The sequence below is a fragment of the Muntiacus reevesi genome, chromosome 18, assembly GCF_963930625.1.
Source record: "Muntiacus reevesi chromosome 18, mMunRee1.1, whole genome shotgun sequence".
NCBI classification, from domain to species: Eukaryota; Metazoa; Chordata; class Mammalia; order Artiodactyla; family Cervidae; genus Muntiacus; species Muntiacus reevesi.
Window position 1 is genome coordinate 28,348,868 of NC_089266.1, and position 68,904 is coordinate 28,417,771.

At 53.1% G+C, this 68,904-nt stretch overlaps 3 protein-coding genes across 10 annotated transcripts; 1 reads left to right on the forward strand and 2 right to left on the reverse strand.

The window, feature by feature from the left end:
• The first annotated feature begins 5,007 nt into the window (after nt 1-5,007).
• On the forward strand, nt 5,008-20,289 carry ALDH3A2 (aldehyde dehydrogenase 3 family member A2). 4 transcript variants are annotated; one of them, XM_065911200.1, is made up of 12 exons: nt 5,008-5,032; nt 5,872-6,032; nt 7,948-8,179; nt 8,884-8,969; nt 10,026-10,234; nt 11,197-11,314; nt 12,961-13,102; nt 13,581-13,747; nt 15,082-15,181; nt 16,122-16,357; nt 16,964-17,069; nt 18,747-20,289. In XM_065911200.1, the coding sequence occupies exons 2-11, from the start codon at nt 5,880-5,882 to the stop codon at nt 17,033-17,035; spliced, it is 1,515 nt and encodes a 504-aa protein (XP_065767272.1). In that variant the 5' UTR covers nt 5,008-5,032; nt 5,872-5,879; the 3' UTR covers nt 17,036-17,069; nt 18,747-20,289. The 4 variants fall into 4 exon arrangements, with proteins under 4 accessions (XP_065767272.1, XP_065767271.1, XP_065767273.1 ...); XM_065911199.1 differs by lacking the exon at nt 5,008-5,032 and adding an exon at nt 5,657-5,752; XM_065911201.1 differs by lacking the exons at nt 5,008-5,032; nt 18,747-20,289 and adding exons at nt 5,657-5,752; nt 17,196-18,738.
• Nucleotides 20,290-20,432: 143 nt separating this feature from the next.
• SLC47A2 (solute carrier family 47 member 2) lies at nt 20,433-38,303 on the reverse strand. 5 transcript variants are annotated; one of them, XM_065911192.1, is made up of 17 exons: nt 38,087-38,296; nt 37,236-37,337; nt 36,966-37,034; nt 36,160-36,308; nt 35,482-35,524; nt 32,839-32,883; nt 32,564-32,661; nt 32,210-32,307; nt 31,248-31,361; nt 30,560-30,627; nt 29,587-29,695; nt 28,866-28,941; nt 28,530-28,599; nt 24,349-24,481; nt 24,183-24,277; nt 23,192-23,285; nt 21,902-22,417 (listed from the first exon to the last, which is right to left on the reverse strand). In XM_065911192.1, the coding sequence occupies exons 1-17, from the start codon at nt 38,207-38,209 to the stop codon at nt 22,197-22,199; spliced, it is 1,707 nt and encodes a 568-aa protein (XP_065767264.1). In that variant the 5' UTR covers nt 38,210-38,296; the 3' UTR covers nt 21,902-22,196. The 5 variants fall into 5 exon arrangements, with proteins under 5 accessions (XP_065767265.1, XP_065767264.1, XP_065767268.1 ...); XM_065911194.1 differs by lacking the exon at nt 21,902-22,417 and adding an exon at nt 22,858-22,971 and having other exon boundaries at nt 38,087-38,300; XM_065911193.1 differs by lacking the exon at nt 31,248-31,361 and having other exon boundaries at nt 20,433-22,417; nt 38,087-38,297.
• A 14,089-nt stretch (nt 38,304-52,392) lies between these two features.
• On the reverse strand, nt 52,393-58,402 carry ALDH3A1 (aldehyde dehydrogenase 3 family member A1). The gene is made up of 10 exons (XM_065910906.1): nt 58,241-58,402; nt 56,445-56,676; nt 56,056-56,141; nt 55,617-55,825; nt 54,940-55,057; nt 54,347-54,488; nt 53,640-53,806; nt 53,125-53,224; nt 52,656-52,786; nt 52,393-52,482 (listed from the first exon to the last, which is right to left on the reverse strand). Exons 1-10 carry the CDS (start codon nt 58,400-58,402, stop codon nt 52,393-52,395), a joined length of 1,437 nt encoding a protein of 478 aa, XP_065766978.1.
• Between the last annotated feature and the right edge of the window lie 10,502 nt (nt 58,403-68,904).

Sequence of the window (68,904 nt, forward strand, 5' to 3'; positions counted from 1 at the left end):
GGATTTGACCTAAGGACCTGGATAACAGAATTAACTGAAATGTGGCAAGTCTCTCCACCACATTCAGGTCTCTTAGTGGCAAAAAAATTCAATTCTAATGCTGGGGCCCTGACATTTAAAAATTGATTAGCTTAAAGAACTGTGACGATGGGAGTTGAAGATGGGAGGGATGGACTGGGAGGAAGGAATTAACAGCTACAAAGTATTACTCAAAGAATGGATAGACAATGTCCTACTGTATAGCACAAGGAATTATACTCAATATCCGTAACAAACCATAATGGAAAAGAATATTTAAAAAAAGAATATATATAGGGAATTCCCTGGTGGTCCAGTGGTTAGGAGTCTGTGCTTTCACTGCCAAGGGCCTGGGTTTAATCCCTGGTCAGAGAACTAAAATCCCACAAGACACACAGCAAAAAAAAAAAAAAAAAAAAATATATATATATATATATATATATATTATATATATATATAATGTATATATACACAAAACTGAATCACCCTGCTGTGCAACAAAAATTAACAACATATTATAAATCAACTATACTTCAATTTTAGAAAACCACACAAAGAAGAATTTGAATAGTTTTAAAATATGCCCAACAAAATGCCATCAACTGATTTCTCTGATTTAAAAAAAATGTTCAAGAGTGGGTGAGGAGTCAAACCTCAGGGATGTTGCCTAATATTAGAATCACAACAGATTCTTCTTAAGATCCTAAGGTCTAATCCTCAGCAGGAGAAGCAGCTCTTGGCTACTCAGGGCATAACCTGGTTCCTGTTCTGTTTTCATGCTGGTATTCTGTTCATTGTTTATCTTTAAAAAAACTGTGGTGAGACTCATAGACCAGTTTACCCAGTCCCTTACAAAACATTTATATTGCTCAAAAGTTTAATATCAGATCAAAAAGGGTGATTTGAGGTGAACTCTGAGCCAATGTTGACATTGCAACAGTTCCAGAATTAGGTTTTGCCCACACTTTGAAAGTTTGTCTGACATCGCTGTGCTGTCACTAAAGGCCTATGTTAGCACTTGTCTTTGCTGGCAACACCAAAGAACGATCAAACTACTGCACAATTCCACTCATCTCAAATGCTAACAAAGTAATGCTCAAAATTTTCCAAGTGAGGCTTCAACAGAACATGAACCAAGAACTTGCAGATTGTTCAAGCTGGATTTATAAAAGGCAGAAAGACCAGAGATCAAATTCCAACATCTGTTGGATAATAGAAAAGGCAAAAGAGTTCCAGGAAAACATCTACTTCTGCCTTGTTGACTACGCCAAAGCCTTTGACTACGTGGATCACAACAAACTGTGGAAAATTCTTCAAGAGGTGGGAGTACTAGACCACCTTACCTGCCTCCTAAGAAATCTGTATGCAGGTCAAGAAGCAACAGTTAGAACTGGACATGGAAAAACAGACTGGTTCCCAACTGCAAAAAAAGTATGTTAAGGCTGTATATTGTCAAGTTAATTTAACTTGTATGCAGAGTACATCATGTGAAATGCAAGGCTGGATGAAGCACAAGCCGGAATCAAGACTACCGGGAGAAATATCAATAACCTTAGATATGCAGATGACACCACTACCCTTATAGCAAAAAGTGAAGAGGAACTAAAGAGTCTCTTGATGAAACTGAAAGAGAAGAGTGAAAAACCTGGCTTAAAACTCAACATTCAAAAAATAACAAAGATCATGGCACCTGGTCCCATCACTTCATGGCAAATAGATGGGACAACAATGGAAACAGGGACAGACTTTATTTTCTTGGGCTCCAAAATCACTGCAGATGGTGACTGCAGCCATGAAATTAAAAAATGCTTGCTGCTTGGAAGAAAAGCTTTGACCAACCTAGCCAGCATATTAAAAAGCAGAGACATTACTTTGCCAACAAAGGTCTGTCTAGTCAAAGCTATCGTTTTTTTTACAGTAGTCATGTATGGATGTAAGAGCTGGACTATAAAGCAAGCTGAGCACCAAAGGATTGATGTTTGTGAACTATGGTGTTGCAGAGGACTCTTGAGAGTCCCTTAGACTGCAAGGAGATCCAACCAGTCAACCCTAAAGGAAATCAGTCCTGTATATTCATTGGAAGGACTGATGCTGAAGTTGAAGCTCCTTTGGCCACCTGATGCAAAGAACTGACTCATTGGAAAAGACCCTGATGCTGGGAAAGATTGAAGGCAGGAGGAGAAGAGGACGACAGAGGATGAGATGGTTGGATGGCATTACTGACTCGAAGGACATGAATCTGACTAAGCTCCACGAAATGTTGAAGGACAGGGAAGCCCGGCGTGCTGCAGTCAATGGGGTTGCAAAGAGTTGGACACAACTGAGTGACTGAAGTGAACTGTCTGCTGACGGAAAAAAATCCAAAGAGGATTTTCACCGTGTATACACATGGCTGACTCACTTTGTTGTACAGAAGAAACTAACACAACATTCTAAAGCAATTATACTCCAAAAATAAAATTAAGGAAACAGATTCAGCATTTTAAATGCTTCTTGGCTTTCCTCCATCTCCTTTGGGACAGTCTCCCGGGAATGCCCTGCCCTGGGACAGCAGCAGGATCCTTCACTGACCTGAGACTGTAAGCCTGCTGGGTACAGGCAACCCTCAGGGATGGAGTTGGCTTAGACACTGGTATGTGCTGGAGACTACAACTTTTCTTTTTTAAGAAAAGTTTTCTTTAAGGTTACATTTGACCAGAGATGGAGTTAGGTGAGCTGAGCGCTCCAGGCCGAGGAAAGAGCTGGGAGCAAAGCCCCTGAGTGGGGATGTGCTTCCTGTTCTGTGAGCAATGAGGCAAGCACTCCACTCAGTGGGAGAATCACTTGGAACCAGGCTGGAGAGGAGGCTGGAGAGCAGGCAAGACACACGGGGCTGTTGAATAGGGTGTCAGTTTTGGATTTTACTCTAAATGTCAAGGAAGCCGATGGAAAGCTTTGAGCAGGGAACTAACAGGGTCAAGGGTCTTGATGACTGACAGATGGGTGGAGAAAGGCTACAACAAAGGCAGAATCCAGACGTGAAAAGAGAAACCACTCAACCTACTGAAGGCAGAAGGAATCTAAACAGGAAGAGACTACAGGACAGATGGGAGGCTGCTAAGAATACCCCTGGCTGGAAGGAAGCCGGGGGGCTGCACCAGCACCTGTGCCATCCGGAGAGTCTGTCACTGTCACTCTGTGTCTACTAGACACAGCCCCCTTGGCCAAGGGAGTAACCATCCTTGCTCCACTTCCAGTACAAGAACGGCCGGCAACCACCACACTGCAGAACCCAGAAGCAAAAAGTTGCCTTCCTCCTCACGCTGCTCACTCTTGCTCGTGCCTCCAGAGGCAGAACCCACTGGAAGCCAGCAGGTGTGGGAACCTGGGAAAGTACAGTTCACACATGCTGGGAGTCTGTGGTGCAGGTTACAAAAGGGCAAGTGGAGGACAAGAAATGACAAGTTCCCAGAGTCAGCAGCAGAAGCAGGGAACCCAGTGGGAGGTTCCATAAGGTGCAGGTAAGATTTATCATGGCTTAAATTAGGGCAGATGTGCTCAGATCAACAAGCTTGGTCAAAGAATCAGGATAACCTAAGGAGTTTGGCCTAAATGAAAAGGATAAACGATGGTACCCTTTACTGAGACTGGGGACACTGGAGGAGTTCTGCAGTGTATTTCATGAATTAAAATAAACCAGCAATTGTATCCATGGTCACCTTTAACCCGCCTATTATGAATGCCAGTATGAAAGGGATGGAGTTGAACACGTCTGCTGCTGCTAAGTCGCTTCAGTCGTGTCCAACTGTGCAACCCCACAGATGGCAGCCCACCAAGCTCCGCTGTCCCTGGGATTCTCCAGGCAAGAACACTGGAGTGGGTTGCCATTTCCTTCTCCAATGCATGAAAGTGAAAAGGGGAAGTGAAGTCACTCAGCCGTGTCCGACTCTTCCAGACCCCATGGACTGCAGTTTACAAGGCTTCTCTGTCCATGGGATTTTCCAGGCAAGAGTACTGGAGTGGGGTGCCATTGCCTTCTCCAAGAACATGCCTACTGGAGTTCAAAGAAAAGGGTGGAACCAGATGGAATTGAAAACCTTCTCCAACACCGGCCACGAGATTAGATGAGGTTGTGACTGAGGCAAGAGAAGAGGCCCAAGGACTGAGTCCTCAGGCACCAGAACTTCAGGAGGCCTGGAAGAAGAGATCCGGCAAAGAAAGACCCAAAGGCCTCTGAGAGAAACAAAGGAAAACCAGAAGAACACAAACAAGCAAAGTCAAACACAAACACAGACCACCACAAAGAGGCAAACAAGTAAAGCTGGCCTCCAGGAGATGGCAACTATCAGCTGCAGCTGAGTGTGGAGGCAAGAGATCAGTAAACAACCTCTCTCACAAGTCTGTGTTGTTGTCGCTCAGTCACCAAGTCATGTTTGACTCTTTGCGACTCCATGGACTGCAGCACACCAGGCTTCCCTGTCCTTCACTATCTCCAGGAGTTTGCTCAGACTCATATCCATTGAGTTGGCGATGCCATCCAACCATCTCATTATCTGTTGTCCCCTTCTCCTCCTGCCCTCAATCTTTCCCAGCATCGGGGTCTTTTCCAACGAGTTTCCTCATAAAACAAGAAGAGTTGTTTTTTTCCCTGGTCAAACCGAGGGCTGTAGCCCAATTGGGCAATCCTCACATGGAGGAAAGCGCTGTGCAGAAGCACACAGTTTTGTATATTGTCAGGAAAAGAGCACACATCAAACAGGCGACGCGACAGGGCCCTTGAAGGTTTCACGGGAGACCCCGAGGCTGGGAGGGACGCTCACCTCTGGAGAAGCATCAGCAACGCATCCGCATCCCCGGAGGGGGGCAGACTTCCCCATCTTGAGGCAGAGTCCTTCACCTCCGGATAAAGGGTTCTCTAATGAGGAGTCAAAGGACAGGGAAATGATAAGCAACCACGTGACAGGCCGATAAAATCCTAGTGAAGTCAGAAGCGAGCCAGAAAGTTCCTCCAACCTGCACAGGTGAGGAGAGTGAGGTGAGCACCCTTCGGCAGCAGGCTCTGTCACCGTGGGCGCACGGGGAGCCGGAGCCCGGGCCCTCTGGGAGGAAGGGATCAGGGACTTGGGGAGGGGAAGGGGGACAGAGACTCAGGATGGGGGTGCGGAAGGGGACAGGGACTCGAGGTGGGGGAGGGGAGGGGGAGGGAAGGGGAGGGGAGGGGGAGGGGGAGGGGAAGGGGGACGGGAACTCGGGGTGGGGGAGGGGGACGGGAACTCGGGGTGGGGGAGGGGAAGGGGGGGGACAGGGACCTGGGGTGGTGGAAGGGAGGGGACAGCGACCGGAGGTGGAAGCGGCGGAGAGCGGCAGGTAAAGGAAGAAGAGATGCCGCAAGGCACTGACTTGCGTGACGAGTCCGAGAGACTCGGTGCCCGGAAAGAGCGGTGCGGGTGGCCAAGAGCCGCCTCCGGGGCCGCTTGGCGCGGGGCCAGGTCTGCGAGGTCTGAACCGCGCGCCGCAGGCGCGGGCGCAGGCGCAGTCGCAGCCCCGCCGGCCCGAGGTCCCCTCCAACACCAGCTCCCACGCGTTTTCCTCCCCCGCGCGCCCGCCGACGGCTGGGGGCGGGGCTCGCACAATGTCCGGCCGCGGGGGTCACGTGGGCCGCGCCGGCCAATCGGCGCGACTCGGGGCTGAGCCCTGCTGGCTGGGCGTCGGCCGGGCAGTTGGCGTCGGCTGAGTTGGCGCGTCGCGGACTGAGGTGCGGCGTGGGCCGGGAGCTGTGGGCCTGGGACTGGGTGGAGGGTGGGGATGGGGCGGCGCGGCCCCGCGTCGTGCCCGCCCGCCGCCCATGGCGCCCGATCTCCCCTGTCCCCGCAGGACCGGCCATGGAGCGCGAGGTCCAGCGGGTTCGCGCGGCTTTCGGCTCCGGCCGCTCTCGCCCCCTGACGTTCCGGCGGCGGCAGCTCGAGGCCCTGCGCGCGATGATCCAGGAGCGCGAGAAGGACATCCTGGCGGCCATCGGTGCGGACCTGAGCAAGGTGCGCCCGGACCTGACCCCACCCCTACCCCCTCTCCCGGGATTGGGTCATTCGAGCAACTCCTGGGCCGGATAGCTGTCTTTCAACTTTGTGGCTGCTGGTCGCGCTCGGATTTTCCACCACGACTTTAAGGTTTCAGATCTGTGCACCCACCAGTTACCCGGGACCTGTTAAAGGCGGACGATGCTTCCGTGGGTCTGGTGGGGTTTGGGGGGACTCTGAGAGCCCGAGTTTGTAACAAGTCCCCGGATGATACCACGCTGCCTTGTTCTGGAACCCTGCTTTCAGTAGCAAGGTTTGGGGCGAGTGTTTAGGGTTTAAATACAAATCACCTGTGTTCTATAATACTATTGTTACTATTCTGTTTTTCATTTTTTCCCTCTTTATTCTGGGGGTAGCAAGGCCTTGCTCTGGCTTTGCGAGGTTCCATCCCTCACTTCCCCCTAAAGATTATTTTGAGGAGTAGAAACATAAGAAGTGTGGGTTTCCCTGGTGGCTCAGTAGTAAGGAATCCACCTGCAGTGCAGAAGATGAAGATCCGATCCCTGAGTTGGGAAGGTCCCCTGGAGAAGGAAATGGCAACCCACTTCAGGATTCTTACCTGGGAAATCCCACGGACTGTGGGGTCACAAGAGTCAGAAACAACTTAGTGACTGAACACCACCACCACCAACAGTAGTAACAACAGAGCTATAAAATTTACTTATGGTGGAGAAGCACTGTGTCACAGAAGGTGGATTTAAGTAGTCTGAAGCAAGAAGTCTGAATCGTTCCCTCTACCAGCATTTCTGAGTGTGTGTCTTAAGGATTGTGAAAGAAGTTCGGGGCTTTCTTTGTGGCTCAGCTGGTAAAGAATCCGCCTGCAGTGTGGGAGACCTGATTTTGATTCCTGGGTTGGGAAGATCCCCTGGAGAAGGGAAAGGCTACCCACTCCAGTATTCTGGCCTAGAGAATTCCATGGACTATACAGTCCATGGGGTCGCAAAGAGTCAGACATGACTTTAAAAAAAACAGTACAGTAAGTTCCTTGCCCTTAAGAGTGTTAAATTTGGTCCAGAAACAAAGCATGCCCAAAGTGAAACTACAGTTGTAAGGCACTGTATTAAGGGTGAAATATTAAGATATGGGTGAAAGCATAATTACTGTGGCTTGTAAAGTGAGATTAGGGCACACCAATATTAATTAGGGACCATTTAAGCCTGAGATTAAATGTCTTGGATCAGTAAAGAAGGATTTAGAGAGATTGAATATATTAGGGAGTTAATGAGTGCATATTATGGGCTTTAGGTGGTGCTAGTGATAAAGGGCTTCCCTTGTGGCTCAGCTGGTAAATCTGCCTGCCATGTGAGAGACCTGGGTTCGATCCCTGGGTTGGGAAGATCCCCTGGAAAAGGGAAAGGCTACCCACTCCAGTATTCTGGCCTGGAGAATTCCATGGACTGTATAGTCCATGGGGTCGCACACGACTGAGCGACTTTCACTCAGTGGTAAAGAACCTGCCTGCCAGTGCAGGAGACATAAGAGAGACAAGTTCGATCCCTGGGTCAGGAAGATTCCCCTGGAGCAGGGCATGGCAACCCACTCCAGTATTCTTGCCTGGAGAATCCCATGGACAGAGAAACCTGGAAGACTGCAGAGTCGGAGACAACTGAAGTGACTTAGCAAACATGCACTGTGGACTTGAAGGGCGCAGAGAAATCTACACAGCAAACAAACCCGTCTGACAGGTGTGCCTGGCCCAACACTTTTGTTTCTATATACACCTCTGTATGGCTTGTGGGATCTTAGTTCCTGGGCCAGGGATTGAACCCATGCCCCCTGCAGTGGAAGAGCAGAGTCCTAACCACTGGTCCACCAGGGGATTCCCTTGCTTGAGTATGTCATACCCATGGTTAACTATATCCTCTTGTGACAGAGCGAATTCAACGCATACAGTCAAGAAGTCATTTCTGTGCTTGGAGAAATTGATCTCATGCTGGAGAAGCTTCCGGAATGGGCTGCTGCTAAACCAGCTCAGAGGAACCTGCTCACCATGCTGGACGAGGCCTACATCCAGCCAGAGCCCCTGGGGGTCGTACTGATCATCGGAGCTTGGAACTACCCCTTTGTCCTCACCATCCAGCCCCTGATAGGAGCCATTGCTGCAGGTCTGGGGTCAGCGTGTGTCCCCATGCCATTGTTGCACCTTAAGGAGCGTGTCTAGTTAAATGCATTTGCTGTGTTGGCTTGCCTTAGTGTAAGCCAGCAGTGTATTGAGAAGTCATAAGCGTTATTCTTACGTGTTTAGTGGGCTCCAGAGGTTTGTGTGGCCACTGCTTTCTGGAGCCCTGGAGAGGGAACCCCTGAGAGTGGAGAGGCACGCGTGAGTCCGCAGACCAGGTCAAGAGTCAGACACCCATGTTCCCAGGTGGTTTCAGTCACCACCTCTGGATTCTGTCTGACCAGTTTCTGCATTCAATTAAGGGCTGTGGGAGTCATGCTCCGCGGCCCACAGCAAGTGCCACGGGATTAATTTCTCAGTTCTCCAGGATCCATATCAACAGCTTCATGTTGAAAAGGCTTATATTTGTGCAGTAATCCCAGGGCAAACAAGAAAACACAAGAGTGGGAGTGAGAGTGATGTGGGAACATTGGAGGCCATGTAAGGAGGCTGCTGGGACCTGGAGGGTGAGATCGGAGGCGTCAGCCTCTGGGAAGGAGGCAGTGGGGTGACGCCCAGGCCCGCGGTAAGCAAGGCCGAGCACAGACAGAGGAGTGACCCTTAGCCTGCGCTCCACACGTCAGCACCATCTGGGCGGCTGTTAGTCACTCAGGTACTTGATAATGCTGTCCTGCTTTCTGCTCTGTTTAGGCAATGCTGTGATTATCAAGCCTTCTGAAGTAAGTGAGAATACAGCCAAGCTCTTGGCTAAGCTCCTCCCTCAGTACTTGAACCAGGTGAGAGTTCCCCTCCCTGGCATGCATGTCTGTCTGTTGGTCATGGGGAACAGGCACCCACTCTTCCCTTCGCCGTTGTTTGGTCTTTGGGCCTTCATGCCTCATTTCCCTAAGCCTCCTGCAATTGGCCTGACAAGAGAAGTGAAGTCCAAGACAAACTGGAATCATTCAGCTGCTGTGATTACAGTCTGTTCAGGCCCTTGGGCATATCAGCACCTCTGCTGCTCAGAGAACGTCCCCTGCTGTGTGGTGTTCTGAGTTAACCGTTGTTGGATCTGCCGTGATCTTAGGTTTATCCACGTAGTAAGTTGTTTGACAAGGGACTGGGGCTGAGCCAGGTGCTCCTAGCGAGGTTCAGTTGCATGAGAGCATGTCCAGGTTTAAATGGACAAGTTTGTGGCCTGAAAACCACAGAAAGAAATGGCATGCTGACCCGGAGCTGGCCCCTCACTCTGGGTTAAAGTCCTTGCAGTGAAGAGTGTCAGAAGCTATGTAGAGAAAACCATCTGGGGTCTGGTGCAAGGCGGACAAGGTTGTGATGCCGCTTATCTCTGAGGGGAGGGGGTCCTTGGGGACTGTCAGGGAGGCAGCTGTGAGGCCCCCAGCCAGCGGGCATAGGAGCAGGTGGCCCGAGCTTGGGAGCCCTCACCGGGTTTCACACGTGTTCAGGCTCAGACATCCCTTGGTCTTCCAGTGGTCTAAGCCCCTGCACTGAGCTGAGTTCAGGAGGGATGTCCAGGTGGACATGCCCAGGGCCTGTCCTATGCTCACCCACAGCAGCCGCGTCCCTGTCATCCTCCCCTCGCCCTGCCCCCAGCTCTGCATGTCCCAGGTGGGATCCCTCTTCTCCTTTGTGTCCTTGCAAGGCTGAGATGGAAATGCTGGTCTCTCTGGCCAGTTCCGCCGCAGGTAGAGATTTCTCAGGTGCCATCAGACTCCTCCGCCCATCCTCACCAGGGCCAGTCTCTACCTTTTCCTGGTTTTATGGAATGTTAGGTGTTTACATCGGACGACAGGATGAAGTCGGTGACGCTTGCATCTGTCTCCTTCCTTCAGGACCTTTATGCCGTCGTCAATGGTGGTGTCGAGGAGACCACGGAGCTTCTGAAGCAGCGATTTGACCACATTCTCTACACGGGAAACACCACCGTTGGAAAAATTGTTATGCAGGCTGCTGCCAAGCATCTGACCCCTGTGACCCTTGAACTGGGAGGGAAGAGCCCGTGCTATGTGGACCGAGACTGTGACTTGGACGTCGCCTGCCGGTGAGACTTACTCTCTGGTTTCCTGGATTTTCCCAGTTCAGCCAAGAACCTGCTGGCATGTCTCCTGTGCCTCCTGGCTCCGAGAGACCTTGCTGAGCCTTGGGGTTTGATGTCCTCCTAGGTTGGGGCCGGGGGATGGTGTAGAACTTTCACACACTCCCTCTTAGTGCCACGGCCGGAAGTGGTGAACACTAGGCCTTGACATCACACGGCCGTCCTTAGGAATGAAAAACAAGTTCTTTCTGTTCTCAAGATAATAGACCAGGCAGGAAATCTTTCTGTCCTGCTGGTAGCTGATCCAGAAAGTACAGTAGATAATGCAAAGTCTTTAGACTCCCTCTGCTGATCTCCTAAGTTCCTTTATTGATAACCGATACTACTCATTTTTAACTGAGAAGAGCATCTTGTGTCTGAGAACTAGAAAGTGAAAGGTTTGGAGGTGTGTGTGCTGAATCATTTTGGCTCACAGCAAGTGCTCAGACCCACAGTTGACAGTGCTAGAGCGGCATGGCTCCCTTCCCCTCAGAGAGGCAGTGGAGAAGGGGTGGGGGCGTTGGACGGGATCTGGTGGGCTCTGTAGGTAGGTAGGTGCCCGAACAGGAGACCCCAGTGCGTGGATTTCTGTCAGAGCTCAGGCACAGCTTCTCAGAGCCAGGAGACCCCGTCCTCCCAGACATCCCCCTAGCTGGAGTTGGGGGAGGGAGGGGGTGTCAGTAAACAGCACTCTGTCCTTTCCTACTGCGGGCAGGGGTATCCCTGCATTTAAAGCACTGTTGATGAGTAGACACAAAGCTTTCCCTGCTCCCTAGAATATTCTGCATCAGCTGAAAGTGCTACAGAGACGACTTATTAAAACATTGTTCAGTCAAGACTCACAAGTACATGTGGGAGCGTTGTTGGTAAACAGCACAGCGTGGGTGGCAGGTGCAGGGACTGAATGCGGCTGCTGGTGCTTTTCCCAGACGCATCGCGTGGGGCAAGTTCATGAACTGTGGTCAGACCTGCATCGCCCCTGACTACGTGCTCTGTGAGCCATCCCTCCAGGACCTGATCGTGCGGAAGGTGCAGGAGGCTGTGAAGGTGCGTGTTTACTGCCTCTGGTTGCACTGGCTGCCTCAGGGTGCAGGGTGACGTTGGCTGTTTGCGGGCAGCAGCTCCCCATCCCCTCCCCGCTTGAACATTCCAGTAGCAGCTGTGACTGAACTTCCTGGCTGATGAGAAAACGTATTTGGAGAACATTTGCTGAGAGCGAGGTGAGGCTGGTGGTATGCACACCAAAAACCATCCAGTTCATTTGTTGATGATAACTCCTTAGGTGCAGCACAGGCTTTAGAAAAAACAGTTCAGCAGCGAATCTATGGTCTGGGGAGAAGGCCGTCAGGCTTCTGCAGCGCAGTCGAGGACCCCTGATGTGTGGCCACTGCCCATCAGGCTCATCTGATCTTCGGTGTGTAGGCGGTTTAGCAAAGCCAGCTGTTTCGAGGAGCAAGTGAATTAACTACTCTTAACGCAGCCCTCAATCTTTGAGGGTGTTTCAAGTGGCAGTCTAGGGCGGGGATCAAGGAAGGCCCCAGGTGAGCCAGGAGAAACGAGGGACTTGGACTGAAGGAAGGATGGGATGGAGTTTTGATAGCTCAGTGATGGCGCCGGGTCATGGGCCTCCTGGGTGAAGAAGTTCCTGGAACAACCATGGTTCACTCCCCGGGCACTGACCGAGCCCTGAGAGGTGGCTCACGGACAACCAGGAGAGACAACGTGAACAGCGAGGGGCCGAGGGTCTTGACATGAATGTAGTGGTGGGACTGTGGTGGGCCGGACAAGGACAGCATGAGAGGGGTCTTGGCTAGACTCCAGGGAGACACTGGCTGGAGAAGTTGTGCTGGGGGTGCATGGTGACAAGCCAGGTTTCCTGGGAGTGACGGTCCCTGTCTTCCTGGAGGCATTTCTCCTCTCACCACCCTGGTTGTCTCCTGAGAGTCACTAGGCGCGATTTAGGAGAAGTTTCCTGTCCTCCCCTCCACAGGAGGTCTGGGGTCTCCAGGTGACACTTAGGTACAGCTGGCACTAACAGCCACTCCTATGTCCCCGGTGTAGGGACCCAAGACCCTGTGTTTCCACAGGCTGCCCGGGATGTTCTTACCAGCCAGCTCAAGGCTGATGGGGGAATGAACAGAGGTCAGGGGAGATGGAGCACGCCCTCGGGGCTGACTGTGAGCCATCGAGATTGGTTTACCCAGACTGTGCGTTGATCTTCTGAGTGGTTTCCCAACTGTCTGTGGCTGGTGGAGGTTCCAGGCCAGGAGGAAGCAGCATGAAGCTCGGCAGACTCTTTCTGCAAAGGGCTGCACAGGCCATGCTCCAGGCTCTGCAGGCCACCACTCAGCTCCTCGCAGGAGCAGAGCAGCCAGAGTTGACAGGGATGCACATGGGGCCCTGATAAGGGCCACGACCTGCAGTACCCACTCTGCGTCCACCCTAGGAAGGACCCGCACTAACCCCAGAAACTGTGGGAAATGGGAGACTTGTGTGTCTGTAAACTCCTGCCATTTGCCTGACAGAGAACTTTACCTCACTAACTGTTAAAGTCCTCGGGGGCTGGGCGGTGGGGGGGTGGCGTGGGATTCTGTGAGGGTGTAAAGCCAGATCTGGGGACACAAGTGAATTTTATAACTACTAAATTAAAACGTGGGTCTTTGGTGATGACTAGATACTGTTGTTTGACACAGGAATTTTATGGAGAAAATATAAAAGAATCTCCCGACTATGAGAGGATCGTCAATCTTCGTCATTTTAAGAGGATAGAGAGTCTCCTGGAAGGACAGAAGATAGCTTTCGGTGGGGAGATGGATGAGGCCACACGCTACATAGGTAAGGGGACCCACCTAGTCTGTGTCCTCGGAGTCCACGTTGTCTCTTCCTGTGTCCTCCCATGTGTCCAGGGAGGGCAGAGCCTGAGCCAAGGCCCAGGGGATGCTACCACCTTATGACATTCTCTAACCTCACTCACTTGTAGTCAAGGTCAGAGAGATCAGGGCAGGAACGCACTTGATTTAAGAAGTGGTGCTGGTCTGGCTGTGCTCCCAGGAAGGCCTGTCCAGGGAAGGACACAGGTGTGTGGTGCTGAACACAGTTAGGTAAACACAGCCTGTCTACCCCCTTGCTGGCACAAGGATCCCTGATGCACACGCCTGGAGACATTGAATATTTGCACGGTTCACGCATGCAATCGGGACTCATTTCATGAGGTGACACTTGGCAGGGTCGGGGAGGTCTGAGTGCAGCATGCGGTGAGAGTTGGGGTTGCTGGCTCAGCTGCAGCCTTTTCATCTTTGATTTTCTTTTCCAGCCCCAACAATACTCACTGACGTGGATCCTGACACCAAGGTGATGCAGGAAGAAATTTTTGGACCAATTCTTCCAATAGTGCCTGTGAAGAATGCAGATGAAGCCATACAGTTCATAAATGAACGCGAAAAGCCCCTGGCTTTCTATGTGTTTTCTCACAACAGTAAGGTAATCGTCACAGCACATAGCGTGCTGTCATGAGCCGCGCTCCTGAACCTTCTCTGCTCTAAAGCAGACGAGGATTATTACGCCTAAGTCCCCAGTGAGGCTGTTCTCACAGCTAGCTGTCTCCTTCTCGGGTAATGAGGCCCTGGGGTTATCACTGTGACCTTCCCCTCACTCCCTGGGGTCAGAGCTCCATCTTCAGAGTGACTGTCACAAGTCTGTTGACTCACAAACACCTCCTGTCTAATTAGACTTCCAGGCGCCAGTGTTAGCACCTCTCCCGCTGTTAATCCCTGGGTGCCCCAGGGCCCCGAGGCTATGCAGGCGGGGGGAGCGGCCATGGAGCAGTCTAGGGCAGGTCTCTGACACTGCTGAGGGAGCCATTGGGAAACCGTGGACTTGGGTTTCTCCAGTGACACAACCTTGTGGTTGGAGCAGTTTCACAGTCCTGGTCCTTGTCACCCCAGGCCTGGCAGCCCCGCCACCACTCTCGAGCCTGTCCATCCACACCTCAAAGGTGACTGGCTGCTGAGGGACAGTAGCCTCAAGGTGGGCCAGTAGGCCAGGAGCCTCTGAGGAAAAGGGAAAACTCGGAGGAGAATGTGCAGCCAGGCCAGGCCGAGGAGTCCCCAGAGCAGGTGGCCCCTGTGGAGCCTCTGCCCAGCCGTGCAGGTGGCCATGGGGCCGCTTCCAGAGCTGGCCAAGCTGTCGAGGGGCCGATCTCTGTCCATGATCCAGGGAGACTGAGCGTGCAGGGCTCAGCGAGGGTCGGGTTAGGAGCACATAACGGTCTACAGCTGAAATGATCACAGGCAGTGGAGGACAGAGCGGAAGCTGAGGTCTGTGGCCTGGGCAGAGGGTGGCAGGTCAGGCTTTGTCCCATGGTCAGTGATGACCTTCGGTACGGAGGACTTGGCTGGTCGGCACCAGGGAGGTAACATTTACCAGTCAAGTGTCACTGCCCACTTGGGTCCCGGGTGAGCCAACCAGCGATCTCCTTCAAAAGTAGGACGTTTGAATGTCTTTTACATCTCATAGAAATGAAATATCTGTAAATCACAGGCTGTAAAGTAGACCAGAGAGAAGGAGAAACATTAACAATTCTTAAGACCCGGAGTAGAGCCTGAATGGTCCCTGATGAGAAGCCCTGGCTGTGGGCTCAGGGGTCCAGCACTAGTTTGACGGGTGTTCAACCCCCTCTGTGTTGCTTCCCCGGAGGACTCGACATGCAGCTGAGAGCTGACGTGTACCGTGCTTGCTCGTGAGGTCTGACCTCGAGGAGGACATGTGTCCTGGGCCGGCCGCCGCTGACCCAGGGCCTCTGCTCTTCCCCTCAGCTCATCAAGCGGATGATCGACAGGACATCCAGCGGTGGTGTCACGGGCAATGATGTCATCATGCACTTCATGCTCAGCTCTCTGCCCTTCGGAGGCGTCGGTGAGGCCCCTCCCAGTCGCTGCCCAGAGTCCCCTCCTGGCCTGTCCCCACCCTCCACCCTCCGGGGCACTTCCCAGGCTGCAGTGGTTTACAGTTTGCTGCTTCCCTGGTTTGCAGTTCTTCACCAGATGCAGGGCATGTCTTGGGCTGAGAATCAGGTCTCAGATGAACTGAGGCTTGCCCTCTGTCCTTTATGAACGAGGTGGTGAGGGACAGGCCCTGGGCAGGCGAGGGATGGGGCCATGGGCAGGGCAGACAGCAGCCAAGGACCTGGATGTCTATTTGCATTTTTAGGGAAAAGGCACAAAAACAGAATACTATGGAAAGTTGTGAGGGGAAATGCAGTGACCTCCCAGACATACACACTTAATATTTTGTAATTTAGACTTTTTCTTTAAAAGGCACACCTTTTGATACATTTCACAGAATCCCCTTACAGCTTCAGCTTCACACAAATCATGCCCTGTGTCCTGGTTTCCCTAGCCACACGCGTGTCTGCCCGGCTTATGTGACCAAGCAGACGAATGAGCACAGGCCCGGAGCACAGCTCTGAGAGGGCAGAGGTGTCCACCAGCTTGTTAGCACCACCACATGACCTCCTGAGAGCCTGGAGGAAGTGCAGCTCAGCCCCGGACTCCCAGAGTCAGACCCTCAGGGCCACACTAAGGCCCTACCTGCCCCGTTCCCTCTCAGAAGCGGGGCTGTGGTAGAGTGAGCCTGTCCCAGGAGCACCCGGAGCATGTCCTGGGCCAGGTCCACCGTGCGGGGGCCAGTGGGAGGACCTGGAACAAGGCACTCCCCTCATGCCGATGGGGAGGGAGCCCAGGACCTCCTGGAACAAGGCCCCCTGCCCGCCAGGCTGGTGGGCAGGAGGCCTGCCTGTGCACAGGAGGAGCAACGTTACCTACAGTGGCCTGTCTCATCTGCCCTTGACTTTCAGGGTCCAGCGGGATGGGAGCGTATCACGGAAAACACAGTTTCGATACTTTTTCCCATCAACGTCCCTGTTTATTAAAAACTCTCAAGCGGGAAGGCGCGAACCAACTCCGGTACCCTCCCAACAGCCAGTCGAAGGTGGACTGGGCGAAATTTTTCTTTCTGAAGCGGTTCAACAAAGGGAGACTCGGCCTCCTGCTGCTCACTTTCCTGGGCATCCTGGCCGCTGTACTCATCAAGGTGGGTTCCCAGTGGCTGCCTGGGGTGGCTCTGTCTTGGGAGCACCTCCGACCTTATTAAATCAGTGCTGTCTCATCCTGTTAACATTCAGTCTAAAACGAAGGGCCAGGGAGCTATGGCCTGTGGGCAGCCCCTGATTCTCTAGCACCTGAGCATCTCTAGCTGCTTCTGGGCTCCAGCAGCAGAGACTGTCCAGTCCACAGGCCTCTCCTCACAGGAGCCATGTGCTGCCTCTGGTCTGAGGTTAAAGCCCTGGAGAGCTCACTTGCAGAAGTTGAGCTGCCTAACCCTTGATCCTCTCGCTGTTGGAGCCTCGGGGCCAGCTGGTTCCCAGACATGCATGGACCCAGCGCATGGAGGTGGAGGACAGTCCTCTGGTGCCGGACTGCTGGAGGCGGCTTGGCCGTGAGGCTGACCGCAGCGTGTGTCTCTGGTGATTGGTCATCACAGACGTGGATGTGCTAGGAGAGCCAGTGCAGGCAGCTTCCCGGGGCAAAACCAGATTTAACGGGAACAGCTGTGTTTGTGTCTGTGGTTTAAGTGTTCAGAGGGTGTTGGTGGAGCTGGAGACACCAGCCGCATCTGAATTCATTTGGGTTTCCTCAGAGGTACCAGGCTGTGCTGAGGACAAAGGCCCTGTTGCTTTTTCTGGCAGTTCACAGACGTGCCATCCTGTGAGCCGGTCTCAGAACCCACTCTGTGTTGAGAGGAGGTAGGGCCGTTTCTTCGTTTCTGTAACTCGGGCCAGCATGGGGTGTACACTCTTCTGGTCATGTGTTTTTCTACACTCAGGCTCATGTGTTACTAGAAAAAGAATGTGTAATTTATTTGTCTCCAGGCGCTTTGGACTTTAACCTGGAGCAGCAGAGTGTTAAACCTGATTGAGCCATGGTTTAGTCCGGGGCTGGACTCTAGATTAGAGGGTCAAGATGAAGCAACCATCGCTCCCAGAAAACCACAGCCACATGCACTCAGCTGCCCCAAGGATGTACCCGTGGAGCCACTCGGACCTAACTTCAGAGTTTGAGCAGCATCTCATAAAAAGCTCAAAGTCACTTTTTGTTTTGTTTTTGAATTGTTTTTCTTTCCTTAAAGTATAACTTCAGCACTCACATAGCAGACCTGGTGAATCAGCGCTTGCTGTGGGCTGCAGTGCTGTTCTGCATCTTGCTGAGGCCAGTGGCGCTGTTTGGTCTCTGGTCCCTGTCTGTCTGTCCTCTCCCAAGTCGTGGGTCCCCAGCCTGACCAATACCTCCTTGGTTGTGGTGGAGTTGCTCAGCCTGGTGGAGAATCCGGAGGTGCAGGCAGACTGATCCCCACAGGCCTGCCCCCTCCTAGATGGGCTGGCAGCCCCGCAAAGTTTCCAAAAGGGTTTGGCAGGCAAGCCTTTGGTAGGCTCTAGAGATGCATCGGTGGTGTAAAAATGTATATTTAGCTGGGCCTTGAGCTTGATTTAATTACGGCTTCAGACAAGGCCTCTTCTGAGCCCGCAGGGTGCAGGCAGCCCTGTCTCTCGCTGTCCTCGCTGGGAACTGAGGTGTTCCAATTGTTTTGGATCCAGTGTGAGACTGGGTAAAGATCTGGGGGCTCTTCTCTCTTTGCTGCTTCTCTACACTATACCTTCTTTATAAAATCACCTTTTACTTTCAGCAAAGGATTCTGTACCTAAATTGGCCATTTTCTTGAGGAATCTTTGTTGGTGGTCACTGCAAACATTTTTCTGAAATTGCTTTTTTGTACTTCGTAGCTCTGATTTTAATAATTCAGTTTACTAGCATTAGAATGCATTTGGAGCATTTTAAAATGGGAAACTGAAAGCCACAGTTATCAGTCTAAGGGGAGTATGTTAGTATCTCAGGGTGGGGGCATTTTCCACATCCTTTTTACACAGGGTTCCAGTAAAGGTTAGCCTAAGCTACAGACAGCATTGCAGGGATTTTTAAAAGCTGAGGAAAATAAAAGGTTAAAATCAATCGATGTCATCAGGACCTTGAGGATTCAATCCATCTTTGAACTTTGTGGCTGTGCTTCTTTAAGCCTCAGTGGGGGTTGATGGGATTAATTACTCTCTGGAATTCAAGAAGCAGAATCGCTCACCAGTTTTCAGAGTTCACGTGGACAGTGCGCTTCCTTCTTAAAACTTAGGTCTTTGCTCATTGTCGTGTCTCCTCCATGTTGGACAGAGTACCACCTCCAACACCACCATCCTGTTGTTGTTTTGGGGAGGAGAGAATGACCTCTTATCCTTAGACACCTGTGGGCCCTGCTGTCACTGCAGGAGAGGCTTCCAGGATGGGAGGTGCTGGTTGGGGTTCCGACCCTGGGCCCGTGTTGCAGGGCTAAGGGGTTGTAAACTGGCAGTAACCTGGATCCTTTCTCCCCACCGCAGGCCGGATACTACTGATGACCCCAGCTACCTCCTCATCATCTCTGCTGAATTATTCTTCTGCTCAGTGGCTAACCAACCAATCATTTTTAAATCATACTGGAACTTTTAAGAAGATAGGCAAACACACTATCCTCACCATTCACCATTAATAAAACTCACCGCTTCAGCCAAAGTCCCCCACTTACCTCTCCCCCGGCCCCCCAGGACTGAGCACGCTCACTTGGAGAACCTGCATCCCTAGAGCTCTGGGCGGGGGAGGGAGCGCACTGGGTGAGCCCACATTCCCAGACCTGCTCAGTGACTCCTGTTTATCAGACACATGGGGCTTGCCACCCCCACCTTCAGGCAGCACCCCCTGAAGCCTCCCGGAGACTGCCCTGTGCATGTTTCCAGGTCTCAGTCCAGAGAGGTGAGGCATGATCTCCCAGACTCCTCAGCGTTCGGGGCACTAGAACTGGGGTTGTGGGGGGTCCCTGTCCCTGATCTTGGGATTTGAAGACTGAGCTCCAGGAAGCAGCCCTCCTTTCTCACCGCTCTCTGTCCTGTCTTGTGCTTGGCTTGTGACAGTCTATTGTGACGTCCACACATGGTAAATCCTTGGGCTACTGGAACGCAGCTGCCAGTTTGGTGCAAGAATCATCTTGTCATTCGTAGACTGTGTGCGTCTTACAAAGCCACTGGCTGTTTCACTGCTATCGTCATGGTACTCAGACAATACCCACCCTTGAGCAGAGGCTGCACATGGCAAGTCAGTGGCTCTTTAGGGACAAATCTTCAAGTTTCCTGTTTCTGTACCACGAGGCGAGTAAGCATCCCCTTGGCCTCCCTGTGGCTCAGCTGGTAAAGACTCTGCCTGCAGTGTGGGAAACCTGGGTTGGGAAGATCCCCTGGAGAAGGGAATGGCTACTCACTCCAGTATTCTGGCCCGGAGAATTCCATGGACTACATAGTCCATGGGGTCGCAAAGAGTCGGACACGACTGAGAGACTTTCACTTTTGGAAACCTGAGAGGGGCATTGCTGAACAGATTCTGTCCAGAACTTAACGTGAGGACCAGTTTCTGTCCTGGACAAGAGGCCTTCGGTGTTCATGACTAACAGCCTGTGAGCCCCAGGGGCTGGTGAGGGGCATCTGGAAGAGGGCTCTCCATGACCAGGACAGCAGCTGGCCCACCGAGGGGGACCTTCTGTGCACAGTCGGGATCAGACCCAGCACTTCAGCCAAACAGGTCTCAAGAAGAGCCCTGGAGGGTCCTCCCCGCCCCCACACTCAATCCGAGAAGGTACCTCACTTCACAGCACATGTGATCCACCATTGAATGAACCTGCTCCTTGTGGCTGAGTGCAGTGTTACCGGCTTCATCACAGAACATGGGGTTCAACAACAAATCACTAGGCTGGCTTAGGGGACACCTGCTTAACGCTGGGGCTTTATCAGAATAATCAGCTGTAAAATATCTCAGAGAAAATTTCAATATGGAATTTTCATTTGGTATATTGTGCATTTTATTTTCTAATTAAAATTATTTGCTTGTCTACTGGTATATGCTGCTTCAAAATAGATACACTGGATGAAATTGGCATGAATTTTAATAATGTCATTAGTTTCCAGATATGCCCTGATGAAGACAATCCTTTAAACATAAGTTTTCTCCAACTAGAAATCCATTTTTTGCCTTTATCAAAGGCAGTGTTGACCCACTTTAACTCTTTCTCATTTTTATTTCTCAGCCTAGATTTTCTCAAGTTTTACTTTGCCACTTGTGGGTTGTTTTTAAAAACCATCTATATATAGTAAATAGGTTTCTTTCTAACTATATCTTTACCCCATTGCTGACCTAAAACAAGTATATTTCTGTAAGCACATTCACCAGACACCAATCCCATAAGCTTTTACACAGAAACTGGCTCTGCCGTCAGTTCTGTCTAGCAGGGGTTTGTGCAGATGCACTGTTTCCCAGACTTGCACTTGCAGTCCTTTTTCCTCAGTGCCTTGCAATCTGATGGCTCAGGTGGTAAAGAAATCTGCGTGCAATGCAGGAGACCCCAGTTTGGTCCCCGGGTCGGGAAGATCCCCTGGAGGAGGGTATGGCAACCCACTCTAGTATTCTTGCCTGGAAAATCCCATGGACAGAGGAGCCTGGCAGGCTTTGGTCCATGGGATCACAGAGTCAGACACACTTAACAACTTAACACCTTACTTTCACTTATGCAACCCTAGGACACAACATGGCCTTTCTGTTCCATACCTGTTCGTTCTGTCTGGGTGCGGAAGCTCACGGAGTCTTCAGGTCACAGATGCCACTGGCTCCTACCTTTCTATGGAGTCAAGTGTTTGCACTCTGCATCCTTTTTCCCTAGTGACCTTGATTAGTGAATCCATTGTCTGGATGTAACTAACCACGTTAAAGGGACTGATGTTGAAGGCCAGGCTGAGCCCCCAGGGCCCCAAGTGCAGCCTGGAACCCGAACATGTCCCCAGTCCCAGGCCTCAAAGCACCCTAGGACTGGGTTAGCCCCCGATTCTGTCCTGAGCCTCCCTGGCCCAGTGATCTGGGTTTCACTGCCTGTCGAAGTGTTAAGTCATATCTGACTCTTTGCTACCCCAGGGACTGTAACCCACCAGTCTCCTCTGTCCATGGAATGCTCTAGACGAATACTGGAGTGGGTTGCCATTTCCTTCTCCAGGGGATCTTTCCAACTCAGGGATCGAACCCAGGCCTCCTGCATTGTAGGCAGACTCTACCGACTGCTCTTAGTTATATCCTGTCGCTACTGTGAGAGGCATTTCTCAAGTGAAAATGTTCATGCCCTGAGAGGACTGGGGGAAAGGTGACCAGCCCGGCTGGGGCCTCACAGCTCCTGGACTTGCAGGAGGTGCCAGAGCAGGAGCAGACAGGGATCTCAGCGAGGTGGGCTGCGTGGGCAGGGCCCGCTGACCCCCCCCCCCCTTCCAGAACTTCACAAAGGGTTTGTGAACAGACCTAGGCGGCAGACTCTGCCTACTTTTTCATGTGACAGTGGCGTTTTCTATTTCATTTTGATTTGAAATCTCTAACCTGAAGCCATTTAATGAATAAGGGGACCAACCCCAGGAGTCTCATCTTCCGGTCGGCTGAGCTGTTATCAAGAGCAGTCTAGGTGAGAGGAGGCAATTTAACTGCCACTCAGACCCGCCATGTGACACACAGCACCAGCTCAAAATCTGTTTATTTTCTGGTCACACTGCATAGCATGTGGGATCCCAGCTCCCCAACTGGTGGGGGTTGGTGGGGGGGTGGGGGTGGGGGGGAGGAGGGGGAAACCCTCTCGGTGGATGGGCAGATTCTCAACCACTGGATCACCAGGGAAGTCCCGTGAATGTTCTTGAGGAGTGATTTGGGGCATCCCCCTGCACTGAATTTGGGCTCAGCAGCTGCTCTCAGCTTCCTTTTTGTCTCAAGCTGTCTCGCTAGGGCCTGGCAGTGAGGACCCTCAGGACAAGCCCCACTATCAACGAGCCCACTGCCACCCCCAGAGCAGCCCCCCGGCGGAGAGCCAGCTGCTTGGCTGACAGCCGGTTGGTGGGGGCGGGTAGGGTGTGGACTGCTTCCGGAGTCCTGAGGAGGTCCAGGTGGCCCCCGAGTCTCGAGTAGGTCGTCAGGATCACGCCAGGGGAGCTGCCTGTGGCCACTGCAAGACAAGCAGAAGCCAGCTCAGCCCTAGGTGGGGGGCTGTGGAGCCAAAGGATTGACACCCCTGCCTCACAGCAGGAAACACGTGGGACAGCATCCTGTGGACCTGATGCGCGGACAAGGCTGAGATCAGACGGGGTCAGACGGCCTGGAGGTGTGTAACCTCCACCAGCGACCTCAGCATGTGACATGCTCAGTCACGCTGCCTCCCCCACTCCCTGGCAACACTGAAGCCCCCAAAGCCTGTGCTGGCTCCCCATGCCCACCCCAATCAAGGCACAGCCCAGGATGAGGTGAGGCTGCGGAGATAACCAAGCTGTGGGTTATGGACACACAGCCCTGGGCTCAGGCCAGTGCCGGGGCAGCAGAGCTCCGGTCTGATGGGGTGTGGAAGGGTGGGCAGGAAGGGCCACCCACACTGGTTATCAAGCCAGGCTGACCTGCCTAACCCTCGGCTGCAGTCCTCCTGCCCATACTGGAGCTGGGTGGTGACAATGCGCCCTGAGGTCAGATGGTTGGTGCTCAGACCTCGTCCTCTAGTTTAGCAGTTAGCTGCAGGACGACAGGGAGGAGATCTAAGCGCCCAACTCACACCCTCGTCTGATGAGAGGACCAAGGGTCACAGCCTCCCAGGCCAGGACAGAAAGGGCCTGCTTCCCAGGACGTCAGTGCCCCTCCTGATGTCAGAACAGATATCACTGTCACACTGAGGAAGAGAGGCAGCCTGGGCGCTTGCAGTTCCTGGCCACCCAAGCACACAGGGCAGTGTTACCTGAAGACACAACCGCTTTCTCAGGCCCGGGCCTGGGTCCGAGGGCCATGCTCCCAGTACTCCCCAGCGGCGGCAGTCCCGCGCGTTTCTGCGCCTGAAGGACAGAGAGTCGCCAGGTCAGCCTGCCAGCTGCCCATCCACCCGGCCTCAGCTGAGCCCTGCAGGCTGAGCAGGATACACATGGTCACACAAAGGCACACCTTGGGGGATCCAGACCACTGCAATAAGGTGAGTAACGCAGGCAGAGGACTTTTCTGGGTTCCTGGTGCACATAAAAGTAATGTTTGCACAACACGAGTCTGCTAAGTGTGCAAGACAACTTGTCCATACCGCAGTTAAACAGTACTTTCTGGCTGGAAAATACCATCGCCTGAGCCTTAAGCAGGTCATATTTTTGTGATGGTGATGTCAGAGTTCAGTGATTACCCCTCACCATAAATGAGATGATAATAATGAGAAGATTTGAAATATGATGAGAATTATGAGCAAAGTGTGACCTAGAGACACAAAGCGAACAAATGCTGTTGCGAAGATGGTGCCTGCCGATCGCCTTGCTCAATGTGGGGTGGCACCAGACCCTCAGCCTGCAAAAACCACACCACCTGTGAAGTGCGGTAAGGCCAGGCCTGCCATGTCCATGGTCTAGGGAACTTTAAGAGGCGCTCTTTTAGATTCGGGTTGATCCATCGTCTCTGATGCCAGGAGGACTGGATCCCCACAGAGGGTGTAAAGCTCTGTGGGTTCACAGAGGGTGAACCCACACCCTCCGGGTTTCAGAGTCTGAGCCATAGTAGCAAATGCCAGGCCGCCTGTTTCAGAAGTGCTCCCAAGAGGATGGCGGACAGGGTGCTGTCAGTACCTTTTCCAAGGTCACAGCTCACCCTCGGGGTCATCGGGATCCCTCTGCTTGAGTTTGAGCCGGGGCGGGTAGGGGGGGGCCGCTGAGGATGGTGTCTGGCGTGGTTTCTTTGGTAACAGGAAGGGCACTCACCTCCTCTGCAGCCCGCTTCCAGTCCATCCGGGCTGTGTACGTGACGAAGGCAGCGGTGGCCAGCATGACACAGACCAGCATGCCCAGCCAGAGGCCTACAGGACACGGTGGTAAGTGAGGGTATCGACGAGCACTAGGCCTGCCCCCCGCCCCCCACACCACGTACCCATGATCCCCATCCCGACCAGGAAGGTCAGCACGACACCCAGCGGGAGGCCGACGGCGTAGTACATGACAGCGTTCACCACAGCCCCGAAGGCCTGCCTGCCGGTCCCACGCAGGACCCCAGCGTAGAGACACTGCAGGAGGCGGAAGGGCTGGGGGTTGGTGATGCTGAGGTGATGGTGAGTCTTAGCAGCAGGGCTTCCTCAGGAATCTACGGGCCATAGCCTCATTTAAGTCCACAACACGGGCTAGGAGGGGCTCTCGTCCCCCTTCCTTCCTGGAGGGACCTGCCCTGGGTCACGCAAGGCTGCTGTGTTTCAGATACAGGGGGAGGGGTTGACTGGGAGTTTGGGGTGAGCAGATGCAAACTATTACATATAGGATGGACAAACAAGGTCCAAGTATAGAGCACAGGGAACTGCACTCAATATGCTACGATAAACCATTATGGAAAAGAATATTTTTAAAAATGTACACCAACTCAATGGACATGAACTTGGGCAAACTCCAAGAGATAGTGAGGGGCAGTGAGGCCTGGCTGCCGTCCATGCGGTAGAAAAGAGTCAGACATGAATTACCAACTGAACAACAACAGTACATACATGTATAACTGAATCACTTTGCTATACAGTAGAAATTAACACATTATAAATCAACTATTCTACAATGACAAAAAGAACTTTTACAACTCAGTAATAAAAAGGTAATTACAATGGGTTGACTTGTGCCCCCCCTCGAAGATGCTGAAGTCCTGACCCCAGGACCTCTGAATATGACCTTAATTGGAAATGGCATTTCTGCAGAAGACCAAGTTGAGATGAGGTCATCAGGGTGGACCTTACCCCGAGAAGACGGGTGTCCTTGTAAAAAGGAGAAACTAGAACACAGACATGCAGAGAGGGAAGACAACATGAACAGACATGGGGAAACGATGCCTTCTACATGCTCGGGGGCTCCTGAAGGTTCCAGAAGCTCAGCAGAGCCTGGAATAGATCCTCCCCTGGTGCCTTGGATCTAGGACCTCTGGTCTCCAGAACCGCGAGATGATCCATTTCTGGTATGTTAGGTCACTCGACTTTGCATGCTTTGTCAGGGCAGCCCTGGCAGGCTCAGACAACAAGAACCTGATGTCTGCAGCGAACAAAGACACAAGCAGACACTTCACCCGAGGAGACATGCAGATGGAAGGGGCTCGGTGTCAAGTCATTCAGGAAACACACATCAGGGACTCTCGGGCGGTTCAGTGGTTAGGGCTCTGTGCCCGCACTGCAGGGGGCCTCGGTTTGATCCCTGGTTGGGGAACTAAGATCCCACATGTCGTGTGGCATGGCCAAGAAAAAAAAAAAAGAAGAAGAAATGTACATTAAAACTACACCGAGATACCTGTACAGACCCATGAGGATGACTCTAATAAAAATGAAAAATAATATAAAAAAGTTAGTTTCTGCTGTAACCAGTTATACATACACATATATTCTTTTTCATATTCTTTTCTATTATGGTTTATTACAGGATACTGAATATAGTTCCCTGTGCTATACAGTAGGACCTTGTTGTTCACCTGTTTCATATATAGTAGTGTGTATCCTGTATGATTCTAAAATGTTGTGTACATGTCCTTAAACGTTTGTCAAAACCAACAGAATGCATACCAACCATGAACTGTGGACTTAATGTATCAATATTCTTCATCAAGTAAACAAATGTCCTGTACTAATACATGATGTAAATAAAAGGGGTAACCAGCTGGGGAGGGGGGGTTATGGGAACTCTGTATTTGCTCAATTTTTCTGTAAACCTAAAACTGCTCTTAAAAGTAAAATCTACTTTTTCCAATTTCAAGACAAACAATACCAAGAATTAGCAACACAGGGGAGGAACTGGAATCCTGGTACATTGCTGGTGGGAATGTAAAATGATACAGTTGTTTTGGAAAACAGCTTAATGGTTTCTTACAAAGTTAAACATAAACTTACGCTTTAACCTAACAATTCAACTCCTTAAGACTCTACTAAGAGGCTGGAAAACATACGTCCACACAATGACTCATACTTGAATGTTCCCAGCAGCCTTAGTCACAGCAGGCCACACTCAAAACAACCCTAATGTCCATCACCTGATGAATGGGTAGACAAACATGTTACAGCCACAGAGGGGACTATCATTCAGCCACTAAAAGGAATGAAGTCCTGAAAAATGCTACGCCATGGACGAACCTCAGAAACATTTCAAGAAGTGAACGAAACCAGGCACAAAAGACCACATACTCTGTAATTCCACGTCTATAAAATAATCAGAAAAGGCAAGTATGCACAGACAGAAAGTGGGTCAGTACATTGCCTGGGGCTGCCCGTGGGAGCAGGCAGTGACTTCAAAGCAGGCCCCAGGAATTCTGTGGGGGTGATGAAAACAGTCTAACACTGGATTGCAACACTGGTTCCACAAGTAGACACTTACTCCAAGGTTTGACTTACGCATGTAAAATGCATGAATTTATGGTATGTAAACTATAATTCAAGAAAGGCATAAAAAATATAAAATAAAAACTAGGTCCATGGAAAACTTAAATTAAGAATAATATAGGGCTTCCCTGGTGGCTCAGTGGTAAAGAATCCACCTGTCAATGGAATCACAGGTTTGATCTGCTGTCTGGGATGGTTCCACATGCTTCAGAGCAACTAAGCCCATGCGCCACACTATTGAGCCCTCGCACCCTAGAGTCTGGGAGCCACAACGACTGAGCCCCTGCACCCAAGAGTCCGTGCTCCACAACAAGAAAAGCCTGAGCACGGCCACTAGAGAGTAGCCTCCATTCCCACAACTAGCGAAAAACCTGAGCAAGTAACGAAGACCCAGCACAGCCAAAAATAAATAAATAAAATTATTTACAAAAAAAAAAGAATAACACAGATCTAGGGAGTTCTCTGGCAATCCAGTGGTTTGGCGATGCAGCTCTCTGGCAATGCAATGGAGCTTCTACTGCAGGTAGCACCAGTTCAATCTCTGGTCAGAGAACGAAGATCCCACATACCACATGGTGCACCCAAAAAATAAATTTTTTAATGAAAAAAAAAATAGACAGATAGATATAACCAGGAGTAAACATAGTAGATGCAGCAATGTACGCTGCAAGACCCCTGGCAGTTGTGAGCTGTGCATCTGCTGCAGGTTCCCTGGTGGGCAGTGAACAGAGAGGTGCTGCCTTAGGAGCATTTAGGAATGCAGAGCCCTCTGAGGCCTGACCCTGCAGGAGGAGTTTCTCAGCTGTGGCCTCACCTTGGAGCTAGAGAAAAAGTAATTATAGTGTCCTTGCAGAAGCCATAACAGAGCCCAGAAGAGGATTTCTTTTAATGTTTTGCAATAAAAGCTGTGAATCTAATAACAAAACCCAGCCCAAAGCAAGCAGTCCTGATGAGGTCAGTAATGTGCTCCAAGCCTGTGCCCAACTAGATTCGAAGACCAGCCCTGGAAATGTATGGGGAACCGGCCACAGTGCCAGGGCTTTGAGGAAAACTCTCCACGAATATACTTTCTCCCAACGGTTCTTTCTTTCCTTCCTATAGGAACTACTCTTCCTATAAGAGCTGATGACTCCTATAAGGGTGTTTGCCTCCTGCCCCTTGCTGCTCTCAAAGGACATGCTCCAGGCAGAGACTTGGAGCTTCCTGCAAGATCGCCCAAGGTGTGAAGACGACGGCCCAGGGCTTCAAATCCTGCTCAACAAATGAGACTTTGGTGCTCGCTGTCTCTATGCCAGGCTGCTAAACATTCACAGAATTCAGACTTGCACTCAATGGGATTTGCTCTTTAGTGATCCAAGCAGAAAGTTGGCCCCTCCGTACACTGGGCGCCTCTATTCTGGAAACCAGTGTGGCCGCTCCTGGCCGGGTGGGGCCTGGGTCAGATCTGTGCCCCGCTGCCCCCCCACCCAATCCTGGGGAACAAGGAAAAAGAGGGTTTATGATTCTGCACTGGAAGAGTGGTCAGTATTTTGCTAATGTGCACACTTCTCAGTGAGTTGGAACTGCCGGAGAGAAAGGGGGAAAGCGTTATTTTGAATAATAATAGATCCAAGAGCTGTCACTTACTCTGCAGTCAGCCCTAATCAGGCAGCTCAAGCTCACAGCCCTGAGCTGCTTGGGGGGCAGGGGTTGGGAACACGGGGGTCAGATCGGGACTCACACAGAGGGCATCAAACAGCTGGAAGAAGATGTACAGCGGCAGGACCTTGTTGACCAGGCCAACGACTTCCCTGCAGGGACAGGGGGCCATGAGACATAACCTTGGCCTTGGAGTCGCACTCCTGTCCCGTCTATTCCGCCCTGCCCCCACCTTCTCCAAGCCTAGGTGGTCACCCCAGGCCAGGCCGCTCCTGTCCCTGAGTCTCCCTGTGTGTGCGAACACGTCCGAATCCCCCAAGGAGCCCCGTTAGCTCTGCCCTGCCCTTCGGTCGGCACCTGGTCTGTGCATGGGCAGCAGCCGAGGCCCCCAACACGAGCGGGAAAGCCGACTACCTACTCATCATTGGTGAAGATGTGGCCCAGCTTGTTTCTCAGGAGGCTCAATAGGACTCCCACAACCAGCGAGGTTCCCACTGCAAGAGATGAAGGCAGTGAGGCCGACCCAGCCCAGGGAGGAGCCTGGCCCCCCTCAGTCCGAGCCAGTCCAGCCGCACGTCCGCCTGGACAAAGACCCTCATCTGCGGTCTCATGATGACAACATGCAAAATGCCCTTCCTCCCGTGGTTCTCAAAATGGGGTCCCTGGATCGGCAGCTGCCTAGTGAAGCAGATTCTCAGACCCCCATCTCCGACTGAGTCAGAAACTGCCGGGGGCAGGGGGAGGTTCGGGTTTTGACACCCAGCTCCCCCACCCCCAACCTAGGTCTAAAGCCTGAGAACCGCTGCTCTCCATGAGGAGCTGATCTGAGCCTGGCAGCTGCAGAAAGCAGAGACAGGATGGATGCAGGGGGGTCCTTTCTGAGGGTCACCACGAGCAGGCCCCATGCTTCCGGGGACTCCAGGAGGCCGAGCTCACAGGAAGACCTAGAGGCCTGGGAGCCTGGGGAGGAAGGGCCTTCCCAGCGTCACACTACGTGATAGAAACTGCCGGCTCAGACCCCCAGCAGTGGGGAAGTGGCCGGAAGGGGCAAAGCAGGCTTGTTGCTCTGGGCCACATAACAGGTACCACAGGCTTGGAAGGTAGCCGTGGCTCCCAGGGCCTCCCCTGGCCCCACCCACCTGTGCAGAGGGTGCCTGAGATCGCTGATCGCTTGGCTTGCACGGTGTCTGCGGCTCCCAGGGCTGTCCCCACTCGGACACAGACTGCGATGCTGAGCCCCATGGGGATCTGGACTCAGAGACAAGAAGGTATGGTCAGCCCCCTTCCTACCCCGGGCCGAGAGGGACAGAACCAGGGTGTTCCTGGCTGCTGGTAACCAGCCGTGAGATCAGCAGCTGGCAGGTGGGGTGGGGGTACCCCAAGCAAGCCAACCAAAGCCCCACCCTGGCTGAGCCATCAGACACCACAGGCAGCCAAAATCAACACACAGCCAAAACCTCATGAGTAAGTATCACATAAAGAGGCAAGTGTAGTCCTAAGTCTGTCATAAAAGGTCTCTGCTAGAAAAAGATTGACACCACTTTCAACATAAGAATCACCTTATAAATCAGTTTTGTACATGTAGGTTTTTGCAACTCCCTCAATTAAAGCTGGGGTCACAGAGCGTGCACCCCAGGAGGCTGGCAGAGGCTGCACAAGTGACACAGGACACTCCACGTGTCCTCGAAGAGGAAGGAACTGCGGGAGTTCTTTCCCTGGTGGAGGCAAGGAAGTGCCCCCAAAAGGGCTCTGTTCCCCAGGGCTCACCACTAAAGGTGTACAAGACCGTGGGTCCACTGCTAAAGGGAATGTCCCATTTTTCAATAAAAATGCAGAAATCCAGATTGTGACGTGAAATCTCCCAATTTTAAATGATGCCAATCAACTCAAAACAATCCAACATGGAGAGTTCTGTATCACCCACAGCGGAGCGGCTGTGAGCCACATGTGGCTCTTAGGGCCTGGGCCTGGTGGACACAGGGGGTCTGGAGGGTCCCTCAGGAGATAGAAATGGCCTCTGGGAGGCAGCGGCCCCCTCCCCCTCTGACACTCCCAGGCTGTCAGGGGATTGGGCTGGGGACAGGACAAAAAGGTGCCCCCCACAAGCCTCACCATGTAGATGACGGTGGCCACCTCGTAGATGACCGCTTGGGCAGATAGGTCACGCACACTGAGCAGGCCTGCGGAGGTGGGGCAGGAGCACCGTGAGTGTCCAGCCAGCTGGCCAATAGCCCTAGGCTGACAGAGTGCCCCCTGCTCTTGGGGCCAAGGGGCCAGTGGCTTCCAAGGGCAGACACAGCAAAAACCACCTTTCCACTTGGCCTTCAGCCTTCCAGGAGACCCCTGCCTGGGTGTGCCAGGGTCAGGGTCTCTCTCCTGTGTACACCGTGTGATGAGGGAGGGAAGAAAACTGGACCAAGGTCAAGAAGCCTGAGTTCAGCTCTCGGCCCGGTTGGGGTGACTCTGGACAGCCTCTTTTACTCTTGGGACTCAGTTTTCTCATCTATAAATGGGGTCCGGGGTGGACTGGAAGGTCTCTTGGGGCCATTCCAGCCCTGGTTGTTTGGACTCTGTTCCGAGTCCGTTGATGAGCACAAGATGTTCCAGCTGCGCCAGTTTCATCTCAATCCATCTCTGACTGAAATCATGCCCAGGTGTCCATTCCGTGCCAGGCCTAGACTGGGCTGCGCTGGGCCCAGGCCTGCCTGCTGGAAGCTCACAGTCTGGCAGGGAGCCCGGCCAGGTGGGTGAACCACCTGTCTGGGGGAGGGGTCTCCCCACACCCCGCCGTCCCACGTACCCACGAGGAAGCTCCCGATCTCGTAGGCCCACCACTCGATGCACAGCATCAGCATGCTGGGGATGGCCAGGCGGAAGAAGGGGCCCCAGTCCTGCAGGCACTCCCAGGACCAGCCTAGGAGCAGAAGCCAGCTGACTGAGCCCCCATCCGCCTTGCGGCCCAGCCAGCCCGCCCACAGCTTTTGACTCCACACAGCAAGCCCAGGCACTTGGCACCAGGCAGGGTGGGGACGGGAGGAGGGGACGGGCTAATACATCGGGCAGCACCCCTGGGTGGGAGCCCGGGCACCACAAGCTGGCAGACAGCCTGGCCCTTCCTGGGTCCCATCTCCTCGGATGAAATTTTAGTCCTTATCTCTGCCTCATCTCCCCGAAGGGCTGCTGGGAGGGTGGCCCGACACCAAGGCTCCGGGAGATTTCACAAGGTAGACAGGGTTTAAAGCCATGCGGGAGGAGGCCCCAGGCCAGAGAGGGACCCACAGTCCACACAGCCAGCTTTCAGGGGCTAAAAGCTCAGCACCTAGGCCTGGGAGCAGGTTCAAGCCCACTTCTGTGATTTGGGGTGAATGACAAACTCTCTCGGCACCAGCTTCCTCTATGTAGATAAAAATGGAGTTAACAAGGAGTTCTGAAGCTTATCCAAGCAATGTGGGTGCAGCCTGCTGCTGGCACCCAGCATTCTATTCACGGAAGCTCCTGGCCCGTCCCCAGCAGGGCTGTGCCCCGGGACACACTGGACTGGGAAACCAAGCCTCTAGGGGTGGGGTGCAGAGGCGGAGAGAGGGTGCAGATACAGGGGGTGGGGAAGAGGTGGGCCCTGAGGGATGTGGGGGCAGGCCCGGGGCAGGGCTCCTCCAAAGGCTCCAGCTGGGACCCTGCCCACGAAGTGAAGGCCCTGGGCTGGTGCTGGCGGCCTACCCGCCCTCCAGCAACCCCCTCCCTGGGCAGGAGCCCCCTCCACACCTGCCCATGTCTCCAGATGCAGCTTCTTCAGCACGATGTAGAATAGGAGGAAGACAGCCTGCGTGAACTGGGAGACGGTGTTGGCGAATGCGGAGCCCCTGACAGAGGGTGCAAGGCCGGGCTGGAGCAAAGGCCGACTCCAGCCCTGGAGGCAAGCGGGGGACAGGCCTGGCTCACCCCCAGTTCCCCATGACCCACCTGTGGCTAACAGTGTGGACAGCCTCCACAGTCCTTGCTGTGACCGGACTGGCAGTCCCCTCAGGGGTAGGCAGGGCTCCGGACCAGGCTGCCACAGCCCATGCAACGCCTTATTCAGCTGATTCCCTCAAGCAGGCCCTGCAACCCCCTGCTCACCTGACCCCCTGGCCCAGCACAGAAACCAGGACATAGTTGGCCAGGCCGTTGATGCAGTTGCCCACGATGCCACTGAAGACTTGGGGCCAAACGATGCCCTGAAATAGATGAAAACTGGCCTTACTGAGTGGGGGGGCCCCAGAGGGGACACAGGCTGGGGACATGCAGCTCCCCACAGACCCCTGTGTGGAGGTCAGAACAGGGACCCCAGGCATTCCTCCCCCACTGGACAGTGCAGTGCAGGATACGGGGCAGCTCCAGCTAGGGCCCTGTACCTGATTCTGCAAGTACTTGGCCTGCAGGCTGTAGAGAAAATTTGCCTGTATAAATAAACACACACAGAGAGACACAAGTAAACACCACCTCCACACGGACAAGAACAGACACTGCTGAGATGAATCTGGGGCAGCTACTTTAGCAGAGTGCATCCCGACCCGCAGACATGCACCGCGCTGGCCTGGGCACCTGCCCTGCCTGAGGGCTGGTGCTGGGATGGGACCAGCAGGCAGGGAGGGGGGACCCAAGAGGGGCTCCAGTGCTCTGGCAAGAGCGAAAGGGACTGGGCCCCTGGCCACCAACCGGCCTGTTCACAGAAGGGCCACCAGAGCCCACAGGTCTGGGCCACCCTAGGGCCTGTCTCTGGCTGCCAGAGACAAGACTCTGGATAGAGGGGCCTTGGGCAGAGGGAGTCGGGGTAGGGAGGGTGGAGGCCACCAGCAGCCTCTGCAGAGTAGGGTGGAGACATCAGAGGAGTCCATGGAGGACAGAGGGGGCCTGTGTGTGTATGTGTGTATGTATCGTGGGGGCACTTTCCTGCAATTCCTGCCCTGTCAAACCCTGGCCCAGGCCTGTGCCCCCGTGCCCACCCTCCCTCTCTCTTCAGGACTGCACAGTCAGCAAAAGTGTGCCGCTGGATTCAGGTACTGGTTCTGTGCCTCCTGTCAGTGGTGTGGCCTTAGGCCACTTACTTAACCTGTGTGTGCCTCAGTTTCCTCACCTATAAAGGGGATAATACTGTGCGTGCGAATCCTTACTATTCATACATACATTTATACACAACGCTGATATTGCAAAAGTGCTAACAAAATAGCATTTGGCACATTTAAGAGTGCCAAGAGTTGGCTTAGCATCATGACTAAGACACGTGATGCTTCTCATCCCACGGGGAGTTATGTTTGGCAGCATCTTTGAATGGGAGGGAGCAGCTTTGTTGATTTGATAAAGTGGCTGCCACAGTGATAACCTGGAAGTTTCCCCTGACCCGGCCCCAGGGGCCCTGTTGGACAAGACACCTTCATTTGGTCTGAAGAGCCAAAGGTTTGGAGGAGAAAGACCAGACTTTTCAGGTGGTTTCCGTGATACAGAAGAAATCTGGAGCTGGCCAGGCCTCAAAGAAGTCATGGCTCTAGCCTTCCAGATGGGAGGGTGTGGCTGGGGCTCCTTGACAGGGCTGGTGTCCCCTATGGGCACCCTGAACTCACCCCAACCCTCTCCCTTCCCAGGTCCATCCTCAAGAGCTCTGTCACTGGTGCTCGGAAGACAGGGGGGCAGAGAGGAAAGACAGAGGGGGCAGTGTGAGGGGGGACAGAGGGGGGCAGAGACAGAAAGGTGGACTCCCCTGAGACGGCCTGCCCCGGGGTGACACGTCCACTGAACCACAGCAAATCACACTGTGCAGCCATGAGTCCCGGGTGGACAAATGGGCCACTAGGCGGGGCTCAAATCTCGGAAACTTATCTGTGAGGATGGACTGCTTACTTAATATTCAATAAATTAACGGAGAAAGAACATTCAATAACGACTTTTAGAAAATATTTGTTAGAAAGATTACAGTCTAAACACAAAAGTAGAAACCATTAAAAAGCTCAAATAAATTAAAGGCAAATGCTTCTACAATCCTACGATGGGGTGACTGTTCTTAAGCTCATCAAAGACAGACATCATAAAGGATGGGATTTATGGATCTGTTACGTACACATTAAAAATTCTTTAAGAAAAAAGTATCAAAAAATTAGAAGGCAACTGAAAAACGTTTGTGATACATATGTCAAAGGAGTGAGGTATTATTTAACAAGAGTTAAAATAATTAGGAAGAGATCAATCCACTAAAATAAGCAAAGGACGTGGGCAATTCATAGAAGGAAAACAAATGATCAAAGATATGAAAAAACACTCAAATTCATTTGCAATAAACTGCATGTTAAAATAACCTATTTCTAATTGGAGAAAACATTTTAATAATACTCTGTGCTGATGAGACTATTGTTCTTGAGGGTAGACTTGATAGAAACCAGTATCAAAACCCATTGACAGAGCAACTCCAATTCCAACTAGGCATCATTACAGACATTCGCAAAGACTTTTCTATAAAAATGTTAATCACAACCTAATTTATAAGAGTGACCACTGCAAACAACCTAAATACCCAACACATAGGGACTGGTTAATAAGTTATGGCAAAGGGGGAATACTGTGAGGCCTTTGAAATGGGTATTGTGGACAGTGATTTGAGCATATCTAGAGACTGACTAATGATACATTTGAAAGGGAAAAAGTGAAGTACAAAACAACATACACACACTGGCCCCATTTCACACTACAGGTGTGTTTCTATGTTTGATAACACACACACCCATGAAGAGAAAATAGCCCTGGAGAGAGAGATTATTAACCTGTCTTTTCTCTGGGTAGTAGGATAATGGAAGGTTTGAAATTTTTCTTCCTCAGGCTTTCCAGAATCTCTCCTGTAAATGGTTTTCTAACCAGAAAAAGGTGTTGCACTACTTTTTAAAAGTTCAATATGCACCAACCACCAACCGCAATGAGAAGTTTTCTCCAGCCCCTCTGGCTACCAGCACGAGGGCTGAGGGGCTCCAGGCTAGTAGGGGGTCAGGATCCAAGCTCCACAGACAACTCACCGGCAGGCCTGGGATGTAGACCTGCACATACTCCTGGGCCAGCCTGCAGGAGAAAGAACCAGGCTCTGAGCCAAGCAGCCTATACCCTGGGGGTGGGGAAAGGTTTGGCAGACGTTACCTTGAAAACAAGACCCCCAGAGACACCTGGAACCTCGGTGGGGGTAGGGTGCCAGGAGGCAGGGCCCAAGAACCAAAGGACCCAAACACAGGGTCTCAGGGCTGGGGAACTTCAATTCGGAATGATGTGTGGTTTGTAACAGGGGAACACAAGGTTCCATCACGTTAAGAATTAACTACATGAAGTGTACGTAACAGGGAACGAGTGAGGTATTCCTATGAGGAAATATACCCTACATTAACAACACAGTGTGTAATTCTTCATAAATGGGGTTCAGTCCTGTTCCCACTGTTTGCGGTGTGGGGTGTGCATGTCACTGCTTCCGAAGCCTCTGCCGGGCTCGGGCCCACGCTGGGACCAGATGCAAATAAACCCCATACAAATGCCTTTTCTCAATTAAAATGGGCTGTGGTCTGCCCCCTGCTGGCCACAGTTGGAGCAGCACGCTGTGGGGGAGAGTCCCCAGACCAGGTGGCCGCGGGATGGCTGGAGACCCAGAGAGCGTGGCACGGGTGGGGTGGGCCTCCCGGGATGCCCCGCCCCTGCCCGCCCCAGCGCACCTGGACACGGCCGGGTCCTGCCTGCAGAGCAGCAGGATGAGCTGGGTGTTGAGGAAGAGCGCCCAGCAGGGCAGACAGCAGAGCAGCAGCACCAGCACGCCCCGCTGCAGGATGACGCCCACGTGCTTCTTGTTGGGGCTGCCGAAGCTCTGGAACACAGGAGTTACGCCCGCCCCGCGCCTGACCTCCGCTCGCCGGCTGGAGGTGGGGGGGGGGTGCGCTGGGCAGCCCTCCACCACTCCCCCAATTCCCGCCCGGGGCTTCCTCTGAGGGGCTCAGAGTGACCACAGCAACCGTTTGCAGAGCTCCAGCCGCTGTCCACCCACGGTGCCCAGTACTCCGATGACTCCTGATGGGCGAGGAATTGCCCATCCCCCATCATCCCTGAAGCACCAGCGCATGCGAGTCTCCCTGGGGAGTGAGCAGCAGCCAGGCCCACCTTGAGCCCCAGGCCCCCGGAGCTGAGCCCCTCCTGGTGGTGGGCCTCCCAAGGGCAGTAGGCCCCCTCTGTGTGCCCTCAGCACACAGGGCCAGAGGATTCAAGGTCAAAGTCAGAGGACTCAAGGTCAGAGGACTGTCTTTCATTCCAGAGCTCTCTCGCCGGCCACCCTGGCAAGGGGAGGGTCTGGTCCCTAGAGCACGTGGTCCCTGAGGGTGGGTGTACAGGGACAGCTGCCCCCCAAAGGCCTGACAGGTTCCCAGATGCAGGGGCCACTGCGGGGCCTCGAGTGGGTGCCCAGCCCTGCCCTTTCTGCAGCAGCTGTGGGACTGGCTCCAGCCTTGCTGGTTCCCGGGGGCCCACCTACCTGGGACATCAAGGTGTCACAGGCCGAAGACAAGCCAAACCCGATGGAAACTCCACAGACATTGACAAACTGGAGCCACACACAGGAAAGAACACAGGCTTTCAGGAGACCGAGGGGGACCCTGCACCTGGGGGGCTGCCCGGCAGTGGAAGAACCCTCCTGGCCGGGCCTGTGCGTGGGGTGTGCTCGGGCGAGGCCGGAGGTCCAGCTGTGCCCTCAGGCTGTGTCTTCTCCCAGGAGCCCAGGGAAGAAGGTCCTGGCTGTACTCACGGCCACCGAGAGGGTCACTGCCGCCAGCTCCACCGTGCCCAGGTGTCCACAGAACACCGTGCTCACGACGTAGACCATGAAGTTCAGCATCTGGAAGAGGAACTGAAGGCCGGGGCCGGGGTCAAGGGCCCTGCTCACAGCCCAGCTCCTGGCAAGAGGCTCTCCAGGCCCTTACCCCCGAGAAGCCCCTCTGGGCCGCAGGGCGAGCCGCCCACAGCGGAGGAGCAAGAGTGTGGCCGAGTCTGGGTGGCAGAAGGCCCGGGTCCTGCCCCCTCCCCATGGGGCAACAGCATCAACCCCTGAGCTCTCGTTCCCCTGCGGGGGTGCTGGAGTGGGTACAGCTGGTGATGTCACTGTAACCACCTCGTCCGGCCGTGTGCAAACACAGAGAAGTAGAGTTAAAGACACCAAAACCCTAGGAAGCCTCTGTCCATGTGGTGGGATTGGAACGGAGTGTCTTCTTTTACTGTCGTCCTTACTCTTACAAGGAGCACATATTTAGTAGTCTTTACAGTCAGAAGAAAAATGTATCTGAAGCCATTTTCCCTTTGAAAATAAATGGGCAAAGGCCCCTCTTCCAATGCAAACGCCCGTGCAGGCACCCCTGGGCTCCCCTTGGCCTCTCGGGCCTTTCGGCCAGCCTTCCCACGGGCTCCTGAAGGAGGACACACCTGGTCCCTCTGATGGTGGGGGGTAGGGGGCTGCCCGCCGCTGAGAGAGGTCAGACCCGCCAGGCTCTGGGTGGTGGCCCCTGGTGCCACCTGGACCCTGTCACTGTGGGTGATTTCTGGGAAAGGCCTCACGCAGCCCCTGCCCCCCGCCTTGTCAGCCCCTCACCCCCACCTCCTTACCAGGGGTCCAGAAAGGATGAAGATCGTCCGTGCCTCAGCTCCAAAGCCAACAGGGACCAGCCTGCGGAGGGCAGGGCAGCGGCTCCTTCGGCCTGAGGGGACCGTGTCCTGGGGGCTGTCCATTCCAAGCCCAGGCCACCCAGCCACCCTGCACGCCTGAGCACCTTCTCAGCCAGCCTCACCCAGCCGGCTAGGGTAACCGTACAGCCTGGCTAATGAGTAAGGGGCGGAGGAGGGGCCACTGCCACCCACGGGACCGGCCCTGCCCCCTGTGCACACCAGCCCTGTGGCCCGACCCACTAGCCCTGGACAGGACAGAGGTCTGGGCACCCGAAGTCACCAGGCTGACCCCTTTCCAGGAGGTCGGCAGCAAAGGCCCAGGAAGTGCAGTTGTGGGGCAGGGCTGAGGGGCCCAAGGACTCTGTCCAGGTGAAAAAGAGACTCATACTCAGGTGGTAAAGCCAGGATCCATAGGGGGTTTGGGGGGCAGGGGTCTGGGGTCAGTCCTGACAAGGGGCTCTCTGCCCCACAGGTGGAGGGCATTCAGTGGTCTAGCCCACAGGGTTCCGGGTTTCCCTGGTGTTCCCCAGGGTGCTAAGCAGGTCAGGGTCAGCCCACTGTCCAGAGAGCAGGTCCTTGGCTGAGGATCTGCAAATATCCCCCAGAATTTGTATGATGAAAACTCACAACTTCCTCCACGTCCCCCTCCATGCTCTCTGCCCCCTGCTGCTCACAGGTGCAAGGAAGAGAGGTGAGGTGGGCGGGGTGGGGTGTGGGAATCCCTGCCCTTCCACCCGTGTGGGGGCTGCTCCCCGCAGGGTGGGGGCCGCCCAGATGCTGACTTTCAAACCTCCACTTCTGGCTTTTTTCTACAAAGACCCCACTGCTGTTGGAGTGACTGCAAATGCAGCCAGCACCACGTTCAGGGCCTGCAGGCTCGGGCCTGGGTTTGGTTTTCCAGGATTTCAGCCCATGTGAACTGGCACAGAGTCTTGGAGGAGAGTGGTCACCCAGTCCCACACCGGGTCCCCTGGTCAGGTGAGGACGCCCCTCTCCGCGGCCCCCGTTATCAGGGGCGGCCGTGCAGCCTCTGCCCCGCGTCCTTGGTCTCAGACCCCCCACAGCAGAGAGGAGTAGTGATTCAATTCTCAGGGACGGGGCCACAGACCCCAGGACTTTGGGACCCTCCCTTCTCAGGTGAGAACCTGCCCTGCATCCCCTGGCTCTGGGAGCACGCCCCGCCACTTCCTCCCTCCTGGCAAAGTTTGTCAATCATGGTTCCTTGGCAGAAACAGGAGAAACTAATTAACAGGAGGGGGAGAGAGTGTGTGGAGGGGATCAGTGTTTGGCAGGTGATCTGTAAAGAAGCTGAGTGACTAGAATGAGAAAATCTGGGTTTTTAAGGGCAAGTCCATGAGATGATCAAGCTCTGAACACCTTCACCCTCAGAGGCAGATTTCTGGAAGACTGGGGCAGAGTCAACCTGGGATGGCAACAGGAGGGAGAGGGTGGGATAGGGGGTGCTGGGGACCACCTGGAGCGGCAGGTTGGTTCCTCCAAAGGATGAGATGCTGAACAGGTAACAATGGTGTCACCTGTGTACCCCAAACTCAAGTGTCTTTAATCAGCCGCCATTTATATCACATGGGCTGCTGGGAGCATCGGGCTGGTGTTTTTATTGCACCTGTGTTTCTGTGTCCCCTGGAGAAGGAAGGGGCAACCCATTCCAATATTCTTGCCTGGAGAACCCCAAGGACAGAGGAGCTGGGGGGTGCTACAGTTCATGGGGCCTCAAAGAGTCAGACACGACCAAGCGACTGAATAACTATCTGTATTCGCCCCGAGGCTCACCTAGGTGGGATTGTCTGCCTTGGGTGCCTGCGGTCAGCAGGTGCTTCCCTGGGGCTCCGTCTTCTGTCACGGGGCCTCTCTGGGCAGCCTGGCATCTCATGTCTCAGAGCTGGCCTGGCAAGGGAACATTCCAGGATGGCAGCGGGAAGTTCCAAGGTCACCTGGCTCAAGCTCCAGAGAGGAAGCAGCATCCACCTCCTAGTGGGAGGAGCTGGAGACCCTGCACCCTGGGGACCTGCCTCCTCCACGGTTCCATCTCCATCCTCTCCCCTCCGGCACAACACCCACGCCCCACCCTGAGCAAGAGCAGAGCAGGGAGGGGCTCAGACCTGCCCAGGACCCTCACAGAGAAGAAGGACCCAAAGCTCTCAGGTCCCAGGACTGGTGGGGGTGGTGAAGGGAAAGGGTGGAGAGTCACTGCAAGCCCCCAACACACCCTAGGATTGGGAAGGCATCCAACCAAGGAGAGGATGCCTCCCCTGGAGCCAGTTCCGGTGCTCTGCAGCCTCATTGTGCCACGAGGCGCTGGAGTGTGCCCAGAAGGGCTCAGTGAGGAAGCACATATGGAAGCAAGCCAGAAGCCAGTGACCTGGACAAATTGGCATAGCCATCTCGGTGGGGGGGAGGAGCGGGCTCAAGAGTCCCTCTCACCACAGACCAGCTGTAGCCAGCACCAGCACAGAGCCACACAAGGGGAACCCGACTCTGGCTGCAACTCCTGCAGCGGCAGGAAGACAGTCCCCCTGGGGGTGGGCCTGGCCTATGAGCCCCGCACTCCAGGAACTGATGACCCAGTGACCTGCCAGGCACAGCTAGGGCCAGCCCCTGCAAGCCTCTCTTCGCTTGGTTACACCTCACCAGGCCTGAAGCCATTTTATTTGCCCTGGGGCTGCCCTGCGCCCTGCACCCCCAAGTCAGGGGCCAGAGTCCCTCTCTCTGATCCCCTCCTCCCTGCCATGTGACCGCCAACCTCCCAGCTCTCCTCTGGGGAGTGAGAGAGTCTGGCCTGGTCCCTCAGCTTCACACACATCTTCAGGGCAAAGGACGGATGGCTGAGCAAGACTGACATCTTCTGAATGCCTGAGGCCACTCCGACTGCCCCCTAACTCTACCTCCTAGATTCAGGTGGCCTCTTCCCTCTCTGCCCCTCCTGACACCTCTTCCCTCCACACCCCTACCCTTCCCTGCTCCAGCCAGACTTCACTGAAATGTCTGGGCTCGGGTCCTGATGGACACCAAGGTTGGCAAGGGTGGGGGGGGGACACAGCCGGCTGGCCAAATCTTAACAGTGACTGGAGGCCCTCCTAGGGGACCTTCCGAGTTAAATTTCTGCCTGGGGAGAAGCTTACCAGAATGTACTGAATGGAGACACCAAATTCAGGGTTAAACCAGCAGTTCTAACCCGTGACTGCATTTTAGAATCACCTGGGAAGCTTTTTCCAAAAACACCACTACCCAGGTCCCACCACAGATGTTCGGAACTAATTAAGGCCCAGGCAGCAACTTCTTTTCCCTTTTTCTTTAACTTCTTAATGAGGTATAACATTTATACAGAAGAGCACACATAAGCCTAAGGCTCTATGAATCTTCTTAAATTAAATGCACCTGAATAACCAGCAGTCTGCTGAGGAAACAGTTTTACTTGCCTCCTCTGAGCCCGGGGATGGTGTTCAGTCACCGCACCACTGAGGAGAACCACGCTCTTGGATTTAGCACCAGGGGATTCCTTGGCCAGGCGTTCTTTGAGACCCACCCAGGTGATTTCTCCAGAGCAGGTGGGGTCCAGAACACTGGCCTGGACACCTCCACCACCTCACCCAGCACACTGTGGCCCTAGCCTACCCCCAACTATTTCCCTTGACAAAGATGAAGAGCTTCAGAGGCACCAAACTCAACGGTTACTTCTTAAATTAACAGATACAAGTCCCCACGGCGCCCCCTCTCCCAGGTCTGTCCCCTGTGGCAGGGGCCCCTGAGCCGGGCCTACTGCTGGTTCTCACCACTAACCCCGGCTGTCTCTGAGATGGTCCTTGAAGAAACTGCCACGGCTGTCAGGGCTAAGGGACCTGCTACTGCCTCCCCTGAATGCATTTCCCCTCCTGAACTGGAGGCTTTAGGATGCACCTGCTGGGCTGGGACAGCCCAGCTCAGGGGGCCTTATCCTGGGGCCACCATGCATGGTCAGGAGGCAGCTGCTTACCCTTAGCGGGCCGCGGGAACTCCTCTGCCCCGACAGTCGGGGTCTGTACCATCCAGGGGGCTGGGCTGAGGGACTGGGCACCCAGCCACAGGCAGCCCTCCGAGTGCGAACCTCGAGCTTGGGCCACTGTGGTCAGCAGGTTTGAAGCGGCTGGCCCCAAACACCAGGCTTTAGCGAGGTCAAGGCAGGCAAGGCCGTCACCGTCTCCAGGATCCGCCAGGAACCCACGTGGGAGGGCAAGCAGGAAGCTGAGCCCAGGCTGCAGGTGGCCCAGGGGGGAATAACGGCCTCGATTGAGGAGACTCAAGTCAGACCAGCGCGGTGAGCAGCGGGCGGGGATTACTAAGGCCTGGGTGCCCCCGGCCCCTCGGGAAGCGAGCACGGGAAGCACGTGGGGGCAGCACACCGTACACCACGCATCCGGCCCTGGGACCCCGCCCACCGTGCCTGACACGTGACTGCCTCTCGCCGAGGTTTATTGGCCGCCTTGGTCGGGCAGGGCCAATCAGATTCTCTTCCGGGACTTCGGGGGTGTGGGAGTGGAGCCGGTCCGAGAGAGGGCGGGGCTGGAGGCTCAGCTCTGTGCAGACTCGGCCAGGCCCGGGCAAGACTGGACAGAGCGCAGCTAAACCCAGGGCTGGGGGCCTGGCAGCGGAGGCAGCCATATGGGAGGGGAGGAGACGGGCAGCAGTGGGCAGAGGGGCAGAGATGGGAGACCCTATGCGCCCTGAGGGAGAGGGCCAGAGTATCATTCATTTCTTTTCACTCGTTTGGCTTTTTCAGTGTCTTTTCCACATCTGGTCATTTTATGGCCTGGCCGTTCCTTCCTGCTACCAGACGATGCCCCTACCTTCCATCCTCACGTTCTACTTGAGATGATCAATGGAGGTCAGTCCCTTGCAACTCCATGACCCCTGAACCTGCAGCTCTCTCCCCAACCCCAGCATCATGTCTTTGTAGTGACCACACTGAGCAAACCCTGGCCTTCATGCCCTTCACGTGGGTCTTGCTAGGGAGGCAGATGTGCTAATGTGAAGGGCCAAGGATGCTCCCAGACCCATCAGATCATAGCCAGCCAGGGAGCAAAGAGGACAACCCCTCCCGACACTTTCTGTCATACCTGCACATGAGGCGGTTTGCTGAACCCAACTGTTTGCTCAAGGGGAGCGTCAAATTAATTAAACAAGGAGGTCTACAAGCAAACCAACACCTAAGCCTATAAATGCTTTTAGGTGAGGAGGTCAAAACCTAAGCACAGAGAATGCCCTGGTGGTCCAGTTGCATAAGAATCCGCCTGCCAGTGCAAGGGGCAGTGGTTCGATCCCTGGTCTGAGAAGATCCCCCATGCTGTGGAGCAACTAAACTCGTGAGCCACAACTACTGAAGCCTGTGCACCCTAGAGCCTGTGCTCTGCAACAAGAGATGCCACTGCAATGAGAAGCCCGAGCCCCCAACTAGAGAAAGCCCTCGCATAGGAATGAAGAACCAGTGTGGTCAAAAGCTAAATAAGAAATAACTTACCAAAAAAAAAAAAAAAAAGAAATGACTTACAAAAACCTAAGGACAACCAGTCAAAACAAATAACCAAAAGGTGGAGGCAACCCAAGTGTCCACTGAGGAAATAGAAAAACAGACTGTTATCTATTCAGTCAATGAACTATTATTATTCATCCTTAAAAAGTAAGGAAGTCCTGACAGATGCCACACATCAACAATACCAACAATGAGGGCATCATTTTAGAGGAAATAAGCCAGTCACCAAAAGACAAACACTGATGTGGTACCCTAGGAGGTGCTTATACGAGATCCCTGGAGTCATCAAATTCATAGATAGCAGAATGTTGGTTGCCAAGGGCTCAGGGAAAGGAGAGGGGGAGCTGTTTGGTGAGTGTAGAGCTTTAGTCTTGCATGACGAAAATACTTCTGGGGACTGGTTGCAGGACAATGTGACTGTGCTTAACAGCACTGAGCTGATACACTTCACAATTTTTTTCATGGGGGGGGCAGTTTCTTGGCCATGCTGTACATCTTGCAGGACCTTAGTTCTGTAATCAGGGATTGAACCTGTGCCCCCTGCAGTGGAAGCATGGAGTCCTAACCAGTGGACCACCCGGGAATTCCTATATATGCACTTTAAAATGTTTAAGATGTTTAATTTTAGGTTATGTGTATTTTACCACAATTAAAAGTGAAGAAAAAATTTTTTAAACCTCACAGAAAGTATTGATGCAAGTAAATGAGCTAACATATATGGAAGTGCCTGGAACAACATAGGCATTTAATAGGTGTTAGAGTCTGTTTACTTTTTCTTCCTTCACTCTGGTCCTTGATTCCTGATGGTCTAAAGGAATGGACCAGATGAGACTAACTTATAAGAGGCTAATGAAGACTGCAAAAGTCCTTGGGTTTCTTTCCTTAAGTAGGTTAGATAGTCTGCATAACAGTTTTGTTGCATAACACAAGGACTCGTGAGCTCATGTCTGGCCCTGGTTCAAAGGAAAGATGTTCTGTGAGTCTGGTGCATCTGTTTGAAGATGGAGGAGAACAAAAAGGTGGAGAAAAGGATTCAAGAGAAAATTGAGCTTGCCTCACGGCATTTTCCTTTGTGCAGATTTCCTGTGGGATGTGTGTTGAACATAGGCGCGTGTGTAGAGGTGTTGACTGAACTGGCAGCTTTAGCCACGACGTCATATTTCATCTGGTCCCAACCTATTCAGGTGTACGCTTCTCTCCCTTTACAAATGAGAGAACCGAAGCTCAGGGAAATAGAGAGACTGCTCAAATGAAGCAGTGGGGCCAGAATGTGGGGCTGGGCTGTATCCATCTGGGCGGCAATGCGCTCTTCTCCAGCCCTCCAGCTCTACGTGGATGTCATCTTGCAGAGTGCCCAGCAGACCTGTGCCAACATCAACCCTGGATGTCTGCCGTGGCGTGGGTAGAGGAGACACCGCATCTGTGCTCTCCAGCTGCCTGTCCCGCCTATGTCACGGTGCGCACAGTTATGGGGGGAAATGAGGAAGAAAACGTTTATCTGTTTGCCTAGCAACTGCTAGCCTGTTCTCTGAAAAAGACCTCGGGGTGGAGACGCTCCTCCTGCCAGGGTGTCTGGCTGGGCTTGGGCCCCTCTGCTCCTGCCCTCTGTCTTCCCGGGAGAGAGGACGGGTCACTCAAATTTCTACCAGCCCCACCTTGTAAATTCCTACCAGGCACACGGGCTTCGGGGAACAGAGCGCTGTCATCTTTCTTCAGCAAAACAGCCACCAGTCTGAACACTGATTTCCCAGAAGGTCACACAAGGACTTGTGAGCTCATGTCTGGCCCTGGTTCAAAGGAAAGATGTTCTGTGAGTCTGGTGCTCTGGAACTAGGCCTAGGCAGTGTTCCCGGGGTGTCACTGCAGTCATTAGGGAAGCATGACACCCCCAGGGCCTCGAGGGAACAAAGGGTGTGTGGTTTCTCCCCATCTGTCTATCTGTCTGTGTCTCTCTCCCCCACTCTCGACTCAAAAACTTGGGCCAAACCGGAGAGCTGAGAACATCTTCCCACCAACCCCCATCCTCTTTGCTAAAAGCCTGCAGTGGAGTTGAAAACAGCCTGGAGTGAGGATCTGGCCGGTGGAGGCTGTTCTCTTGGTAGAGAACTTGAGTGCCAGGCAGGGACCCTGAGGCCGCGGGCTTGGCCCTGCTATGAGAGTGGTCAGACCTGCACCTGAGAGCACGTGGCTTCCCCTGGTGCCCCCTCCTGGATCTTCCTGGAAGGAGCAGCTCTGCCAGTGCCCTGTCCGCCGGGCCTGGCTCTGAGCCCGGGCGCTGGCTTGGCATGTGGCCGCCTCACCTGCAGGAACCATCTCTGTTGCCTTTAGGAATTAAGCAGCTTAGCCCACACCCAGTTGGTATTTTCAGAATTTCTGATAAACAAAATAAATATGCAGCTTATATAACACTCCTGGCTGGAAAGTCAAAAATGGCTGGCATAGCTGAGCAGCCGACCAGAGCCCCAGGGGCAGCGTGTCTGGGGTGGCTGGTGATGAAGGAGCCCATTGTTGGGCCATCCTATCAAAATCCTTTGTTTTAAACTTTCTAAAGCAAACTCTCCACAGAGGAGTGAACTCCAAGCCCATTTCAGAGTGAGATTTGCTATGGGCAGAGGTCTCAGTGGTGGTAACAAGCACCAACCAGGCCCTGGTGCAGCTTCAAGCCAAGAGCTTCCCCCAAGTTCTCCCATTTCATCCTCACACTAACGCCAGATGTAAACACTGAAATTAGTACCCACTGGAGATCAAGAAGGGCTTCCTAGGTGGCGCTACTGGTAAAGAATCTGCCTGCCAATTCAGGAGATATAAGAGACACAGGTTCAATCCCTCAGTCGGGAAGATCCCCTGGATGAGGGCATGGCAACCCACTCCAGTATTCTTGTCTGGAGAATCCCATGGACAGAGGCACCTGGCAGGGTACAGTCCATGGGGTTGCAGAGTCGGACACGATGGAAGTGATTTAGCATGTATTCACGGAGATCAAGAAGCAGGTCTGGGGATTTGCAATAGCTCAACTGGCCCTCAGCATCAACTACCCTTTCTGCTGGCAGCTTTTAGTGTTGCTAAAACCCACCTTTCCCAGACTCCCTTGCAGCCTGGGCTCTGGGTGAGCACTGAGTTCTGTCCTTACACAGAGATTGGTTCCTGGGTTTGATGAGCAAGGCCATGGTGCCCACAGCAGTGAATTCAGAGGTGGCTCTGATTCCCCAGGCAGAGGGTAACTCTCCCAGTGAGCCCTTCCCAGGTGTCCTGGGAGCCGTTCCTGGAGGCCTTGCCCAGTGTCTGCTCCTCCAGACTTCCCTGTGTTTTTATAGTGACCTAATTCACTTTAGGTAAGTATGTATTTATATATTTTTATTTACTTTTAGGCTGTGTCTCAAGGCTTGTGAGATCAAACCAGTCAAAATTAAAGGAAATCCTCCCTGAGTATTCGTTGGAAAGACTGAAGCTGAAGGTCTAATACTTTGGCCACCTGATTCAAAGAGCTGATTCATTGGAAAATACTCTTATGCTGGTTAAGATTTAAGACAAAAGGAGAAGGGGATGACAGAGGATGAGATGGTTCGATGGCATCATCGACTAAATGAACATGAGTTTGAGCAAACTCTGGGAGATAGTGAAGGACAGAGGAGCCTGGCCCGCTGCAGTCCATGGGGTTGCAAAGAGTCAGACACGACTTACCATCTGAACAACAACTATTGAAAATAGCTACAGAGGACTCCGTTTTCTGTTCTGACATGCCTGATATGGTCCTGGAGTAGACACCAAGCAGTCCTTCTCCAGATGCCCCCTTGGCCTCTCCCGTTGGTTCGGAGTTCAGGGCGTGTGGGCAGCAGTGGCCAGAAGGAGGAGCTGGTGTGCATGGGACTTTAGAACCTGGAGGCCAGCAGGCAACTGCTTCAGGATTAGAGCGGGAGCCAGGGAGGAAGGACTTGCCAGAGAGAACAAGCAGTCCTGCTGGGCAGATGCTGGGATACCGAGAAACTAAGGCGAAGAGGAGGAGAGAAGGACACCAGTCAGAGGATGGGGTGGGGATGGGATGGGGGGGTGCCGGGAGCCGGCACACGACATCCCACCCATGACAAGGTCATGAGGAGAAAACCTGACAGGCAAGGCGGATCACGTTTTCAGGGATTCGGAAAAGATGCCCCCAGCGCTCACCTTAGAGATGATATCTGTCTTTCTGGTGCTTGCTTCAATAGACTACTCCCTAATTTCTATGACACAGGCAGAAGGCCTTCCCCAATCTCTTCCCAAATAAGAATCAATTTAGAACTTTAATCAATAAGTTTCCCAGGTGGTGATATTTTATGAGATTATCCAGGGTAAAAGGAGTGTTTTAATTTAAACTCCTTTGCTGGTAGTTTGTTAGCCAGATGCATTTATGCCCTTGGTACTAATATGCATGATTGCTTATAATATCTTAATCATAAAATAGCATAAAGAACCTGATTATATAAAAGCCCTAATACACATAGAGCATTTTTGAGGGGTGAAGGAGTCCTATTAGAAAATATAAGAAAAATTATTCTAAAGGTGGTTATTGGGTTGACATTTGCTTGCTGTGTTTTGCTTGCTGTGTTTTTGCTTTTAATGTGCTAAGGTTGTGTTATAGAAACCATCGTTAATATAGTTAAAGATCTAGAGAAATAAGAACTTAGCCCTAGTGTGGTAACAATGAAATGGTTGTTAATTGTCAGCCAGGAGTGCTAGGCAGAAGCTGCCTCACCAAAGTCGCAGAGTCAGTATGGGGTAAACTTCTTAGATAAACACAACTGACAACTTCTGCAGAAGGATTAATTTTTGTATTAACAAGGTTATACTTCTACTCTGTACTGTTGCCCTATGAGACTGCTACCTTTCAGTTAAGGTCACCATAGAAACAGAAAATAGGTTTACATTCACCTGACTTGCATAAAATGTTAATAGGCCCCAAGGCCAGAAGATAATGTACAAGACCCTCATAAACAAAGAAGTATGCAGAAAACACCCTGGTTTCGTGAAGAACAAGCTGATGTAATGTTAAACTATCTTCCCCTTAGAAATGTACTAATTTAGGGTATAAAAGCCATGGTAAAAAATAAAGCATTGCCAGACTCTGCCAGACCCTGCAAACACCCCCGTCTGGTCATTCTCTCTCTCTCTTTCTCTCTCTCTCCCTCGCAGACTTGGCCCTATCAAGGCTGGTCTCACGTGTCTTCTCTCTCTTTCTCTCTTGTCAACGCCGTTCATCCTGAGGGTATCCCCTGGATCCTGCCGAGGCTGGACCCCGGCAGGGGGGCAGGGCGAGTCTGTCCATCCAATAAGATGCTTTCAAATATAAATAGCTGAAAACACACTTCAAAAAAAATTTTTAAGACATTTTATCATTATGGATAACAAAGACTCCAAAGATAGAACAGGGCCAGCAGCTCAGTAACATCTTCTACAAGCCAAGTTGCTTCCATCTTCCAATTGCCTCATTCTTAGCAAGTCTACTCAGCTCAGGGGGCTGTCCTCATGATGACAAGATGGTTGCACTGTCCCAGTTGCCCCATCTAGATACATCACCTTCTCAGACCCTCATCCCTTCTAGTGCTTCTGTTTTCATCAGGGAGGAACCTGTCCTAGAATCTAACTCCAGTCGGCTTCCCTTCATATCCCACTGCCCACACTGGGGGGCAATGCCCATCCTCACCCAGTCACTGGCTGGAAAAATACACTTTAGTACTGGCTTCTGCCAGGGGTGCTCAACCCTGGAAGAATATTAGAATCTTCTTGAGAGCTTTAAAATATATATATACTTTAAAATTTTGTGTGTGTATATATATAAATATAACTTTGTAAGTTCTTTCTATATACATCTATATATTAATACATACATACATGTAATGTATTCACGCTCAGTTTCCACTCCAGAACATAGAATCAAAGGCTCTGGATCCTTGATAACAATGTGTGCAGGGAGCGGGGTGGCTGGGGGGTGGGCAAGGAGGCAGTGGGGGCAGGGGAGCTCTCGGGGCCCTGACGAGGGATGGTGAACGACCTTCCCTCAGCTCCCTGCCTGCGGGCAGATTCTCCATCATCTGTGAGGCACCACCCACCTTCCAGGTGCTTTTCCAGGTGTCTATTTATTCCTGTGCTTATTATCTGGTCTGTACAAGTGGCAGATACTTGCTGCCCAATAGCAATGCCCCTGGGCTTCCTTCGTGGCTCAGTGGTAAAGAATCCACCTGCCAATGCAGGAGAATTTGGTTCAATCCCTGGGTGGGGAAGATCCCCTGGAGATGGTAATGGCAACTGATTCCAGTATTCTGGCCTGGGAAACCCCATGGACAGAGGAGCCTGGCAAGTTACAGTCCTTTGTGACTTTGGGGTCACAAAGGGTCAGACATGACTGAACAACAACAGTAATGCTCCTCCTTCTGCTGGAAGAGGGGTGCTATGAGATGGGATGTGAGTGGAGGTGACCTGTGTGTGAGCCTCTGCATCTGCCCCCCGCCTCCGTGAACCCCCAAGGCCTGCTCTGTACAGGAGACCGCCGTTAGCGGGGGCGGGGGGAATTTCCGGGAGCAGAGCCCCACCAGCCTCCCGTGGCTTTCACAAAGGCCACTCTGATGTCAGCCTGTTCCTGCAGCATCACCTAAGTCACCCCTATCAACCCCTTCCTAAGACACCCCAATCAAACAAGCCTCCTGAGAAGCACAGACCCTGTGTTTTTTTCACAATGTCCCTGGCACCCAGGACTGTCCACTCAAAAAAAAAATTGCTGTTTTTCTCTCTTGTGGTTAAGACTCTGCACTTCCAATGCAGGGGGCATGGGTTTGATCCCCAGTCCAGGAATTAAGATCCCACAGGCAGTGAGGCATGGCCAAAAAAGTAAAAAATAATTTTAAAAAATTTTGCTGAAGCAACAAATGAGTGGAGGAAATCTTCCCCTCTGTTTTATAACAACAGCAAAAGAAGAGACTGTGACCACAGCAGACTGCTTGCTTGTTTTCTGTCTGAGAGTCTAAATACTAGAAGCACCAAACAGTGGAACCAAAGGGTGCTTTGCCAAGGTTTCAGCTGCCCAGCCGAGCACCGGGATGTCAAGGTGCCCTCCATGCCCTCTGTCCAGTGTGATGGGGGTTGTGAGGAGCCACCCAGAATGTCACCCCCTCTCACTGGTGACCTGTGAGTTGGGATGGTTCTCGGTCATTTACGTTTTGGACAATGGCAATTGTTTGGAAAGGCTGAATCAATCATGCAAATTTTTTTTCAGAGCATTCCATAATCCAGGAAAAAAACAGCAGATGGGATCACAATATGGGTGAGATCAAGGTTTTTTTCATTGTTTTCCTTTGAGTTTAAATCTAGTTAGGAAATAGGGTTAGCCCAGAACAGGTCAGGTTTAGGACTTCACAATACAACAGCTTAGACTGTTAGTCTTGTAACATAGGTGGTAAGTGGGAAGAGGAGGAGGACGGAAAAGGGGGGTGACGGTGACTTTTCCCAGAGCACAGAGAAAGATGCAGATCAGGTGTTTGGAGACCCTGAACCATCTCCTCTCCAAGTTGCGTGTTTCCAGCTCTCTCGACACCATCTCAGGCAAGGCTTTGAGGACACATCCCTGTGGATGACACCTCCATGGTGTCGAGGCTGTGAATGGTGCCGCAAGACCAGGCTACGCCGCTTCCGAGCCTGGGCTTCCTCCTCTGTGGAGGGTGCACAGAGCTGCTGGTGGTGGGGGTTGGGGGAGGAGGGGTGGGTCCAGCCGAGCCTTCCTCCTTCCTCCTCCTCTGGCTTTAGGATGGTTCTGCTCAGGGAGGTCAAGAGACACGTCGCTTTTGAGCAGGATGCTGTCTGTCTGTTAATTTGGCTTAAATCTTACTAGATGCAGGAGTCTGGAGCTCAGGGCCGGGGGGCCGGAGACTTTAATTTGGGAGGAGAAACTGGGGAGGTGGGGGGCACTGAAGTGTGGGGTCCTGGGAACCCAGAGTGAGGGGGAGAGTGCTGAAAGGAGGGGTGTCCGGGCAGGGGGCTGCCATGGGGACGAAGTGTTTAGGGCAGAGAACAGGTGATGGCTCAGCCGGGTTGGGGGTGGAGGGGAGGAGGGGAGGGACGGGGCAGTGACTCAGGGCAGCGGTCTGGGGAAGACTTTGCTTTCGTTTTCAATTATTTGGATATTTGCAAAATAAGTAACAGGCACACAAAGAACATCCAGTGACCTGGTCCCCTCCCCTGCCCTCCTGGAGCGGAGGAGGTAACAGCCAGTGGCCAGCGTCGGCTGGTCTCCCCCGCTGTCCCCTCACCCACAGGCCTGACCGACGCCCTGCTTCCCACAGTCTTCACTGGACCCTGACCCGGGTCCTCAGGCCAGACCCTGGCCCAGAAGTTGCTGCGCACTGGGGTTCCGGTGTTGCCCCAGCTCCCTGTCCTCCCACCCCAGAGGCAGCATGCTGGAGTTACCCAGGGGGTCGTGTGACCATCCACCATGTGTCTCACCCAGGGACCCCTGCCCCCACCTCCTTGGTCCCCCCTCTGCTAGACTCCCTGAAATGGAGCTGACATCACCAAGTTCCAGGGCCCTGGGGCAGAAGGGAAGCTCCTCAGCTGACAGTGGGGTGGGACTGGAGAAGGTGGGGGTTGGGGAGGTGGGGGATGGGGGGTGGAGGTGGGGGATGGGGGGTGGAGGTGGGGTGGGCCTGGAGAGGGTGGGGGCGGGGTGCAGAGACACACAGTCCAGCGCTGGTCCAAAGCTTTATTGCTCTATGTTTAGTGTAGTGCGGGGGCGGGGCCGGGCAGGAACTATGCGCTCGAGCAGGGGGGCGCCAGGGGAGCACTCCGAGCACTGAGAGCCGGGCGGGGGGCGAGCAGTGGAGGGGCGCCAGGGGAGCCCTCCGAGGGCGCAGCACAGTGAGGCCAGGGCAGTGCTTCAGTGACGGGGCATCTGTGGGGGACACGAGGGCAGTGAGGACCTTGTCCAGCCCAGCGGCTCCCCCACCCCCGCCTCCCACCTCTCACCTTGGCAGGGCTCGGCGGGTATCTGGCTCTGAGGGTCTCCTCGTTCAGCAGAGGCCTCACCAGGCAGGAGCGGCGGTGCGAGAAGGTCTCGAAGCTCTTCCTGCCGTGGTAGGACCCCATGCCGCTGTCCCCTGTGGGGGCGCCGGCTCAGTGTGGCCCGAGACCCCAATGCCCCTCCTGTGCCCCTCTGCCATCCGCCTACCCGGCCGATCCCCGATCCCGTCCAGCCAATCCCCAACCTGGGGTGTCCGCTGCAGTGCCCGCAGCCCTGGGCCTGAAGAGTTTCACCCCAACTGGCCACTAAGTGGCTCTGAGGCCTCTCTCAGGGCCCAGGTGAGAGTCTTGAGATTCAATGTGGCTTTTGGGTGTGCCGGCAGAGGGAGGGGTTGGGGGAGTCTGAGGCTCAACCCAGGGATGGGGGACACCCCGGGGTGGGGCAGCAGGTGGCAAGCTCAGCCCCCAGACTCACCCACACCCCCGTAGGGCAGCGAGTGCACGGTGATGTGGACGATGACGTCGTTGGCCGTCACCCCACCGCTGGAGGTCTCCGCGATCATCTTCTTAATCACCTGCAACGGCCCCCCCACCCCCGGCCTCAGTGTCCACCCAGGACCCCCCAGCCCTCCCCCCTCTGTGTGATTCCAGGAGCCGCAAGGATGCGAGCTGGTGGAGGCCGAGCCCCAGCCTGGGGCCACTCCCCCCACCCCCAGAGTCCCAGCCTGGGTCCCCCACTCTCCCCAAGGGGATTTGTGCCTAGACGGGAAGGGCAGAAGTTCCCACACCGAGCATAGCGCCAAGCGGGTCAACATCGCAGTCAGTCTCTGTCCAGACTTGAGAGATGAGGGGAAAGGGACTCAGGAAGGGTAGGGAACTTGCCCGACGCCACACAGCAGGGAGTATGGGGCTGGGATCTGTTCCCCGGGTCTGTGTTTACAGGGGTGCTGAGCTAGGGTCCCAGGATCCTGGGGAGGGCGCCTGGCCCACCTTGTCGTTTGGTGAGAAGACGTAGAGCGCCAGGGGCTTCTCGCGCTGGGTGATGAATTGGATGGCCTCCTCCAGGCTGCGCACGCACACTATGGGCAGGATGGGCCCAAAGACCTCCTCCTGCATCACCGGGGACTGGGGGTCCACGTCCATAAGGATGGTGGGGGCTGGGCAGGGAGAGGCCAGCATCAGCCAGTGCCCGGACCCACCCAGGCACATGGCCTTCTCTCCTAGCCTTTTACAGATGAGGTCCCCAGGCTCTGCGAGGGGCAGGAGGAGGCCCTCCAGCTGGGCTTCACCCTGGAGGGTCATGGGGAGGACAGTGGCATAACCAGTATGGGGGTCCATGGGGGCCCCACTTCAGGCCACATGAGCCCAGCTGGAGCTCCTCAGCCTTCCGGCAAACTGGGGGCCAAGTGGGCCCCTATCTGCTGACCCCCGAGCCCAGGCAGGAGGCTCCTCCCGCTTGGCACACCCAGGGCTCCCATGGCCTCTGCCGCCAGCACCCTCTGCTTTAGGCATTGGGGGTGGGGGGCTATGGTCTGCGGAGGGGCCTCCCAGGTGGCGCCCAGCTCCTGCCCATGGAGAGGCCTGGAGTCAACCAGGGCTGTGGGTGAAAGCGGCTTATGTGCACCGCAGGGGTTCGCCTGCCCCTCAAGGGTCCGTGCCCATTTCTGCCAGCCCTTCCGGAGCGCTGGCACACACACCGATGTAGCGGCTGGCTGCATCCCCAGTGCCTCCATAGGCGACCTTCTGGCCCTCCAGCAGGCCCATCACCCTCTGGAAGTGCTGGGAGTTGATGATTCTCCCGTAGTCCCTGGACTTCTTGGCGTCCTCCCCGTAGAACTCCTGTGAGGAGACGGCAGGCTCCAGGTGAGGACTGGACCCTCGTCATGGCCACAGGCTGCAAGGCCACGGCAACTTCAATGGGCACCGCCTGGTGGAGCAGTGCCAGTAAAAACTACGGGGCTGCCACACCCCTGCTGCCCACCACCTTCCCCAGGCCATGAAGTGCTGCTGTTTGAAAGAAATACATGCACGGCGTCTGGACATCACATTGGGCCCAAACATGCGTCCACAGCACGAAGGACAGAGGGGACACGCCACGTGAGCAGCGACTGCCTCTAGAGGGTGGGATTCCAGGTAGAGCTCTTTTCCTTCTCTGTGCTTTTTAATCTTTTCCAAATTACAGTGAGTGTGGGTTATTTTCATGATCAGAAAAAAAATTCAGTCTTTTCTTTAGTCCACACCCATCTCACTGCCTGGCAGCCCATCACCCACCCCCTGTGCCAGCACTCACTTTCAGGGACTTTTTGAGCTTCTCCACGATTTGGCTCTGGATAGAGGGGTCACACAGGATGTAGTCGGGGGCCACGCAGGTCTGGCCACTGTTCATGAACTTTCCCCAGGCGATGCGTCTGTGAGAACCCCAGGTTATAGGGCATTTTGCCAGCCCTGGGGAGGTGGGAGGGGGTTCCCTGGGAACAAGCCACTGGCCCGGTTAGCCCAGGGTCAGGCTGTAAGGGACTGAGCTATGAGCCGTTCATGGGGATGGGGGAGGGGGTGTGCCTCGGTGCCCCACTGGCTTCCAGATTCCTGCCAAAGCACACTCAGGACCCTGGACGTGATCCCTGGGCCTGCAGTGACCTCCCTACTGACTGGGAGGAGGATGTCTGGGGCAGGGGGGCTGGGGTAGGTGGCCTTTGTACCCCTCTTTCAACAGCCTTGAGCCCTGCATGGCCAGGTGTCACCTGCTCAAGGTCCCCACGCCCCAGAAGGCCACACATGCAGGGTGTGAAGGGGGGTGGGGCTCTGGCCCGATGCCCCCATCCCTTCAGGAAGTCTTTCCCAAACTCTCTCTGTGAACATGGTACCCCACCCCAGCTCCTGCCAGGACTGCAGGTGCCCAAGCTCAGGGCCATGTCGGTGTCGCTTGGGGTACCCTGCTGTCTGCCTAGGTTGGGGGCAGCCTCTCACCTGCAGGCAACGTCCAGATCGCAGTCCTTGTCCACATAGCAGGGATTCTTGCCCCCTAGCTCCAGTGTGACGGGGGTCAGGTGCTTGGCCGCAGCCATCATGACGACCCTGCCCACCCCGGTGCTCCCGGTGTACAGGATGTGATCGAATCTCTCTTTGAGCACCTCCGTGGTCTCAGCAACACCCCCATTGATCACAGGATACAGATCCTTCCGAGCAAGGATGGAGGCGAGGCTCAGACACGGCCACAGCCCCCTCCCCACCCTCCCGGGCAGCCACCACCGAGCGAACTCCCTCTCCTGGCTTGGGGGTCCATTCTCCTCAACAAACTGTCCTCACCCCACCCGTGGCTCAGCCCGTGGCTGCAAGAATTCACTATTTCCCCACCACAAAGACCCGGCCCGGTCTCAGCTCTCAGTGTGCCGGGGGAGCCCATCACCTGGTCCAGGTACTGGGGGAGGATGGCGGCCAGCAGGCTCGCCGTGTTCTCACTCAGCTCCGACGGCTTCAGGACCACCGCATTCCCTGCAGAGCACAGAGAGTCGGCACTGCACCAGGGTCACCCCGCACTCCGTCCTCCAAGGGACCCAGGACACATGGCGGGAGGCAGGGCTGCATGGACATCCGAACCTGGCTGGGCCCTGGGCACTCAGAGGCCTAGCTGAATACTCTGGTCCTTGCAGCCTCCTGTGAGAACTAGCTCCATCAAACCTCTCCCTGACTGCAGGCCCCATCTTCGCCCAGGCTTCAGCACCCCAGACCCCTTCCTCTGTAGTGGAGGATGGAGACCCCTCCTGGCTCCCCAACCTGGAGCGGGGCCCACGGTACCTGCAGCAATGGCGCCCACCATGGGCTGGATGGTCAGGTTGAAGGGGTAGTTCCAGGTGCCGATGACGAGGACCACGCCGAGGGGCTCCGAGTGGATGTAGGCCTCATCCTGCTGGGTATGGGGGGTCTTCTCCACGGGCTCGTCAGCAGCCCACTCAGGGAGTTTCCTGATCATGTAGTCGATCTCCTCCAGGACATACACAATCTCCTCATAGTAGGCAGTCCATTCATTCTAGAGAGAGGGCTCAGTGAGGCTCACCCCAGGATGAGGGCCATGAAGTGGGGGCTCTGAGCAGAGGCCCCATGGCCCGTGGTGGTCCTGCTTCCCAGCTCTGTGACCCTAAATGAGCTTCCTACCCTCAGTCTCCAAATTTGCAAAATGGGAGCAAGACAGGACCTTATGCTCCAGGTGGGCCCATTTAGAACTTGACTTGTTCAGCTGCAAGGAGATATTCACTGCAAAATCCCCAGCCTAGAGCACCTGCCAAGAAGGCACAGGGGGTGGGACTGAGGATTAACCTTTGGGTGGTGAGCTGTGAGGACCCCTTTCTGCAAGTGCTGGGAGCTCAGGCAGGTTGGACATGTTGAGTTTGAGGTGCCCAAGGGGACTTCAGACCTGATTTGAGGGTCCCTAGTGAGTCAGGGAGTGCTTCCCTAGTGGCTCAATGGTAAAGATTCCGCCTGCCAGTGCAGGAGACACGGGCTCGATCCCTGGGTCGGGAAGATGCCCTGGAGAAGGAAATGGCAACCCACTCCACTATGCTTGCCTGGGAAATCCCATGGAAGGGGAGCCTGGTGGGCTACAGTCCATGGGGGTCCCAAAGAGTCTAACAACAAGCGAGTCCAGGGGAACAGAGCTGAACGGTGTCCAGGAAGGCTTATAGATGAAAACAAGGCTTGAACCCAGAATAGAGCCCTAAGAAGACCACCTTGAGAAAGGGGCTACAAGAAAGATGCGACCAAAGAGAGTCAGGAGAAAATCCAGGAGACCCTCAAGCCCGGGGAGGAGGGACTGGGCAGCCCACGGCAGGGCGTGGGGTGGGAAGGAAGCCAGTGTGCAGGGTGGGGAGAGAGGGAGTGCAGATGTAATAAACAGCTGTGTCTCAAACTGTGACTGTGCAGACCAAGATGCACGTTGTGAGGTCAACCACTTGGATTTTCTTGCCTTTGGTTTTTGTCTTAAGGTTAGAAATCTTGAGAGATTAAAAAAAAAAAAAAAATTCAGTAGCAAAGGGCCGGGAAGCAGAAGGCTTGTAGACTCCAGCCTCTCTGCTCCCCTCCGAGGCAAGACTGGAGGGTGGAAGCAGGTCCAGGTGACTTGGGGGCAGTGAAGGGAAGGGGCTGAGAATTTGGAGGGGTCTGATTTTGCTCAGAGAGAGGAAAGGATGGGGAGGGAGAGCAGACCCCAGCAGAGCGGTCAGACTGAGCTGTTTCCTGGTGTGGAGAACCCGGGCCCGCGTGGGGCTGAGAGATGGAGGAGAGAGAGGCCGGAAGGGGTGTCCTCTCAGCAGGAGATGGTTCAAGTGGTGGCCTCGTGCGCTGGGCTGGGTGGAGAAGGCAGTGAAGCCAGGAGCGGGGATGACAGATGGTGGAAAAGAGCCTCTGGCCCTGTGCAGGGCGCGTGGACCTGGGACTCGCCTCAAGAGCAGGGAGAGGAGGGAGCACCCCATCCCAGAGGCGCGCAGAGAACTAAGAGGCTTCTCTGTTAAGGGGTGGAGCACGCCACCTCCACCCCCGCGCGCAGCTGACGCCCTCGGCGCATGCAGTCCGCGCCTCCAGTGGTCGGGTCGGTGCACCTTGTGGAGGTCCGCAGCCAGCGCGCCCACGAGGTCCTTCTCTCGCTCGCGAATCAGGCGCCGCAGCCCCTCTAGCTGCTGGACGCGGAACTGGAGCGGGCGCGTCCGACCCGAGTTGAAGGCGGCTCTGGCCCGCTGCACCACCTCGCTGATTGCGCTCATGGTCCCTGGGAACAGAGAGCTTCTTGCAGCGGGGAGGAGAGCGCCTTCCCATCGGGCACAGGCACAGAGACCTGGGGTCCGCAGGGCAACACCCACCCCTGCTGCTGTTTTTATAGGATGAAGATCTCCCTGGAATCACCGGGAAGTGGCATCCTTTTTGCCTTCTCAGCTCCCTAACCCCACGGTCTGGACTGTCCTGGTTGGCAGGCTACTCCTGCCCACCAGCAGATGACGGACCCTCACACTGGGGACCCGGCAGCAGTGGCCTGGAGTCCTAAGGTTGTCTACACTTGCTCACCGTGGGGTCTTGGCAGTGTGCTGGAGGCAGGCCCTTCTTGGCATCTCTCAAGTCCCACGCCCACCTCTACTTGTGTGCGGAGCTGTTGACACTCCCAGGGCAAATCCTCCAAGTGCTCTCCAGGCACCCCCGACCAGGCCAGTCTCCAGATCAGATTAAAGGACCCAGGTGGTGACTCCACACCCACACTGAGTAAAGGAAACCCAGCACCAGGACACACGGCCCACCTTTCTGACTGAGCCTTATTCTCAAAAGCACTGGTGACTTCTTCCCAGACAGACCCAGGCTGGCTGGGTCTTTAAACTGTCAGACATGTCCCCGGCACGAGGAGTAAGAAACGAAACAGGCTACAGACAACAGATACACCAGGCATGTGTGCACTTGCAAGAGCCCGTAGGGGCAAGCCCTGGCACGGTGATCTTTTGGTGGTGGGGTAGGGGGTAGGGGGATGGTGGATAAGAGGTGATCTTTGCTTTCATTTTTCTGAAGGGCTTCACTTTTCTGCAGCGAATTTGCATTTTTAAAAAACGTTTGTTAATTTGAGGGGGGTGGAATTCCCTGGCTGTCCAATGGTTAGGGCGCAGAGCTTCCACTGCAGGACTGCAGGGGGTGCAGTTTTGATCTCTGGTTGGGGACCTAATATCCTGCATGTTTGTTCACTTTATGAATAGGCAATACATGCTCATGGTAGAAAATGTAAAAGATACAGAAAGGACACAGAGAAAAGTTAAGTGTCCCTCCTTCCTCTCCCCCAGCAATTCTTGTTGTCCTCCCAGAGGTGTCCACCCACTTTCAGACACAGTGTGATCTCTGATAGCAGAAAAAAATATAGTAAGGCTATTTCCACTTTTAAAAAAAAATGTCATTATATGGGGCTTCCCAGGTGGCCCTTGTGGTGTGAGGTTGGCCGCCTGCCAATGTAGGAGACATAAGAGATGCAGGTTCAATCTCTAAGTAGGAAAGATCCCCTGGAGAAGGGCATGGCAACCCACTCCAGTATTCTTGCCTGGAGAATCCCATGGACAGAGGAGTCTGGTGGGCTACAGTCCATAGGGTCATAAAGAGTCAGACACGACTAAAGTGACTTAGCACTGCACGACATATACACGATACATATGGTATATGTGCATGTGTTATTATACATGGTATATATATACCATGTCTTCACCTGAGCCACCGTGTCGGCAGGGGTCAGCATCCCCTTTGAGCCTCATAGACATTCTCACTCTGAAGGAGTGCCCGCAAAGAAGGAGCCGGTATAGTCCACATTACCAATGAGGAAAGTGAAGCTGAGAGACATTAAATGCTCTCTCTCTGGTCTCACAGTTCACAAGCTGCCAAGTCAAGACTTGAACCTGCTTCTATCTCTATCTGCGTAGTCCCTTTAACTATGGGACTCTTCTGCCTCTGGGTGACTGAATCAAGCCTCCTCACCCAGTGTCCCCAGGTCCCCCTGCTCCGAGGGCCCCCAGGGGCCCCACCTCCCTGGAGCTGCTGAACGTGAGCTTCAGACCTTTGGCACACAGATTAGAGGCTCAGAAGATGCTCCTGGGTGTGGGAGGACCAGCTGCAGGGGTGGACCACTCCCTGCCAGGCTGCAGCTAGAGGTCTCTAGGAGGAGAAGAGAAGGAAAAGAGGGTTACCTTCGACACAGGCTCTCCCAGGGATGGAGCTCCAGGAATGGGTGTCAGCTTAGAGGTGATGAATTTAAGGACCCTTCTGCCGGTCCTGGGAGTCCCTCCCCAGGAAGTTTGCGTAACAAGAGCAAAACAGCTTTCAAATTTGGGGCATTGTAATCTGCTCCCAGTTTGGGGGATTAGGACTGGGCTGTCTGCTTTTGTCTGGTTCAGAAATGCAAGAATGTGTCCGCAAGGCTTGGGTGGGGCCTGGTCCAACCTTCCAAAGGAGCCCCTGTGTTTGCCCAGGGGCTGCGGATTGATTTAGACTGACCTGACAGCTTCCAGATTTCCCAAGTGCAGATGCCAGCTGCTGTTCTCCCGACCGCCCTGGTTACATAAGAGCGGGGGGTGGGGGGCAGGGTACAGTTGTGGTGAGTGTGCACGCAGCTCCCTGAAGATGCCCCATGGAGGCAGGATTGCCAAGCCTGGGGAGCCACAGGCCGAGACTGTCTATAGGAGGCCCCACTGTATGTGGGTCTGCCCTCCTGTTGAACAGCAGAGGAAGAGGACCATGAACCGGTACCAACGGCCAGGAATCTCCCGGGTGTGGTCACCTGGGGGCCAGAGACGCTTAGGCAGGGAGGGCTTGGGAAGCCCCTTTCCCTAAATTACAGGTGTTTGCTGGGTGTCTGCTCAGGGGCAGGGTGGGGAGGTGGAGGCAGGTGTGGAAAACGCATCTGAACACTGCCCACACCTCCCCTGCTAACACTTCAGGCTCTGGGCCTCCCACTGGCACTGCCTGCCACCCTCACCTGCCAGCCATGCCACGTCCAGGGGTCCCTGCCTCCCTCCTGGATTGATTGTCTGGCCCCCTCCCTCCACCTGGAATGCCCCTCCCTGTATTGCCGCCCACCAACCCTCGACACCGTGCTTCCTCCTCTTCCTCCATGCTGTTCTTCTCCAGAAGGTATATCAGCCTCTGACAGGCCATCTGTCAGCCACCACCTAGAATTTGCTTTGTTCACTGCTGAGTCCGAAGCACCTCGAACACTGTCTGCCACACAATAGATGCTCAATAAGTGAGTGATGTGATGAAGTGAAGAAAGAGAGTGTTTCAAAGTAATATGAAACCTGTAGTTGCTGCAAGATGCACAAGAAGCTGCAGGGCCTCTGATGAAGGTCCCACGGTGGGTAAGTGGGGAAATGGCATCTGAGCTGAATGGGGGGTATTTAGGGAAGGAACAGCAGGGAGGCTTGGATCAGCAAAAGCAGATGCACAGAGGCAGGAACAAAGTCACGTGTCATTGCAGTTATTAATAAGGTTCTATTAACAAAAGAATTGAAACTGTCAAGGGTGCAGATTTTTAGGCCCCGTGCTCAACGAGATCAGAAGCTCTGGCTGAGGCCCAGCCATTGGTGATCCTACAAGGCCCCCCAAATTTCCAACATCCGTTGGATCATAGAAAAAGCAAGAGAATTCCAGAAAAACATCTACTTCTGCTCTATTGAAGGTAACGACAGAGGGTGAGATGGTTGGATGGCATCACTGACTCTAGGGACATGAGTTTGAGCAAGCTCCAGGAGCTGGTGATAGACAAGGAAGCCCGGTGTGTTGCAGTTCATGGGGTCGCAAAGAGTTGGACACGACTGAGCAACTGAACTGACTGACTCTGCTTTATTGACTATACCAAAGCCTTTGTGTGGATCACAAGAAACTGCAGAAAATTCTTCAAGAGATGGGAATACCAGACCACCTTACCTGCCTCCTGAGAAATCTGTATGCAGGTCAAGAAGCAACAGTTAGAATCAGACATGGAACAACAGACTGGTTCCAAATTGGGAAAGGAGTACGTCAAGGCTGTATATTTTCACCCTGCTTAATTTACTTATATGCAGGGTACATCACGAGAAATGCTGGACTGGATGAAGCACAAGCTGGAATCAAAAGATTGCTGGGAGAAATATCAATAACCTCAGATATGCAGATGACACCATCCATATGGCAGAAAGCAAAGAGGAACTGAAGAGCCTCTTGATGAAAGTGAAAGAGGAGAGTGAAAAAGCTGGCTTAAAACTCAACATTCAAAAAACGAAGATCATGGCATCTGGTCCCATCACTTCATGGAAATAAATGGGGAAACAATGGAAACAGTGACAGACTTTATTCTCTTGGGCTCCAAAATCACTGCAGATGATGACTGCAGCCATGAAATTAAAAGACTCTTGCTGCTTGGAAGAAAAATTATGACCAACCTAGATAGTATATTAAAAAGCAGAGACATTATTTTGCCAACAAAGGTCCGTACATATAGTCAAAGCTATGGTTTTTTCAGTAGTTATGTATGGATGTGAGAGCTGGACTATAAAGAAAGCTGAGTGCTGAAGAATTGATGCTTTTCAACTGCGGTGTTGGAGAAGACGTTGGAGAGTCCCTTGGACTGAAAGGAGATCAAATCAATCAATCCTAAAGGGAATCAGTCCTGAATATTTATTGGAATGACTGATGCTGAGGCTGAAATTCCAATCCTTTGGCCACCTGATGTGAAGAACTGACTCATTGGAAAAGACCCTGATGCTGGGAAAGATTGAAGGCAGGAGGAGAAGAGGACGACAGAGGATGAGATGGTTGGATGGCATCACTGACTCGATGGATATGAGTTTGAGCAAGCTCCAGGAATTGGTGATGGACAGGAAAGCCTGATGTGTTGCAGTCCATGGGGTAGCAAAGTGTTGGACATGACTGAACGACTGAACTAAAAAAGGCCTCCAGGTGATTCTGAGGCCTCCAAAGGATTCTGAGGCCTCCAGGCGATTCTGAGGCCTCCAGGTGAAGGTGGAGAACAACTGACTCACCAGTGACTGGGCAGAGTTCCCTTTAATCTCTGTGTTTATTCCTTTAAGAAGTTGCTATAAGGAAATCTTATTATTTATTGTTTAATACCTGCTACATGTTACATACATACATACATATATGCATTTACAAAACTATATTTTGTAAACTATGTATGTATGTAACTATATTTTGGAACTCCTGGGAAGATTGATGGTAATGATGTGAATATGAGAGATTTTACATTGGTCTGTGGCACAGAATTCAGTTTACATGTTTCAAGTGGTCAAGAAGCTAGGGCATAAAACCTGAGAAACTGTCCTAAGCGATGAGTACAAGGTCTTTAGAGGGGAACATGAAGTTGTTACGTGACAGCAGGTGTGACGTGAGGCATTATTCCAGGGATGCATTGCAAAGTCGAGCTGCCTGTGGTCATCACGGCCACCACTCAGGCAGTGGTCATTTTGTGCTGTGACTGGACACATGGGGCCTCTGATGACAATTCTACAGGAAGGTGTCACACACACACACACACACACCCATTTTATAAAGAGGGAACGGAGGCTCAAAGAACATTGGTCCAAGTTCTCATCACTCACAGGTGGTGGAACCAGCCTTTGGACCCACCAAAGCCCAGGCTGACTCACCCAGTCCAAGCCATCTCCTTAGAAGCGAGGTGCAGCCAAAGCAACCCCAACGGGAAGTGTCATATCCATTCCCATTCCTCGTGGCGGGGCCCTCCTGCCCTCCTCTGAACGTTCTGATTCTCAGTACATAGCTGGTTCCAACCAACCTGGGGATCTGGTTCTAAGTGATTAGATAGAAAGAAGAAGGATGCCAGGGAGGAACAGCTGGGAAGAACAGTGAGAAAGATGCCAACCAGCAGGATCAATTCCCTGTACAACAACATCGAAGAGGAGAAGTAAATTTAAATTCAACAAAAGAAGTGTAAGACTTATACACTGAAAACTGCAACACTTTGTTAAAAAAAAAAATTAAAGATCTAAATAAATGAAATCACAGGTCATGGATCAGAAGATGTAACATTAAGGTGACAATACTCTCCAAATGAATTTACAGAGTCAATACAATTCCTGTCAAAATCCCCAATTTTTTTTTTTTTTGCAGGAATGAAAAAACTGACCTTAAAGTTTGTATGTAAATGCAAAGGACCCAGAATAGACAGAACAATCTTGAAAAAGAAGAATAAAGGTAGAGACTCAATTTCAAAACTATGACAAAGCTGCAGTGATCAAGATGGTGATGCTGCTGGGACTTCCCTGGGGGGTCCAGTGGTTAAGACTCTGAGCTTCCATTGCAGGGGGCACAGGTTTGATCCCTGATCAGGGAACTAGATCCAACATGCTGCATGGTGCAGCCAAAAAAAGAAGATTATGGTGCTGACATAAAACAAGCATTCAGATCAGTGGAGGGGCTTCACAGGTGGCACTAGTAGTTAAGAATCCACCTGCCAATGCAGGAGACATCAGAGACATGGGTTCCATCCCTGGGTCAGGAAGATCCCCTGGAGAAGGAAATGGCAACACACTCCAGTATTTTTCTCTGGAGAATCCCATGGACAGAGGAGCCTGGTGGGCTACCATTCACGGGACCACAAAGATTCAAAAACAACTGAAGCAACTTAGCATGCACGCATAGATCAATGGAACAGAGCTGAGTCCAGAAATAAACTGTTACACATATAGCCAACTGACTTTTGACAAGGCTGCCAAGACAATTCAGCAAGGAGAGAATGGTCTTTCCAACAAAGAGCACTGCACAACAGAATATCTACATGCAAAAGGATGAACTTGGACCCTTGCCCCACACCATATACAAAAACTAACTCAAAATGTATCATCCACCTAAATGTAAGAGCTAAAGCTACAAGAAAGTGTTAGTTGTTCAGTCATGTCCAACTCTTTGGGACCCCATGGGCTGTAGCATACCAGACTCCTCTGTCCATAGCATTCTCCAGGCAAGAATACTGGAGTGGATTGCCATTCCCTTCTCCAGGGGATCTTCCCGACCCAGGGATCCAACCTGGGTCTCCCACCTTGCAGGCAGATTCTTCACCATCTAAGCCATATTTGCCTTTCATACTACAGGAAAACATAGGAGTAAATCTTTATGTCCCTATGTCAGGCAACAGTTTCTGAGATACGCGACAAAAGAAAAAAAAAAGCGGGGGGGGGGGGGGCAAGTGGACCACATCAAAAGCTGAAGTGTGAGACTTCCCTGGTGGTCCAGTGGTTAAGACCCTGGGCTTCCAGTGCAGCAGAGTCCACTGAGATCCAGCAGTGCACCTGTCATAAACTTCCAGATGCAGTGCAGTGTGAGGTTCACTGACCTAGAAGGCTGACTGCTGGGGCCTGTAGGGAGTGAGGGTGCCAGGGTGCATGGGGCAGGCTGGACTCAGCTTTGCCCAACAGCACTCTGTTTCTGACCTGAGGGTTCCCTGTCCTGGGTTTCTCCAGTCAGCAGCTGGCCATTGAGCCACTAGAGGACACTGGGATTTCAACGACTGTTTACAGAGCCTCTCCCGGGAGCAGCAAGGTGAGCAAGCCTAGCCACATGTCCAGGAAAATGCAGGAAGGACCTTCTATCCACCCCGAGGGCTGAGACTTGGGTCGGAGAAGGTACAGGTTTGCAACCCTGGGAGGCAGTGGGAGCAGGAGGGCAGCTCCCTAAAGGGTGCTGCAAAGGTCCCCCACTGTCACCTGGCCCTGACCTTCACACCCTGCAGACTCCAAGGAAGCACCCAGGAAGCCTGGGCTGAGCCTGAACCAAGGGCAGCCCAGGGCTGGGGCCAGCCTGCAGCAGCAAAGTGCAAGTCACAGTGAATTGGGCGCCTGGCCTGAACCTCACCCAGAGCCCCCGCACATCCACTGGAGGGCAGGCTGCGGCCTGCCTGGCACTCCTGCTCCTCTGAGGGTGGGAAGCCGCACCCTGACTACTGATGAACACATAGAATGCATCCCATTGCACACCAAGTCTAATAATTACTCTAAAAGGGGCAAGTATCTGTTTATTTCTGCATGATGATCACACAGATAAAATCTTGTGAACCTGCACAAATGTGATGACTGGCTTTTAGAGACACTGGTTCCTTTCTCACTGAACCCAGCTCGCCTCTCCCTCCATCAGCGCCCTGCAAATTCCAGCATGTCGTGCCTGTATTTGTCCCAATCCTTAGATAACATCTGATAAAGTTAAACGTGCAAGACACACTGGCGGCTCTCCCGTTTTTAAGACAGGGTCTCACAGAACACGGGTTCTGATCCCCCATGTTGTGTTGCCTCTGGGTGGTGGGCACAATTCCCCACCACCCAGGCAGGGGACAACGGGGTCCACTCTGTCCCGTAAACAAAGTCTGATGTGACGGGACCAGAATGCTCCCTGCTGGGGGAAGCCACCAGCTTTGACCAATGCTCCAGAAGCCTCCTTGAACTTACTGGTGTTTTTGTTTCTTTGTAACAGACTCCCAGGAATGATGGCATTTCTGATCTCCTGCCTGTTAACTAATGGCAGTCCCTGGAGGCCAGCGGGCTGTCTGGGCCATGGTTCAATCAGGCTGCGGGTGCCCTGTGTTCTCACCATTTCTCGGTTGTTCCCCGACCCCATGCTGGGGGTCCTCACACATGTGCCTCAAGCTGCCTCCCAGGCCACTTCTGTCCTGTTTTCCTTGTTCATGTTTAGGAGCTCCTGCTGTGACAGTCGGTGAGTCACTAGTATTTTCCTCCATCTGTCTTTTGTCTGGTGACTGGATTTATGGCATCTCTGGTTATGATGAGTGTCTGCACAGCCAAGAAATCTGATTTAGTTTGAATAAGGAGGGCTTTCTCCAACCCTGCATGGTTCATCTAGATTTGCAGTATTTTATTATTTACTCTGAGCCCTTTGAGAGGCTATCTTAGTGTACACATTCCCTTTATGAATTCATTTAATCCTCATAACTGCAAAAGGGGTAGGAACAATTATTATATCCATTTTATAGATGAGGAAACAGAAGCACCGAGAGGCTAAGTAATTGGCCTAAGGTCACACAGAGGGTGAGTGATGGAGCCAGGCCTCACCCGGCATTGATTCCTTGACCTCTTTTGGAGGTTCACACCCTTCGGCCTCATCCATTTCCTCAAAATGCTTTCCTCTCCTGACTCTGTCAACATGTTTCCTTTCTGAATCTTAGCCTTGTGTGTTTCTGTAACTCATTTTTCATTCACAAGGAAAGGAAGTCAGGGTGAGCCACAGTTCTTCTGCTCATCAGTGTTCACAAAGGCCAGGCCCCACCTATCTTCTAAGAGAACTGTGCAGGTAGGTTTCTGATTCATTTCTGTTCTTCATCAACTCCATCTTCCCACTTTCCTTTTGTGGGCTTCCCAGGTGACTCAGACGGTAAAGAACTTGCCTGCCAATGCAGGAGACCCAGGTACAATCCCTGGGTCAGGAAGATCCCCTGGAGAAGGGAATGGTAACACACTCCACAGAGGAGCCTGGTGGGCTGCAGTCCAAGGGGTTGCAAAGAGTCAGATGCAACTAAGCACGCAGTTTTCTTTTGTACTTAAACTGAAAAAGCAGGTCCTTGGTCTTTTGTTTTTCTATTTTAATACAGATGGCTTTTAAGTCATTTTATTTTCCATTGAATGTGGTTTTGCTATGTCCTGGAGAATGTAACATTCCTATTTTCACTGCTCTCTAATAGTTTTTAATTTCCTCCTTGATGGCCTGTTTCCTATTAATCAGGGACCCATTCCAGCATTCTTGCCTGGAGAATCCCATGCACAGAGGAGTCTGGCAGGCTACAGGTTGCAAAGAGTTGGACACGACTGAGCGACTAACACACTTTCCTATCATCAAAGCAGTTAACATTATATTCGTCACACCTTTATTATTTACTGACAACTTTCTCAGATTATGATAAACTTTATCAGATTATGATAAAAATATGGCCTTCTTCTCTGCTTTCCTATATTGGTTCACGCTTTGTTTGTGGTCATATAATCTTTGTAGCCATTCCAGGGACATATGAATGAGAGGTATGTTTTCTGTTCATAGCCGTTAAGAATCTTTACCTATCAAATGTACTGATTATTTCTTAACACTATTCCTTTTTATTTACTTGATCTAACTCTAGGCAATGTGTATAAACCTCTCATGGTTAACTGTATTTTTATCCAACTGTCCTTACAATCCCAATACTTCTGCTGTGTATTTAACCACATTTTCTTTGCTCATACAACTTTATGACTGACCCTCTTTATGATTTTTGCCTTTCCTCTTCACATTTCAGTCATAAAGGCCACCTTATCTGATGTGAATACAGCTGTTCCTGCCTTATTTTTGCTTGCACATGTCTGCATACCTCATTATCTCCAGCGATTTATCCTGCTGTTTTATGCATTTCTTGTAAATGATGAATGGTAGGTTAGTCTTAGATGCCTGCCTGACAGTCTTGCTGGAACTTTCCATCATATCCTTCCCATTTCCTTAGCACCCACTCTTCGTGTTGTTCTCTCTTCACTGATGGTCCCTGCTCCCTACTTTCCCTGTTGGTCTGTTAGCGCTTCTCCCCTGCATCATCCCGATGGTCCCCTTCCTCCCAGCTCTGTAATCAGATACACACTTCCCTATAAGTTAGAAGAGCAAAATCCCAAGTATCTGTCCCTAAGCTACACTGCCCCTCTGCTGTCCCAAGAGGCACTCGAGGAATCCCCCCCTTCTGTCCTGACATTCAGGTGAATCACTTTCCCCCCTC

Coding starts and splice junctions, on each gene's coding strand:
- ALDH3A1 (XM_065910906.1), bottom strand. CDS start 58,402: ATGAGCGCAATCAGCGAGGTGGTGCAGCGGGCCAGAGCCGCCTTCAAC. Junction 55,826..56,055: donor TCCCCCAGTACCTGGACCAG/GTGATGGGCTCC, acceptor CTTGCTCGGAAG/GATCTGTATCCTGTGATCAA. Junction 52,787..53,124: donor GCTGCCCTACGGGGGTGTGG/GTGAGTCTGGGG, acceptor GCGCCCCCACAG/GGGACAGCGGCATGGGGTCC.
- ALDH3A2 (XM_065911200.1), top strand. CDS start 5,880: ATGGAGCGCGAGGTCCAGCGGGTTCGCGCGGCTTTCGGCTCCGGCCGC. Junction 8,180..8,883: donor GATAGGAGCCATTGCTGCAG/GTCTGGGGTCAG, acceptor TGCTCTGTTTAG/GCAATGCTGTGATTATCAAG. Junction 11,315..12,960: donor AGGTGCAGGAGGCTGTGAAG/GTGCGTGTTTAC, acceptor TGTTTGACACAG/GAATTTTATGGAGAAAATAT.
- SLC47A2 (XM_065911192.1), bottom strand. CDS start 38,209: ATGGACAGCCCCCAGGACACGGTCCCCTCAGGCCGAAGGAGCCGCTGC. Junction 32,662..32,838: donor CCAAGTACTTGCAGAATCAG/GTACAGGGCCCT, acceptor CATCTATTTCAG/GGCATCGTTTGGCCCCAAGT. Junction 22,418..23,191: donor GAAAGCGGTTGTGTCTTCAG/GTAACACTGCCC, acceptor CTTGTCTTGCAG/TGGCCACAGGCAGCTCCCCT.